We start from the raw sequence: 58,888 nt of genomic DNA on the forward strand, positions 1-58,888 counted from the left end.
TAGCTTAAGAATAAATTTACACTTTATTTGGCAGAGCTAAAAGGAAGGAATTAAAGGAATACCATTAAGCTTTTCCGACCAAGCTAAATATTTGAGCCTCATTTTAGACAAAAAACTAAATTGGAAGGCAAATATTGATGAAAGAGTCAAAAAGGCTACTGTAGCGCTTTTTTCTTGTAAAAAGGCCATAGGATCAAAATGGGGCTTCTCCCCAAAAATAACCCACTGGCTATACACTTCGGTAATCAGGCCGATACTCATTTATGGAGCCGTCGTATGGTGGACTGCACTGGATAAGATGGTAAATCTAAATAAACTCATTAAAGTCCAGCGGTCAGCAGGTATGTGCATCACAGGAGCACTTCGCACAACACCAACCGCAGCACTGTAAGTGCTTTTAAACCTAACACCACTTGACATCTTCTCTAAAAAGGTGGCTGCCAACTCATGTGTAAGGCTTAGAGCCACCTCTCAATGGACCAGTAACAATACTGGACATACAACCATTCTAGATAATTTCAGATCTATCCCAGATCGCTTAGACTATACCACCCCAAAAATGGTATTTGGTAAAAGATTCCATGTGTCCATCCCTTCAAGATCCTCCTGGGAAGAAGAGGGACCCCTGGAAGACGATGCGGTACACTTCTACACTGACGGTTCAAAGACCGATCACGGAGTTGGAAGTGGTATCTTTTCAGAACAACTGAATCTCAGTCTATCCTATAGACTTCCCAATCAATGTAGTGTGTTCCAGGCAGAAGTAATGGCGATAAAAGAAGCACTATCCTGGCTCAAAGAAAACGTTATATCTTGTAAGGATATACGAATCTTCTCGGACAGCCAAGCCGCTCTTAAATCTCTCGCGTCTGTCTCCACAAACTCTCGAACAGTCCACGATTGTCAATCATCTCTGAAGGAGATGACGGAACAGTTTAACATTCACCTCATTTGGGTGCCGGGCCACAGAGACATTCCGGGAAATTGCAAAGCCGATGAGCTCGCCAAAAACGGAACACTTCTGCCTTATGTTAGACAAAAACATAATATAGGAACACCACTTGCTACATGCAAATATCTTCTCAAGCAATATGCTTTAGAAACAACAAATACTAGGTGGTCACAAAGTACCACCTGCCTGGCAACCAAGCAAATATGGCCAAGTATTGACTTAAAACGGTCAAAAGGCTTGATAGCACTAAGCAGACAAAGTATAAGCTCTACAATTGGAGTAATAACGGGACACTGCCTCATAGGTAGACATGCTCTGAGGCTAGGGGTCTACACAAATGACTTCTGTAGAAGCTGCATGGACGAGGAGGAAGAGGAAACAGTCCAACACCTTCTATGTACATGTCCAGCACTCTCCATTAGAAGGAATTACTTTCTCGGTAATCCCTTCTTCGATAATACCAGTGAACTGGCAAATATTGACACAAAACGTCTCTCTAACTTTATTAAAAGCACAAAATGGTTTGTTTAAATTCATTACTCTCCCATGAGTAACCTCATTAGTGGTATCACAATGGACCCTTGAGGTCTACGTGTGTCAATGATATCTAGACAGCCACTCTAACCTAACCTTGGCAGAGCTAATTATGGCGGTAAAAGCATAAGAGAGTGAAAATTAAACAAATTTTCTATACTCATTGACTCTTTAAATGACAATCTATAATCTGCAAGCTTTTAATTTAATTTATTTCCTAAAGTAATTTAAATTATTTAGTTCTGAAAGTAAATTTGCTTTGACCTTTTTATTAAAACTTCTTCATTTTTTTTAATGCTTCTTTTGTATAGCTTGATTCGTCGTTTTGTTGACAACGAGTTCGATGATAATCACGATGTCACCATAGGCGTTGATTTCAAAACCAAATTGATGAATATCGATGGAGTTGATTTCAAGCTTGCCATATGGGATACTGCTGGCGCAGAACGATTCCGCAGTCTTACACCCAGTTTCTATAGGAATGCCAAGTGTGCCATATTGGTCTATGACATCACAAGTCGAGAATCTCTTCAAAAATTAGAATCATGGTTGTTGGAATTGGAGAACTACAGCAACAATCGTAATGTACCCACCATGGTCGTGGGCAATAAAATTGACATGGAACGTGCAATCACCAGAGAAGAGGGTGTTTTGTTTGCTAAGAAACATCGCTCGCTGTTTCTAGAAACTTCGGCTAAAAATAATGTTTCAGTTGCAGATGTGTTTGAAGAAATTGTGCGAAAAGTAAGTACACTCAAAAATATATTGTTTAATAATTGTAGTGAACTATTTTTTAAATACTCTCATTTACTTCTTCCTTCTTTAAGACGATAAACTCCGATGATTTCGAAATGGGCTTAAGTAATGGTATCAATGTTGCAGAGGGAGAACAGGCCGTTGAATCAACATGCAGATGTTAATATTTATAAAAACAAATCATTATAAATACAAACAATTTCTGTTCATAGGGTATAATATACATATATTAGTCTAAATATTAAGTTAAGCAAATTATTTTGTTACGTTTTATTCGTTTGGTATTTTGTATACATACGTACAATTTATAATTTAAATACATTATAAATTATAACGGTCATACAATTTTATCTGTTTTAATCATAAGTAAATAAACTCATACAAAATAAACCCAAAACAAAAACAATATCTAAGGTATATAATTATTGTTAATTGTAATTCAACACAGTTTGTATATACTATATAAAATGATTATTTACTTTTGATATCATACTGCTTTGTTAAAATTCAAAGAATAAATAATAAACACATTTTATTGTAATTTTCAAATGTGTTTTTAATGTGAAGATATTTGGAGATGATTTTGAGCGACTTTTTATACGATTTTGTAAAAAAGAGTGCTAAATTCTATTCATCGACTTTTTTCATAATTTTTTCTTTTAATTTGTGCATAAGCTTGTAAATTTTTAAGATATTCCTCCTTTCGACATACGAAATAAGATCAAGTAAGATTCCAAGAAGACTCGGAAAATTTTCACCAAAGTCAATACAATTTAATTGAATTAACATAAGTCTCTAAAGTCCTAATAGTTTAATTATCTCAATCTGTCCTTTCTGTGTGTCATGAGTTCATTACTTGAAACTCGAGGGACCTACAATTTTGTGACAAATTAGTACGGTAACGGATACTTATAACAGGTTTTTAAACCTTTGTGAAGATGCAGTAAATTAAATAGACTAAGGTGGTTTGGGAAACAAAAACATAGACAGATTTATCGACAGTCAAGCTGCAATCAAAGCCAAATCCACCATTGTCAAAACTAGTAAAACAATGTCGTTTGAATCTTCGTTTATTCACGGAAGCCAACACGATTACACGTCGTTGGGTAATAGGACACTTTAACATTGTCGTAAATTAAAAAACATATAAACTGGCCAAAAACGGACCAACGCTTCATTCTAGCCATATTGTAAATATTAATGAGCAAATAAATGGTTTAAAGTTTTATTGAAATTGCAAGCAACTAACCAACACATATCTTTTAAAACGAGAAGACATCAATGTTGTCCTTATTGATAGGTATCCTAACAGATCACAACTCATTGTGTATCCACATGCACAGAATGAGTGTGAGGAAGAGGATACCTTTCACTTTCTCTGCGAATACCAAAGTCTAGCCAAAAGAAGAATGACAATGTTAGGTAACTAATCAAAAGTAGAGACAATTTCGACAAACAAGGCGATGTCCCAACCTTGCCACGACATTTTCTAAATTATCAGAATGGTTCAGGGATGCCCTCTCAACCTAAATCCTCACCAATCTTTCTATAAATTTAACCAATCACAGCGTTAAACATATCTTAACCTTCCGTAACTCGATTATAAAGGATTGACTACGTCTTCCACTAACATTCCTCAAGAGTTAGCTCTGTTCCAAGCTTGGTTGAATTCGAAGACTTTTCGGGGTGAATCGTCTATTTCAAAAAGCTCCTCATGTCACATCTATCTCAGCAGCCGTTTTCAGGTAACTTACGTAGGTGTATAGCCCTGAAAGCTCCTCGTGGAATGAAGAAAAGCGGTTGTTCACTTTCGCACTTTTTCTTGTTTATGACATTTACTTAATTATAAATATTAGTCTGTTTAAGCAAAAAATATATGTATTAAGTTAGAATATATATTTTTAAAAAAAGTAAAAGGGCTTGTGCAGAAAAGAAATGATTGAAATCGGTCTATTAGTTATTGAGAAAACAACAAAATAACGGTTTTATGAGGGCTACTCTTTTGAAGCAGTACGAACATATTTTTTATTGAAAGAAGCCAAGTTAAGAAAAAAAATAGAGAAATTTAATACAAATCTATCGGTTCTGTTTTATAAGACTTCGATTTTTGACCAAAAATGTGTATGGGGACTAAAAACCCGTGACATGAATCAGCTTATAACCTTAATTTCTAAGTTTGAACCCAATCATCCTAATGGTTTGGGCTGTAGATACAGATTGACAGACAAACTGAATCGGTGGACCCACTTTTTCGACTGTTCTACGATCGTTTAATTAAAATACCGAATACATAAACCATTTCAATATCGCGCTTGCAGGTCGTGTGCCTGATCAGAAATCGATTTGTTTGTGGGTGGACACGTTCAGGAACACCGGTAGTGTGCAGAAGAAACATAATAGACCTTCCAGAACAGTCAGGACGCCAGAAAACATCAAAAGAATAAGGGCGGTGATTTTAAAATCACCTAGGCGATCTGCACACAAACATTCGGTTGCCTTAGGGATTTCTAGTCGCACGACGAATTCTTCATGAGGAACTTTATTTTCACCCATACAAATTGGCAGTGGTGCAACAACTTAATCCACGCGATTATGTTGCGCGAAAAAGTGCATGTGAAGCCTTCCTCGAAAACCTGCCTCAAAACGCCCTTGTTTTCTTAGTGACGAGGCACATTTCCATATTTCAGGATGTGTGAACAAACAAAACATGCGATATTATAGCCCCACTAACCCGAGAGAACTTCGTGAGCAGCCTCTGCATACAGAATCGACATTATTGAACCATGGGTCTTTGAAGAGAACGAAAGAGCAGTTACGGTCAATTCTGAAAATTTACCAGCATGATTGTGACTTTTTTCTGCCCAAACTTGAAGAAATGAATGTAGGGGAAGTGAGGTTTCAACAGGTTGGCGCCACAGCTCATACGACAAGAAGGTCAATGAATATTTTGAGTGAATACTTCCCCGAACGGCTCATCTCTCTTAGAGGCGATCTTCAGTGGCCAGCACGATCGCCAGATTAAGCACTATTTGATTTTTTCCTGTGGGTCTAGCTCAAATCGTTGGTATTCACTGATCGTCCAAAGACCCTTCGTCATTTTAAAAAATAATATTCGACATAAGCACAGATATGCTGGGAAAAGTGGAAACCAATTTCAAATTCTGACTATCTCAGTGAATTGATGAGAACGGTGGCCAATTTCGAGATGTCGTCTTTAAAACCAAATAAAATAAAACTTTAAATGTACTTCTATACACACAAAAAATAATTAAATCAATATATCGAATACTTTTTGTGTTATGATTTTTTAAAATAAGGAAGTAACAATGCCCCACCCTGTAGAAAGCATATGATGGACTGGACAAGCAAGATCTCAGATATCTGTCTACGTGCATCTTGAGATCAAATAATTGAAGGTGGTCTTGATGTTTAGAAAAAATCAGGGGATCCCATGATCAAGGTTGATAATGCCAAAAGAAAGAAAAATAATAAACTAGTTATGGAAAAATTATTGACGTTGTGAAGATTTTAATTGGTTTCGTGAAAAGGCAATTGATTGACATTGTCTATATTTAGATTTAAGCAGTTCTTTTTACTACACTGAAAAGCTGTCGAGGTCTACTTGAATAAGGTAAGGTAAAAATCATGTATCTAAGTTATGGACTTGCACAATTTTTTGTCATCAGCGTTAAGTGCTATATAGGAATATTAGAAATCAAGTCCTTATCATAAAGTGTGAGGATAAAAAAAAGAGTACCTAAATGGGTACTTTGCGGTAAGCCAGATTTAGCAAGGAAAAGGTAGGAGAAAGAAAAAACAAGCAGGTTGTATTGCACAGACGAAGAGTGATAATCATTAATTTAATTAATTTGTCATCAACAGGCTAACTTATTTATTAATATAAACACGGCTTTAGACAAATGTTTGAAAATAATAATAATAAATTTGCCCAACCAACAAAATACTTCTCAAGTACACCGTTATGACTGCCTTATTCTCAGTTGATTAAAACAGAAATATCCTTTTACACACGCAAATTTCAGTAAGCTTAAATTAAAATATGAAATTCTCATAAAACCATATTTAACTCGATTACATACTCGTTATATCCTACTTTTACAATTCCTACAACCCACATTCATAATAATTTAAAATTATGTACTCCTTTTAAGGGATTTCCCATTATAGGATAATTTTTTTTAGGTTGGTTATAAGAAGGTATACAAACACAGGTACACTCTTTGCTGTTTGTAACTGGTTAGTCGCTTTAGCTACTTATCATTAAGCTGTTGCGGATCCAATTTCATTAAGTGTTTCCTTATTGAAGAATAATAAAGAAAAAGGATGAAAAATAAAAGAACAGGAAAAAACCCTTTTGATAAAAAGTGCCTCAAAGCAAAGCTTTGGTGGTAAAGGATTTCGAGTAGGTATTCGCAGCACTTTAGTTTTAACCGATAGTCAATCATATGAGAGCAGCTCAAAATAAAAAAAAATAAGGTTTACCATTAGGAAAATTCAAATTCAAATAATTCAAGAAATAGCTACTTTTTAAAAATTAAACTTAAAAGTAAGAAATTATTGTCATAACAATAATGTGAGTTGAATCGTCAGCCTAAATTATACCCTAGTTATATTCTCAATTGAGTTGGCTCTTCGAACAATTGAGATTCTTAGGAGTAGCTCCTGTCATACGAAATCCTTCTCAAAATGCCGTTCACATTCGGCAAAGCAATGGACAGGCTTAGACATTTGCAGCCAACTACATTCTTTGAATGGAATATAAGACCAATGCAATTCTTCAGTATCATTAAATTCAATCTTGAATCTTAACATGCCTCTCTTGTTATGAACACCCTTATGGTTAGACAGAGTGCGAGCAATTAGCGAAAGGGATAGGATTAGAAAGGAGAAACCGATGTACATTGGTTTTGAATGTCTTCACATATTGAGCCTGGTAAAGCATTCCACATTCGTGTAGTGCGGCTAAGGACGGAATTCCTATACTTAACAGTACGTCCGAAATTGGGCTCAAGTGCGGGTATTATGGTTTAGGGGAGGAGTACAACTGTTTAGGGGAGGAGTACAACTGACTATTTCACTAGAGCATTGTTTATAAAAATAACGATAAAACAATGATATGCATGAGACCTGGCGGCGGAATTCAAGAGAAGCAAATGTCTCGGTAAAGGAACGATCTCCTATCATTTTTAGAGCTCTTTTTTCAATTATATCCAGAAGACTTAAGTACGTTATTGGGACACCAGCACAAATATGATAATTATATACTCAAGTTTTAGACAAATGAAAGCTTTATAAATTAAAACCAGATCAGAAGGGGTGAAAAACTTCTTGCATCGTCGAAGCAACCCTAAACAATTAGCAGCATTTTTGGCGATGTCAAATATGTAATCACTTCACAACAAGAGGTTTGTGATGCACATACCTAGGACTGATAATTTTTCAGTCTCCTCGATATAAGTATCATCCATGTACAGTGGCATTGGGGGAGGGATACGCTTTTGAGACAGTATGAGTTTTCGAAGCATGAAGTTCTATTCTATTCTGTATTCCCAATGGACAATGCTGTCAAGATCAGAATTTATTGAGCTTATCTTATGCTGCCGTTGTTAGTATACATCTGAAGATTAAGGATGAGTATCGACAAATGAATATGAAAAGCTGAGGGTTCTGTCATCAGCGAAACAATTTTGTGGGTCAGAAGTTTCAAATAAAAGATCACTAATAAAATTAATGAAGAGTGTCGGATACAAAACGGAGCCCTGGGCATACCACCGTTTATTTTGAGAATATCATATTTAAACCCGCCCAGTACTACTTGGATTGAACGGTCCGAAAGGTAATTTCTAACCCAACAAAGAAGAGATTCATCAATACCAAAGGTACGCATTTTCGATAAGAGAACTTGATGCCAAATTCTATCAATTGCCTTTGAAATATCATGTGCAATAATCTTACTTTCTCCAAAACTATGTAAATAATTCTTATACCGTTCGGTGAGAAACTGACGTTAAAAGTCTTTCTAGCTTGTTTGAACTTATTCCGCTTTCCCTCAGTGGGGTTGGCTTTATAAATCTGGAAACTTACATCTATGATCCTAATAACCCCTTTACAGCTTGAGTCAAACCATGAGTTTTCTTAGGTTTGATAGATTAAATCCTATTTAGGACAAAATTTCTCATTTCACAAAGAATTGGAAACTATGATTCTTCAATTGTAGTGTAACGCAGTAACCAAATCTGCGCTGGAATCGAGGAAGTATAGTTTCCAGTTAAAGTTCCTGAAGAAGTCGATGAGACCGTCCTAATGACAACGATCCCCTTAGTCTGCAGTCAGCATTTTAGGCACACCTGGAAGCAACACTTAATGCTGAACAAGCAGGACTACGCACTGGATCCTCCTGCATCACATCGAGCAGTACTTACAATATCGATTACCACTCCGTTGTTCATTGATTTTGTGAAGGTCTTTAAAAGCGCCTTGCTTTTCTGAGGAATTTTTACCCGGATTAAGGATTCAAATGTTAACTCTTTAGAATTTACAGAGTACGTCACCTATACGTATGTTTCGAAAACTATTTTGGGTTTTGTCGCATATTTATAATTACAAATATGATTCATACATATCTCATTTCTATCATATGAATGAATGATGATCATAAGTATACAAAATTAGAAAAAAAAATCTTGAAAGGTGATGGCAGTAATATATTAAAGCTAAAAATTAAAAGGTTTTAATCTAATCGAAATATGAACATACACATATTTAGAAACAAAAAAATTTATAGAAATATTTGTATTGTGTCGCTGCAGTAGTGAAATCTATCAACGCCAAGATTGATCAAAGTTCACGTTGTCATCAAGAAAGAACCTATAACACCAACGTACCGGTCAAAACGTCACCAGTAACAAATGTAGCTTTCAGGTAGTTAAGGACTTTTTCCACCTAGGCTCCGCTATGAACAGGAAAAACAAAACCAGCGCTGAGATAAAACGAAGAATTACTCTTCCTATCCGCTGTACTATGTAGACGGATACAAAACGAAGAAACACGACTGCTCCCTTTGGAATTTTTACTACCACCTTAAATTAAAAAAAAAAAAAAACATTTACTTACTTACTTAAGGACGTGCTACAATCCGGATTGGAACTGGTCCTCAACAAACATACCACTCGAGGCAGCTCGGTCAATAGCTTGCTGTCTCCAGTTTCGCACGCCAGAACACCAGTTGGTTGAGGTCTTCTCCCACCTGCATGCTCCACCTAAGTTGCGGTCTTCTTTTACTGCACCGTCCCTCGGGATTCGATTCGAAGACCTTCCGGGCTTGGAGCCTTAACGTCCATTCGCTCTACATGCCTAAGCCAAAAATCACCCGAAGAATTTGTCTCTAAAAGCGTCCTAAGACGCTCTCATCATTCTTCCGCGCCATAAATAATAACCGGTATGATGAGAGTCTTATGACTGAATCACAAACACTCTTCAGCTTCGGCTTTGTCTGCGTTACGGTGGGCCTGCTTCGAGGTTGTTTTGAATGACATTTCTATTATTTCATTTCTCCAAAGAGCACATATTTTGTTTGTTCACATTTTTTTACAGCTGTTGAGCTGTCAGACAAAGCAAAGCAAATTGAACTAGAGCTTGTTTGGAGTCACATTACGTTACATTACGTTCTTTTTCTTACGATTGTCAAACGTGAGGTCGAAGCTCCATTGTGATAGCATGCATTGAATCCCTATTGCTGAATTCGTAAACATCAGGTGAAGCCGAAGATGAAGCGTTTTTGTGATCCAGCCATTATAAGAAGTGATTGTCTTCTAAGTCCAAATAAGCAGCGATTTGCAAGAATTATTTATCATTTGATTTCGGCGCTGTTGTCGTTGTCTGAATTAATAGCGGCGCTGCGCTCTGGTAGACAAAGCCTTAACTACCTCAAATTTATAGCTGTTTATGGTGAAGTTTTGTCCAAGACATCGTCGTTCAATGTTCTTTTTTGATGACAGCGTATTATTGGCCTTGCCCTCATTAACCACTAAACCCATCGTCTTCGCTTTCGTCGCAATGCTCATAAACGCTCCACTGACATTACGCTTTGATCTTCCAATTATTTCAATATCATTTGCGTATCCGAGTAATTTGTTGACAACTGAGTTTTGCACAATTCTTTCCAGAACGATGTTGAAGAAGTCGCATGACAGTGCATCGCCTTGTCTTAGAGCTTTTTTGACATAAAATGCAGCAGTGAGATCTTTTTTGACCTTGATAGAGCAGCGTGCACCTCACATCGTCATTCTACATAAAAGGATAATTTTGACAGCAATGCCAAAACTAGACATTGCTCTGAAGAGCTCTTTCCTATAGACGCTGTCAAACGCGGCTTTAAAACTTCAAGTTCATATGTTTTTTCAAGATCTGCCGTAATGTGAATATTTGGTCGATAGTGGACTTTACTGATCTGAAAAACCACTTATACGGACCTATCAGGTTGTTGACGAATGGCTTTACGTAATATGGCAGAAAGGATCTTACGATCTCGCATATGAAATGTTCAGGAAAAATGATGCCTCTATAGTTGCTGCAATTAAGGGATTCTCCTTTCTGGTGTATTGGGCCAACTATGCTGAGATTCCACTTATCGGGCATTCTTTCTTCCGACCATATTTTGTAGAAGAGTTGGTGCATGCTTGCTACCAAGTTATAGCCTCCTGTTTTGAAAAATTCGGCGGCAATGCCATCAGCTCCAGACGCTTAACATTTATCCATATTTTAAATTAAATATTGCACAAAGCAAATCTCCGGAAATTTTAAGGTTAAATTATTTATTCATGTACCTCAAAAGAATAATTGTACGTACATATGTACCATGTTTATATGTACATATCTAAGGTAGGTACATACATACTTCTCATTTAATGAAAAACATCTTAATATGTAACACAAAGCTTAACCATCATCAGACAAGGGAAACATTTTTTGTTATACCTATTTTCTTTTGTCAGTGGCTTAAGTGATTACAAACCAAAAGTTGGCTACAAAAAAATTTGAGCTGGTGTTGTTTTTATAACATTAACAGTTCAACAGTTTTATGAATATGTTTTTATTTGTGATACTTTTTTCATACGTTTTTTAATATTTATGGTTGGTAATGGATTCGTGAGAAAAATCAAATGAAGTGAAAAAATATAATAATTTTTTGTTAATGCAAAAAGTAGTTTTTAAAGATATACTATGCACGTAGTTCTTATATCTCAACACCGAAAAAATTGGTCTTGTAAATTTTGAAATATTGAAATAAGATGAGTTTTAATCCAACTTGCGTTCAAGTTGGGAACACAATAAGTTTGAAAAGAAAGGGATTTTTGTGCTCAGCTAGGGTGAGAAAACAAAATTAGAAAAAATAAAAGCCCTACATTTTTGCATCATTAAATTTTTGAGTGTGGGATTCCAAGCCTTACGGTCTCGTTTTACATCTGAAGCGAACCTTACCGATTTGAACAACTTAACACAAACATTAAGTGTTGTGTAGCGTAATAGCTATGCCATAAATCCTGTTACAAAACTTGCAGACCTTGTTGCCCAAGAAACTTATTGCTCAGGATATTATTATCTACATTATAGTTAGCAATGAATAATTGCCAATTTGATTTCAGTTTCACTTCTGTTATCATGGAGTGATACACTAAAGAGTTTAGACCAATACAGCTAAGGAATGACTGACGACTGGGGACCGCAATAATGTCCGGGAATCGGATTTTTCGAAAGTTTGCTGTGTCTTTAAGTAGTAGTCGTCCTTGCGTTCCCTACATTTGTATGCTTATAAAAGCAGTACTGGAAGATTACCAATAAAACCAAAAAAAATGCCCAGAGAATTGGATCCATTTCAATACTGATTAGGGAGCATCTACACATTAAGGATTATTGATATTCAACAGGTTATTTTTATCACCTCCTTTCTAAAACGTTATTGTCAAATGAGTCAAAGGACTTTTACTGTGACGCAAGTTGATTTTTACCTTTGAAGAAGTTTATAATAACGAAAATAATACAATTCATGCTAAATCATTACATCAAACTAAATCTATTGTTCTAGGGTCAAACTTAAGCACCACCACGCTTCTGTAATGGTTTGGTTGAGAGTCTCATGCCAAAGTCTTGAACCACGCCATTTTTGGTAACGAATGTGAAAAGTTGTACCATAGAGATGTGTTATAGGGTTTGGTAAAGGGTTTAAGAAATATCCTTGTCAATGAAGATATAGAAGGATTCTTCTACAGGATGTTGGTAAAGCAACCAAAGCCAAGAAAACAAAAATTGCCTTAGACCGATATCGTACGTCTAAGAGAAGCTTAAGATTGACTTAAGATTATTTCTCTTGGTCAGAATTAGAGAGCGTGCCTGAATTCTTAAGAAAGAGTTAACTGAAGCAGTGGCAAAAATGTCAATAGGAATAATTCATTTTAATTTTAACTTTTTTAATAAATCTAATTTAATTGCAAAATAAGTGAAACACCAATACTATAAACTTCTCATATACTTTCCCCAAAGCTCAGGCAAAATAAAAAAAGTAAGTATTTGAGTTTAAACCAATTCGGCTAAAAAATTGTACATATATGATTTACAACGTATCGATGTTCTTAATTTTGTAGATAAGATTGTTTATTTAGTCTGTAAGTTGCATCTACATTTAATTTTTTAATTTCATATCATTAAAGCATGGCATTATTCGTCAACTGCCTGACTGACAACTTTTCATTTACATTATAAATTTCTGTTTAAAATTCTGCTTCTATATGAAAGTCCTATTTTACAAAAATTGAAAAGTACAGGAACCTCAATTTCATTAAGATGTTGTATCTTGAGTTCTTCTGATAAAAAATCCAAAAATACTTCTTCCTAATTCGCACTGCACAGTGTATTTACCAACAAAATGTAAAACATTTGCCAACAGCAAATCAGACAATCTGCTCAACTGCCTTGGCAATAATAGTAAATCTTTGTGCTACCTTTTTCAGTAAATCTTATAGTAATGGTTCAGATGAACCCAGTCTAAGTTTTCACACATCTCTATCCAACTTCCCACTAAAGTTTCTTGTCTCACTTTCTATAACTTCCTCCTATGTCTATAATAAGTTAAACTTACTAAAATATAATTTTTCTTCTGGCCCCAATGGAATCCCTGGTATTTTTCTTGAAAAATGCTTTAATGTACTTTTTGAACCCAAAAATATGATGTTTCTAATTCCCATCTGATTGCTAAACTTTCTGTACTACTAGAGCCCTTTGAAAATATGGTTTACTACTCTCATTACTTTCACTGTCTCTTATTTCCCTTCTCCAAGGGCAGGTCCACCACGACTATTGTTACCCAATTTGTTTCCAAAAAACTCCTTGTTCTAGAAAAAAGTCTCGAAATTGATATTATTACCAATGATTTTAGTAAGGTCTTTGACAAGATCAGTCTCCAAAGTATCAATTGAAAACTTAAAGTTCTTAGTGTCCCAACATTGATTATTGAGTGGATTAAATCTTTCTAAAACCGTCCTCAATGTAGCCATCTCGGCCCAATCCTATTTATACTTGCTATCAATGAGGTAAGTAGCACAATTTCCTTTACTGATATCTCCTTCTATTCTGACGACATCAAAATTATCAAAGCGGTCCCTTCTTCCGAAAACTCTTCGCTTCTTTACCATTGTCAATCTCAAAACTGACAAAGAATTGAAGCGGAACAACGGAGCTTTCTTCATTTTACCTTTCCTACACGCTTATGAAGACTTCTTATAATTGTGAAGATTGCAAACGCTTTCTCAATGCCGTCATTTTGCCGATTCGTCTACCAACTTATTATTGAAATCATCACTCTCCTGGTTTATTAGAAAGAACGAATCGGTTCAGATGTTTCAACACCATTTCAATGATTGTGGGGCGATTTTTAAAAATTCGGACTCACACGATTCTTTGCGAGTGGCTTTCGTTCTATATATTTTCGCAATCAAGTAAGCTTATTTTTAGATAAGGCCTTAACAAAATAATCACCTATCGTTCAGAGAACTTCAATCAAAGGTCCTTTAGATCTAACTTTTGTTCTATTTTCTTTGCTCATCTTGAACTTTTTTCTCAATCATTAAATACAATTAATAGTAAAATATTTAAAGTACACTTTTTGTTTGTAGTAAAATTGTAAATCATACGGCAAACATAGGACTACTGCATTAAGAGATCAAACCTAAACCTAAGTATAAAATTTAAATTAACGACCGCACGACTTCTGACTGAGTTCAAAAATGCAACTTGTTGCACAAGCCATGCCGACAAAATTCATGCAATGCATTCATGAACAGAAAAGCTACTGCAAGAATGCGGCACATATACAATATCAAAAACCAGCTAATAAATGTCATCAAATAAGGCGCCTAGTTTTAGTTTTTAGTGTTTTAACAATTTTTTGCAAAATGTCCAATAAAAATGTTTTAGTAGGACTTAATTTAAATGTTTTGAATGGAACAAATTCATTCATTTCTATGAAGTATAAATATTATATTTCAACTTATTAATAAGAAATCATTTTATTTTTTGCAAAAAATTTAATAATTATTCAATTATTTTACCTACTCATCTTGTTCCGACATTTTCCCGCAGAGCGGCAGGTTTGATCGCATTTCAGCTGTCAGACTGTTTTTTCGAACAAAGGTACAGACGTAATGGAGTGTATTTATATTAATGAACGCAAATCTTGCATTACTGCTGCATTTTTACATTAATGAACTTACCCATGTTTTTCAAAATACATAACTCGCATAGGTTAAGGTCAATTTTTCCCGATGAGGGATACATTTGAGACCAAGGAGGTCAAACTCATAACAGTCGATCTTATTCTCTCATCCGTAGTGGTAACAGTTGATAATTATTGCTTCCAATTTAAGCAATAATTTTGTGTGCTTTATATATTGGCTGCTTCATCCAGCTGCATTTACTTTTTGTACCAGCTCGACCAGCTATGTATAACTTGTAGTGTTACATTTTTTGGAACACGAACATCGGAAAATTAAATAAAACTACTTGCAATTTAAGCTCTTTCCCTTACGGAAAACCATTTCTTATTTCCATTTCTTAGAAGTGTATAGCAGCATTTTAATAAATAAATTGGGTGGTGCAACAGTCCGTTGGGAACTAGGGCCTAGTGACTTACAACTCTCAACCATTTCTGTGTGCGAGTAATGTTGTCAGGAATGGAGTGAACCTACAGTTTATATGCCGAATCCGAACGGCTAATTTGAGAAAGCACTTTTTCATGACAAGAGTTACTCTTGGAGAATTTGTCAATTCCTCGCAAGAGGCAGTACCCATCAAAAGACTTTAGATGGCGTAGGCAGGGATCGAACCCAAGACCTCTGGCATGACAGTCCAACGCAGTAACCATCATGCCACGGGTACTACCAGCAGCATTTTACTGATGTTCAAAAAATATGTTATTACTCGTATGTATAAATATTTTATTATTTAGCAAAAGAAGTCAAGAAAATGTTGTCCAAAGACTTAGATGTCAAACTAAAGCAATTCCTCTTTTCTTGCTGTTGTGAATTTATGGGACAATTACACTTTAATTACATTTACACTTTTATTTGTTTATTTAAACAAATCTTCAAGTTAAAATATAGAATTATAAGAACCATAACTTATCTATTAAATCCAGTACAACATGCATATACATCTTAAATACAGTTTAAAAAAAAAACATTAAATCTTTTTATTTCTATTCGTTTTAAATTTCGAGGAGAATTTCAGGGTTAGATTTAATGTAATTTGTGTACTCATTTCCATAAATTTTCATGTCTTGAGTCCTTTTTTTCACTAGAACTAGAACAAAAAGAAATCTTGCCAATTAATGAATGAGTCGTACATAATAATGTATACTCTCTACGATAAAACAAAAGCATTTGTTCTGATACACTCAGGCGTATACGTACCGTATTTTATTGTAATCTCTTCAAAAGTACGCGAAATTCAGTTTTATATGATGTGGATTGAATAGAATCGAAATTTCAAAAGAGTGCACTCACCCTAATACCTATTGTCTAATACAGAATAATGCAAAACAGAATTCGCATCTATACGCAACTTCATGCGACCAGTGAAATATTTTGATTTTTCCGTTGAGCTCAGTAGGAGCATGAGTTTGCGTTTGATTTTGTATTCATTAAGTGCTCTCTTGTTCATCAAAAGCTTGTTATGTTTCATGTATAGATAGAAATGAAAAAAAAATATATCACACGTGTCTATTCTATTTTGCAGGAATAAAAGTAAAGACTTCACTATACCGCTAGTCTTGTTTTGATGGATCCGCAATTCCAATTCCACATCCACGTGCATAGATGAGGGTGATTTTGTAGAGATAATCATCTTTCTTGGTTGGATTGTTCATTGTATCGCATAGTAGTTTCCAAAGGAATCTTATTTTATAGTCCATTTAATTATATTTTTATATATAAGGATATGTGTATTTTTTATATTTTCTATTTTTATTATAAAAAAAAGAACAAAAACTCAAGGCTGTATGCTGCGAGTTTATTGCTGCAACACAAAATTATTGACTTTTGTCAAGAGGAATCTTTGTTTACCCTATTGAAGCTGTAGGTAGCTTTTTCATATAGAGCTAGAGTCTTGCCAATGTCAATAGTGCCAATATCGAACTCTTGACTTTTTCTTCAGACTGAAAGTAGTATCCTTGAAATTCCTTTTGAACTCTTACGTTGGATTTTAAAAATGCATTACAGTCGATGTGAAAAGTTTTTTGAAGTAAACTTTTTCTTACTTAAGTTTTCGATTAAACCTAGTTTTACGCTTTCTCTGGTGTACAATGTAATATTGTACATAGTTCGATTTCAATTGAATGTTTTGAAAGTAAAAAAGAAACTGCAAACTTCACCCATAATGGTTTATTGTTATCGAGAGTTAAGGAATTTATCGGTATTTGTATTATCTGGCTTTTTTCGAAAGAACATTGAACGTTTCTGAAGGGTGAGTCGCTCTTTGTTATTAAATAATGTATTACAGAAATGTTGGGGTTAAACAGAGAGTTTAGAGGAAACCAGTTGATATTAATGCTGCAGGTAGTCTTACAATTATTAAAGTTGATACCCGAAACGTTTGTCTGTCAGCACGTAGTGGCGCAGTGTTTCCAAGAAAAAGTGTATAAAAAGTACAACTTTTCCGAAAATTGAAATAGAGAGGGAAACCAATTAAAATGTATTGGATCTTGACGTCTTTGATTAGCTGATTTCAAATATGGTTTCGACAGAGTTCTAGTTAGAAGCGTTTGCCCACAGAGGTTGCCAATAACACCTTTTGTTGGAATTTGTAAGCTTTTAGAAAACCACTTGAAAATTGTTTTGACTGAATTGGTCTAGGTGACCGCACTTTCACGGCAGACTTCCCCAAAATTGCGTTTTTTGGCTTTTACTTGAGTAGACTTTTTGGAAACCAGTCGACTTCCTGAGTTTGAATATGTACAAACATGGCAGACCTGAAGGTAGCCGTATTCTCCAGACAGGCGCGGGTTTTTTAAACAAATGCAGCGCTTAAAAAATCTTCTCTGCCGTAATATGTGAACTCGTAAATCCCATCGTTATCAACCTGATAGGTCAATATCAGTCCAGAGTCGATCAAATATTCACATTACGGCAGATCCTAGAAAAAACCCAAGAACACCAAATCAACACTTACCATCTTTTCATCGATTTCAAGGCCACATATGACAACATCTACAGGGATTAGCTGTATAGAGCGATGCCTAGTTTTGGCATCCCTGCCAAACTCGTCTGTTTTGTGCAGGATAACCATGGGAGATTCACGCTGCTCCATAAAGGTTGGAAACAGCTTAAAAGTACCTTTTGATGTAAAAAAAGGTTTTAGACATGGTGAGGCGCTGTCATGTGATTCTTTTTAATATCGTACTTGACAGAATCGTGCAAAGCGCACACGTTAACACTAGAGGCACTATCTTTCAAAAGTCTGTCCAATTACTAGCATTTGCTGATGACATTGATATAATCGGAAGTCCTTGGCGTGATGTCAATGGGGCTATTGTGAGTATTGAAGCAGAACCGGAAAAAATGGGTTTTACGGTTGATGAAGGCAAAACAAAGTACATGCTGTCGTCAAGAAAGGACATACAACACCGACGTCTCGGTCAAAACGTCACCATCGACAGGCGTAAATTTGAGGTAGTCAAGGAATTCTTCTAACACTAGGCTCCGCTATAAATGCAGAAAACAAGACCAGTGAGATCAAACGAAGAATAACTCTTGCTAACCACTGCTTCTTTTTGCTAAGAAAGCAATTGAGTGGTAAAGTCCTCTCTCGAAAGACCAAAGTGTCGCTATATAGGACATTTATCATCCCGTCCTGCTTTACGGTGCAGAAGCATGGACATGGTTCGAATAACAGACGTAGCTTACTAAAATATTTTACTTCTATTTTATGTTAACACACAGATATTTACTTCACTAAAAATTAAAAAAAATGGAAACAGAAGTTGAAGTAGTGCTAAAATGTTGGCAACCATGATTTAATCTACTAGTGTTATTGGTGTTTTTAAAAAGATTTTTCGATGGAAACCTGTTGTAATTTAAAATTTAACCAAACGAAACCATGATAAAAATAAGGAATGCTTAATAGTATTTTACTTGCTTAATATAATATTTGAATCGCAAATGCTATTTTGAATGTTATTAATTATATTGTAGAGGTAATGTCTTGAAATCTTTGTCAATACAAACGGTTTGACGTGCAAAAATAACATTAAAACTTTTGAAAAAGAGCAAAATATAATTTAATAAAACATATGTATATATTGAAACTACAGGAACAAATTGTGTGTACGTACGTTCGTACGTCTGCCTGTACGAAAATTGAATTTCGACTCAAATATCTTTTCAAAAACTTGAGATTATGGATTCAAACTTATTTTATCTTAAAAGAAATATTATTCTCATCATTCTGTAAAATTTTGAGAAAAATCAAATTGACAGTTTTCTTACAAAAAAATAAAACCCTAAACATACAAAATAATAAAAGTTGGTAAAAATTGATTTTCGACTCAAATATCTTTTTAAAACTTTGATATATTTGGCTTTAAACTACTTATATCTTATAAGAAATATTGTTTTCAACATTCAGGAAAATTTTGAGAAAAATCGAATTGACAGTTTATTTACGAAAAATAAAAACTTAGAACAAAATTTAACAAAAGTTCGTAAAAATTGATTTTCCACACAAATTTTTTTTCAAAAATTTGAGATCAGGCTTCAAATTAATTTTAACTTATAAGAAATATTGTTTTTAACATTCGGAAACATTTTGAGAAAAATAGAATTGACAGTTTTTCTACAAAACATAAAAACCTAAAAAAACAATACTAAAACTTGGTAAACATTTACTTTCGACTCAAATAGCTTTTCAAAAATTAAAAATATGGTCTTTGAACTTGTTTTTAATCTCACAATAAATGTTGTTTCTAAATCCAACAAAATATATTCACGTTTCATTATTTGAGTAAAAGTTTTATAAAATAATAAAACATCAAACTGAGTCGCTTGAAAAATGCTTAGTGTAAAAAGCGCCTTGCTATGCGATTCAGCTCTCAATTATGCTGTTTACAAAGACAATTGAATCTGAATTTAATCTATATTTAGTTCGACACAACTTTTCAAGCTAAGCCCAATCAAATTATCGCATGTTAAATCTAGATCTAAATCCAATAACCATTTTACTATTTAAAAGCAGTAACTGTGACTTATGAACAAACTTCCGATGAAGTCAAACCAATGCAAACAAGAATAAAAGCATTATTTTGTCAATAACAAAAACCCCACTTATTCTAAAAACTTTAGATTTGTTGGATTCGATGATGGCGCAGCAACCTAACAAAACATAGCCTAAAGGTCACTAAAATTGAATTACCATACCAATGAAAATCCCATTTCTGTGACCTTTTAAATCCTTCACCTTTTTTCACTCAATTTATTGGCAAAGATTATAGAGGGAGTAATTTTGTATCAGGAACCATTTCTGTTGGTTTTAATCAAAAACCAATATAAGAATTTCCAATGTTACATTCTCTAATTCTCAAACTTTTTATCCAATATAAAATCCTTCTAAGACCATTTTCACTTTTATGTCATACCCTTTAGAATGTCGGAAGTGAAAAATTACCAAAAAAAACTACGAAATGCTCTTAGCCTTTCATCAAATATATAAAGTCTTGCACTCTCTAATCGCAGTGCTGAGTTTTTGATCTACAAGTGTTTAAGCCCTCTATATATACAATATCCATATAATTTATGTATGTACCAATATAAATTTTCGCTCTTTTTGAATGAATAAAAAAAAACACAGAGTTATTCCTAATTGGAGTCACCCCGGTATTTTGTTGGCAAACAAGGATTCAAATGGCTTAAAATGAATTCCTTTCCTTTTTAGTGGTTTTTTATTATTTGTCTAAAATGAACTCTCGCACATCTGGAAATTTGAATTGAGAATCTATCTATTGCGCATATTCAAATCTATCTAACTCACTGGCTCCTGAGTCCTGGCACAGGAACTGGCACTCGCACTGGTCCTGATGCATTCATAACGTCACAGCATCGCTCTCTTTGTCGTCACGTCGTTCTTCAGAAGGATGTTGTGTTGTGAGCTGAGCTGAGCATGATATGGAGGGTAGGAGTATTGTTCACATAGCAATTATACTTTCAGTCTAAGATGAGACTTCTAGCAAATTGAGATTGTTTTGGCAAAGCAAGTGCATCATTCGCGTTGTACGATATACCATTTCATGCCGAACCGAGTGAACCTGGGGAAATTATTGTGCGCTTATGTGAATAGTATTATAAAATCTCTGCTCTTAGTAATGTGACTGTGGCATCCTGTGAGAGTTATATAGACTTCAAATAGCCTTTTAAACCATTTGCATCACAATTTCGGAGACCAGTGTTCTTCAGTCAAGATAAACCATTGAACGTGTGTCGTGTATACAAAAAGTTTCGCCTCAACCGGAGGAAGTGAATAGGTGTGTGTTTCTGGTGTATATGTTTTTTGGTTTTATTTTCTGTAAAGAATTTCCATATTAAATGGTATTCTAGTTCTTAAGTGAATTGAATCCAGGATTCTCGCGGTGTACAAATTTGTTGTTTACTGCTTTCAAAATCGATTTCTTCCTTCCTTCCTGCCTTTTGGCACATTCCCTTCTCTGACACGGCTCATAGAGCAATTTTATAACGTAACGAGTCAAGGAACAGGATAAATGGAATTTCTTTTATGCTCGAACCGAGGAGTATAGAATGTGGTGGTGCTGCAATCCGATTTAGTGATTTTCCTCAATCAATTGCTTGATGGCAAAACGACGACGATGACGGCGATGACGGTTTTCGTCCTTGGCCACATTTTTTACATACAAAAAGTATTTTAATTGCTTTCCGAGAGTAGTTGTACATTTTGCAAGTTTACTATTATTTTCGTTTTCGGCCTAAACGTAGAGAAAAAAAAACCAAACTAAACCGTGTAGAGTAGGTATAAGGTACTATACGTAAAAATGGGTTGTGTACACATGGCGTTTAATTGAAACCAAAGCGTTTCCTTCACAGAGCACTTCCGAGATTCCAAGAGCGTACCTACCTCCGTCCATATAGGATCCTTATATCTTTAAAATTGTGTTGCACCTGTTTACTTTGTGTACGGAACCCTTGTGAGAGTTTGTTTTTCTAGATATAGGTACTTGTACAATATTAAAAGGAAAAAACAAAATAACGAAAACAAAAACAAAAACACGGCCAACTCGGTGATTGCAAAAATATGATGCCGCAATAATGGTGCCATCCTTAGAAGCCATATTGGGGGCATCCTTTGAGAGTGATGCCCCCCTTTCTCCCACTGTCTTAGTCTTAGCACACAGAAGGAAAAACTCATAACTGTATGTATTGTATATGCGTATTGAGTGTATTGTACTGGCGCCAGACAGCTTATACTTATATATATAATGGATTTATTATGCGCCTCTGTGGCGCCAATTTAACGTTCCATGGAGATTGGTTATTCCCATTCATAGATACAATAACTGTATACAGATGTACATATAAACATTTAAGGCACAACAACAGCAAAAAAAAAGAAATAACGCAAATATGTCTCTTGCGAAATTTAAAGCGGTCCTTACACGTTTATTTGATTGAAATTTAATATATATTTCCTTTTCACTGGATAAACACTCGACAGTATTGATTGACAATCAATTACAAATTACAATCCATCGAATAGCTTGTCAAATAATGATTAACTTTCATTTGGAATATAGGAATGTCAAAAACCTTTTGTTGTCTTTCCACAGAGTGATTACCTTCAATTTAGAGTATGTTTAAAATCAAAAATTAATTTTTTGACATCTGTCAATCACAAACAAATTAGATAGTGATCGATCAAGCAAACCGAGTTTTCGCTTTCTTATTTGGCAGTGCATATGAATAGATCTGTTTGTAATCCTAAAATATCACAGGTTTCTTATTTTTCTGAACTGAAACTGACCCATGTGTATTACATAAGTGAAGTCTTTTGCCGTGTAAGGGCCGCCTTATGAACTAAATTATACAAAAATTATTGTAAAGAAAAACACTTTTCAGATCGTTTGTGTGGTTGGCCTATATTGTAAAAAGAAATATAAATTTATTATGAGAAATCTTTATGGCACCGACAGTCATTCCGACCAGGAAGAACTTGTTGAAAATTTGTTTTTGAATGCTGACGATGAAGACGAAGAAGAAGATGACGATGATGAAGAAGAAGAAGAGGACGACGAAGATGATGATGATGAACAAGATGTTTTCTCAAATAGAATTCATATAGACGCTGCTGAAACGGAAGAACTTATCTCGATATCTTTGGTTAAGTCGTCTTCAAATTCAAATAATAATGACTGCGATAATGCCTTAATGCAAAAAATTGAAAGATGTCCTAATTTACTTATACGCGAACAACAGCAGCATCAACAAAAATTAGAAGCTATTCGAAGAGCTAAAAGTTCGTTTTGTTTGCTTATGATATTCGGAATGGGAATGATGGTGACGTCGGCGTTATTGCTGATCCTGATACCATTATACCAATCACAATTTATTGCTGAATCTACGAAAAATAACTCGCATGGGATGCTGCTTTTTGTGCAACCGCTTGCTACATTATTTTTAATTTTATTAACAATTATTTGTTCGGCTGTGTTTAAGTGGAACATTAAGTTGCTAAAACTTCCAACAATTCCTGGAAATAAGTAAGTACCTACAACTTTATTTATACTTTTTATCTTTTTTCAAATTTTACAAGAACTTTTGTATTGTTTAAATTTCAATCTGTTCAAAAATAAACATTCATATAGAATACAAATGATGATCATATCATTTTTTGAAAAAAGAGAAACACTGTCTAACTTGGTAGCCTTGTGGTTTACCAAAATACTCAATGACCAATCTCTTAGGTTTACTACAATATGTATTTGCCGTTCACTTTTTAAAATGGTAAGGTTTTCTTTTTTGCAATAAAATGGCATTTTTCCTATGGGTGTTGATGGAATTAATTCAAATCCGATTTAAAAAAAAAGAGGCTGGGATGCGACCCACACTGATAACTTCCCATCCCGTCTGTCGATTTGTCTTGCTTAAAAGTTTGTTTGTTTTCATGTTGTGTTAAAAAAGTTGTCAGTTGAATTGTTCTTAAAAAAATTAAAATTACCAACAATATTTTTCATATAAAGGAAGAGTTAAGCTTGAAAATCTAGTTTTGTTAAATAGATTTTTAGTCGAAAACAAATTTTGACCGATTTTAGTAGCATTTCTTAATTTTTTACAAATTGGATAAATGAAATTAATTTGTGAGATATTAAGAACCGAACATCAATTTTAACCAAATTTGCGAACTATTTTTTGTAGATTTAATTTTTTTTATAAAAAAACGGACTGAATATCGAAAACAGTACTTTCTGTGAAATAAAAAGAATTTGAGAACAACTTGTTTTAATTTTCACCAAGTTTTAGTATTGTTTTTTGTTAGGTTTTAATTTTTTGTAAGAAAAACAGTCGATTTGATTTTTCTCAATCTTTACCAGTAGTTAAAAACTTTATTTTTCGTTGTACAAAATTGTTTTGGAGTTATACGAATTTTGTATTCGTAAAATTTTCGAGGTGGCAATTTTTTTTTCTTCAGATTTTTTGATTTATAAAAAAAAAAAACCGTTTAATTTTTTTCATTATATACAATTCAATTCAAGTCTCTAGCGTTTTTGGTTTCTGAGATATGGATGACGAAAAAACGTCGTGAACGTACGAAGGCACCTAAACACGCACTCACAGACTTCTTTCTAAAAATCTTTTATTTCGACTCTATTGACCTTGAAACGTCGAGAAAATGTCAAAATTTTCAATTTAAAAAAACAATAACTTTCTATGGGAAGTTAAATACAAAACAATTGTTGAAAACGGATATTTTTAAAACTTCAGCAAATAGGTAATATTAAAGTTTGATTTCCAAATCAGTACTAAAAATTAAGGCATAAACGCATTTTTCAAAAGGTTTTCTTAAAACGTGATATATGTAGAGTCAAATTAAGATTCATAACTAAATAGAATTTTCAGAAACTAAGTCAGATACTAAAATGATTTAAATTGTATCTAGGAGATAAAGATTTGTACTTTGCAAAATCATCATACAATTTATTTTTAAGAGATACTTCGACTTTTATTATTTTGTTCTAAGAAGATTATGACTAACCTTTATCATGTGGTCAATTAATTTTTCATTCATATTGGTCTCGAAGTTTTTAATATTAAAATTAAAGGAGGAAACATTCCATATTCTTGATGTCCAGCTTAAAATAGAGTATCTATACCTGATAGGACGTCCGAACTTAAGCTTAAGTGTAAACTGATGTGCTTTCCTAGAAGTTAAAGTCTTAGAATAGAACCGTTTAAGAAGAAAAGCGACTGTCTTTTCGATAGGAAATTGCTTATTAATGAACAATTAAAAAAGAAAGACAAGCGATGTAAATGTTTCTGTTATACATTTTCAAACATATTTTTTGGATTCTGTACACATTTTTTTTATTCTTGAAAATTGACCTCTGCTTGACAAATTGGATATGGACTTCCTATTGATTCATATTACCCTCTAAAAGTGGTTCCCTTTCTTAAGCTATGCTTGACCTATTGTAGGTTAGCTTTTTATTTTGATGGAAAAAAATATAATTCATTTTTAAACGCCATCTTTTGTTTCTTTGCCTCAATAATCTTTTCTTTTTAAAGAAATTAAGGACATCTGTAATAATAAAGTTCGAAAGAATAAAAAATAAATAAAATGGGTGGCGAAGAACCATCGCCTCGTGACTTACAACTCTCAACTATTTCTGTGTGCGAGTAATGTTGTCAGAAATGGAAAGGACCTGCAGCTTATATGCCGAACCGAACGGCTAATTTGAGAAAGCACTTTCTCATGACTAGAATAACACTTGGAGGATTTGTCAATTCTTCGGAAGAGGCAGTACCCGTGAAAAAAGTGAGGTGGCATAGGCATGGATTAAACCCAAGACCCCTTGCATGACAGTCCAACGCACTAACCATCAGGCTACGGGTACGCTTCGAAAGAATACACAAAATACATAAATCAAGTTCAAAAGCTTTCCTATATTTCTACTTCAACTCAAGGTTGAGTAAATGGAGTCCATATCTAGTAGGCTAATGGCCACTAGCTCAAATGTGTGAAAAATTATACGATATTTAGAGGAGACAGGCTAAGCAAATATTTTCTATTAACTCTAAAAAAATCTTAAGAATAAGAAAGATGAAAAAGCCAGAGCAGTTGTTTTGCCGGCATTTAAAAATCACTTCTTCAGAATAGTAGGAGGAATTTTATCTGAATTATCAGATTTGTGTATGTTAAGGTCTTCCAGTATACCCTTGCAACTTTTAATGCTCTCAAGTACAAGAAAAACCTTTGCATGTAAACCTCTGCATAATAAATTATTAACCCTCTTTCTCATCTGACATACCCGATTTCGCAAAAAAAATTCATAAGATGTTAAGTTTCTATTAGACGGTGCAATACATTTTTCATATTAGATCGTATCAAGCTATATAACTCCCATCTCTGCGCTGAGTGCTCCTTAAACCTCTAAGACGGTATTCAAAAAAGAGCCTTTAAAATGATACCAAGAAAAATGCAGCTGTACGAGTTGAATCCTTTTCTTTCTCAAAATCCAAGTTCAAGCTCGAAATCTTGTAGTTTTTATCAAAATAATTTCCCAAGATTCGAATTGTAAGAATATATAAATGAGACCAGAAACTAAATATTAAATTGCATTTCATAATATACGTAAGTATTTTAACATCAAATTTTTGTCAACAAGACCATATATAAAATAAACATACTTTAAGTCATTTTGTTTCATAAAATTCTGTATAAATGAAACAAAATAAGTTTTCCTTACATCAATTCAAATGTACATGTAATTCAAAATATTTATGGAAATTTAACCATTATTCAATTGACGTTTGGTATGCAACCATTTCACAGCCTTCCCAAAAACACATCATATAAAATACATCCTTCTAAAGAAGGAAAGTGTATTCACTTAAGATGTGTTATGTGCTATTAATTAATTTTGGGCCTAAACTAATGTCAAAGTGTTTTACTTTTAAATGAGAACTAAAACCACTATACCACTTCTATTTCTGAAGGAAAATCATAAGAGAAAGGAGGTTAAGTTTAATTTGAATTTTACCACCAAAATCTCAATGATTTGTATATTTGAACACTATACTTACATCTGTGAATGACAAATCAACAATCGTTAGCTCATAAAATGGTAACAATTCCTTTTGACCTTTAGAATTCTAATAATTAATCAATAGTATATGAAAACCCAGAAAATATATTTGAACCCAAATTCGTTATTAAATTTATCATTAAAAAGCCACTCAACAGTCATATAAGTACACTTTTGGGTATCAATACAGTACAGCAATTTAAATCGGATTTTTCAGAAAATAATTTTTAGACGAGTATATCCTTGACCATTCTTCTCTCGCAAACTCCCAAAGTCAAAACTTATGTATTGATTGATACGTAATTCACCATTTACTGGCTCGATTATTACAGTTTAATGTGGACAGATTGTTTTTTTTTTTTTAAAGTACTCATACGCCAGAGTGACTACTTGGCAATTTGTTGGTTGAATAAATTTTAGTAATTAATTTAATTACCAATTAATACATGGTGCTTTCTGTTTTTGAATTAACTAATGATTTTTGAAGTCAAAAGTACTGCGTAAATAACTTTTGATTAAATACAAAAACACATCAAGTTGCCTTTAGCAGAAATGGCACTTGTTTAGCTAAAGGCAACTTGATGTTTTATTTGTAGGTACTTTTCAAATGGATTACATGACACGAGGAAAAAATAAGAAAATTAAGGATGAGCAATAACAAACATGGCTAAGAGTGAGTCGCATGTAATTGCTCTCAAATAATTGCATTATTTTGTTTGAACTGAGTTTTTTTACCTTTTAATATAAAGTGTCAGCTCATATATTTATTATTAGTCTACTTTCACACTCAGGTATCCATTTTCATAGCCCTTGTCTAATATCTTTGGGAGACAAACGAGAAGAAGATTCAAGATGTATGTATTTTGCATTTTTGTTGAATCTTTGAGAGTTTGTTGGGATTTTCTTAAAAAAGATGATGATTTAAGTGATTAAATGAATTTTGTATACATACATATATACGCATAGTCCAAAAAGTCTTTGTACAGCAGCCTAATTTTAGTGTTTTTTTTTTGAAAAAAAACTACTAGCAATGAATGTAAAAACTAAAGTTGCATAATTGAAAAAAACTTAGTTTCCACCTTCGTCTTTTTCCTAATTTAAAAACGAACTGTGAATCTGATTTTCAAAATAATTGTTTTGATTATATTGTTATAATCAATATTTTATCTCAGAATCAACAAAACGAAAGCTGCTGAATGCAGACTTTTTGGACTATGTGTATATGCTTACAGGTAACAATTAAAAATGTCGAAATATATGTATATGTGCATTATGTAGAAACAATACATATTCCTCGATACACCCTGAGTCATGGAAAGTTGCTAAGATCATTCCACTTCCCAAAGCTAAAAGAGATGAATTGGGACGTATTTCGGTATTGCCATTTGTGTCGAAAGTTTTTGAAAGGATCTTTTAAAAGCAAATTAAATTCTTTTTATCAACAAACTCTCTCGTAGTACCTGTGGCATGATGGTTAGTGCGATGGACTGTCCTGTCATGCGAGGTCTTGGGTTCGATCCCTGCCTGTGCCACCAAAAGTTTTTTCACGGGTACTGCCTCTTGCGAGGAATTGACAAATTCTCCAAGAGCAATTCTTGTCATGAAAAGTGTTTCTCAAATTCGCCGTTCGGATTTGGCTTAAAACTGTAGGCTCCTTCCATCCCTGACAACAGTACTCGCACACAGGAATGTTTGAGAGTTGTCAGTCACTCGGCCCTAGTTCTCAAACGGACTGTTGCGCCACCCAATTTAATTTAAATATCTACAAACTCACTGCTCAACCACTTTCAATCTTGTTTTTCTGAAGAAAAACAGCTGTGTTACCGCTCTTTTTAACGTTACTGATGACATCAGAAAAGCATTAGATAAGGACGAAATTACGTTTCTAGTTTTGTTGGATTTTTCGAAGGCTTTCGATTCCCCTAATCATGTCAATCTATATATGTAGAAAGCTAATGCAAAATTTTAATTTTTCATCTAGTGTAACTAAATTATTTTTTTTCTTATCTAACTGATAGGAAGTAAGTAGTGCAAGTTGCTGACACTCTGTCAAATTTTTTGCCGAATGCCACTGGTGTACCACAAGGTTCCATACTGTGTCCTTGTTTTCTGCTTTTGTTAATGAATTTACATCTTCACTAGTTAATTGCAGCTCTCACTTCTATGCTGATGACGTTCAGCTTTACTTCAGGTGCTCACTTGGCCTTATCGAACATGGAGCTTTCTGCGTCAATGAACCTGAAGAGAGTGGCAAATTGGTCTTTGTCAAACGGACTTATGTTGAACCCTAAAGAATCCAAATGTCTTATAATTAATAGAAAATTTCTTGACCTTTTTTATTTTTCACCGATTGTTCTGAGCAATGTTGTTTTGACAGAGTAAGAAATGTGGCCTCAAACAGATCTCATCAGCTAATTATTCCTCCTTACTCATATTTAACATCGGGATGTCAATTTTTTGTAAATTTGGTTTAGCTTCGGAACACTTTTCCTCGTAGTATAAAAGAAAATCTGAAAGCAGCAAGCATAAAAAGATTGCTTAGATCTCACTTTTCAAAATGAACATTTTTAACAATCATTGAATTTTTGTATCTTATGATAGTTTTAATAATTAAATTAATTTTTTTTGGATTATCTTGGCTCAGCCTTACTGTTGCAATTACGATATTTAAATAAAATAAAAAAATGTTCATATCTCTATTCTTTTTTTCGAAGACTTTACATGGGCTTTATCATGAAACTACCTACTATATGAAAGAACAAGAACAGGGCTTTCTGGATCTGCTTGTTTTGCAAGTTTTAAACAAAAATATTTTGAACTAGGAAAAACTTAATTAATTTAATAAAGATTATGTGTGTATATAAACTTGGAAGACGCTTCTAATTTTGGTTATAAACTTTTTCATCAACCATTCGATTACATAGTTAATCTATTATTATATCACTTTAATGTGTATATCTTAATAGTAATTAGAAATCCATCGATAATCTGATGTTTATATGTATATTGTTTTCATAACCAATTAAAACTTTATTAAAGAGTTATATGTATGATATTTTTGAAAACGCAGTTACTTGAACAGAATTTTGATTTTTGAAAGGATATGTAAATATTATTATATACAAAGGCTGTATTTTATTTATTTAAGTTAAAATTCAATAAATCTTTTTTAAACGTTTCTTAAATGCAACTTGAACTTGTAGATATTTGTATTTTCAAGTATTGTCAATCCTTAAATGAAGATAAGAGGCTGGGTTGTGAGCCAACCTTGCGAATAATTTCACATAGGCGTCCGATACAAATTTAAAGTGGTAGTTTTTGTAACAAGTCCCAATTTTTGTATTTAAAGAAATTGATACAGGATACAATCGAACATATTATTCTCATCTGTTTTTTGTCGAGATATATTCAGAAAGTTGGATCATTGTATAAGTATTTTTGGTAGAACTGTCTTATAATGTTATAAAACATTAAGAACAATATTTATATGCGGTGATATAACTTTGGAGTCCATAGTATATTTATGTTAACTTTTAATGTTTAGTCGTTTTTATTTCTGGTTTTCTGTCAATAAGATATTTCTTGTTTCACTGTATGCAGGCCCGAATTAAAGAAAATGGGGGCCCGGGGCTATTTCAAATTTGAGGCCCCCTAAAATGATATAAAACCCAAGCAAGCCAACCCCTCATAATTTTTGATATGCGGGGCTAATTATTCATCAGGGGCTCTTTTGAACGTTTTTGAAAAATTAAATCTGTTAATTTTGCAATCGCAAATAAAAAATCCTAAACTCAAAAGCGATAAGCCCACATTACCCAATTTGTATTTCATCCAAAAACCATGAACTCAAAAATAATAATAATTACTTAACAACATTTTTTTTCTCAATTTCATTCTTACAAAATCTTGAATCAAAGCATTAAACTCAATCGATCTTAATAAATCGGTTTCGATTGCTAAACAAGTTCAAGATGATAATCTTTCATCCAACATCGAAGATCGGTACATATGTACATATTTTGTATTCTTTTAAGAACTGAGAAAGATCTTTCTGCTTCACAATTAGCTATAGGTATTGTTACGAATATTCTAAGGGCTATACAAACGTCAATCATTTGTTTTTCAACGATCCAGTTAAGCACTTTAAATGATGAAATACTCGTAAGTTCGATTTTTTTCTTTTTGAACTTGAAAAGAAAACACTTATGGTCGCAATTTCATAATTTGAATAAGTGGCTTCAGTTCGTAAGTTAATTCAATTTCTAAAACTTTATGATAAATTTCGACTGAATTGTTTGCTTTTATTAACTTCCCATAGGAAGTTATTGTAATGGGTCCGATTTGTCAAATTGAAAATTTTGACATTTCTCGACGTTTCAAGGTCCCTAGAGTCGAAATAAAAGATTTTTAGAAAAATGTCTGTGCGTGCGTGTGTACGTACGTTTGTACGTCAGTACGTCCGTACGTTCGCGACGTTTTTTTCGTCGTCCATAGCGCAAGAAGCAGAAGAGATATCGACTTCAAATAAATTTTGTTATACAGATAATAAGGCAGAAAGATGAAGAAAGGGCTCTCAAGAAAATTGCGTGGGTGGTTTTTTTACCATAGCAGTTTGAAAAAAAGGTGAAAATTTTGATTAACCCTAAATATCTTACGAACCAAAAACGCTAGAGACTTGATTTAAATTTTATATAATATATTGTAACGTGATACCAAACAAGTATATTTTTAGAAAAAAATCAACATAATGGTTTTTTTTTATAAATCAAGAAAACTGAAAAAAAAATTTGTGACCTCCAAAATTTTATGACTGAAATATGATTTCATCTCTAAAACAGTTTTGTGCAACGAAGAATAATGTTTTTGACATTTGATAAAATTTTGAGAAAAATCTAATTGACAGTTTTTTTTTATAAAAAATAAAAACCTAAAAAAAAAAAAAAAAAAAAGTTATTAAAAATTAATTTTCGACTCAAATATCTTTTCAAAACTTTGAGATATGGGCTTTGAATTAATTTTATCTTTCAAAAAATCTTGTTGTCAACATTCAGTTAAAGTTTAAAAAAAAATCGAATTGACAGTTTTTGTACAAAAAATTAAAAACCGAAAAAAAATTAACAAAATTTAATAAAAAATGATTTTCAACTCAAATATCTTTTAAAAACTTTGAGATAATAGCTTCTTGCTAATTTTTTCTTATAAAAGATATTGTTTTCAACATTAGGACAAATTTTGAGAAAAAAAATTTTTACAAAAAATAAAAACCTACAAAAAAATTAATAAAAGTTGGTGAAAATTGATTTTCGACTCAAATATCTCTTTAAAAATTTTAAATATTGGCTTCAAAGTAATTTTATCTTATAAGAAATATTGTTTTCAACATTTGGTAAAATTTTTAAAAAAATTGAATTGACAGTTTTTGTACAAAAAATAAAAACCTAAACAAAAAATTAATAAAAGTTGGTAAAAATTGATTTTCGACTCAAATATTTTTCCAAAAATTGTAGATATTGGCTTTTAACAACTTTTATCTTTCAACAAATATTGTTGTCAACATTCAATAAAATTTTGAAAAAAATCGAATTGACAGTTTTTGTGCAAAAAAATAAAAACCTAATAAAAATTTACCAAAAGTTGGTGAAAATTGATTTTTGACTCAAATATCTTTTCAAAAACTTGAAATATTTTCTTCAAACTAATTTTATCTTATAAAAAATATTGTTTTCAATATTCGATAAAATTTTGAAACAAATCGAATTGATAGTTTTTTTTACAAAAAAATAAAACTCTAAAAAAAAAAACAATTCTAATACTTGGTAAAAATTTACTTTCAATTTAAATAGCTTTTCAAAAATCAAAAATATTGGCTTCAAACTTATTTTATTTCACAGAAAATATTGTTTTCAATATTCAGTAATTTTTATATAAAAATCCAACAGTCCGTTTTTTTCATAAAAAATAAAATCTATAAAAAATAGTACGCAAATTTGGTAAAAATTGATACGAGTGCATATAGACAAACTTTTAAGCAAGACAAATCGACAGACGGGATGGGAAGTTATCAGTGTGGGTCGCATCCCAGCCTCTTTTTTTTAAATCATTCTCACTCATACTTAAAATATTGCAAACAAATCGGAAGATATCAGTGATGTAAGTGTAAGCTTCAATCCTCTTGTACATTTTTGTGATATACTATTACATAAAAAGTGCCAATTCTAAACTTATCAGATCCATAAAGCGTTTCTTTTTCTCGTTAAATATTTTTGTAATTTTTTGTATTGAAATCAAAAAATTCCTGATTAACTTCTTTGCTCCAGGCTTTCGATTCTATTTCAATTTGAGAAAAAATCATCCTGTGTATATTTTAAATATTCAATCAAAAACAGCATCATGTTCCTAGCTACGTTTAAATCAAGTTCCACTTTTTGCAAATACGAATTTTCAAGTTTAATAATTTTCGATTTTAAAAATGAAGCATCATGCCGAGTATCTAATTTTTGATTTTGATCATCAGCTAAGAAGTTTAACGCATTGAAAATACAAGCAAAATTATTCACTAGAGCATTCACGGAATCTGCTCTTTTCGACCATCGAGTTATGGACAAACTCGTAACTTTCCCACTTTATGGGATTAATTGCGAGTTGGGCTATGCGGGTTAGACTTTTTGGATTTACTAGCGAGTTGAGCTATATGGGATTAACGTTTTTGGGGTATATAGCTTTCGAGTTTGGATTTTGTGGGGTCAACTAATTTTGGTTTTTATTTTTGGGGTTTATTAGATTGTACAGTTTGAATATCGTAGTTTTAGGGTTCAAGTTTCTTAATGGGATGAGGCCCTCGTTTCCGTGGGGGGCCGGGCCTGCAGTCCCCCCTAGCCCCCTATTAATCTGGGCCTGAATTCATGGTGTCCAAATGTTCCCCAGAGTATGTTTGAATGCTCATAACTTTTTTTTTTTAATTTTATGGGGTTACTTGTCATTGAACGAAATTCAATTTTCTATTAATTTTGTGCGTTTTTATAATCACTGACCTTTTACAGAATGTTTTTGTGATTTCTTTTCTGGAAATATTTTACTAACCTGGCATGGGATCCATTTGTATTTCACTTTAGAATATCTATGAAAATCACGTATTTTTTCCAATCATTTTTTTATTCAATAAGAATAAATGTATATACTTATATAGTTCTCCTAACAGGTTGAAGACAAAGGTAGTTATATGTGACATTTGACACATATGTTATTTATAAAGCGATGGTAACAATATCTTCCGCAGCAGTCACAGGCGGTTCTGGTTTACGTGTCTTTTGCTCTTGAACAAAGGTCACATCTCACCCTTTCGACCGGTTGATTTCTCCCCAAAGGGCGAATGACATCTAAAGTAGTTTTCCCGATTTGGTGTTGCGTGGTAGGCTTTGAATATTCATTAATTTCCGACTCCATCAGCTTCCCTGTGAGTGGGATGACCTTATCGTTTCTGACTAAATTTTTGTATAATTTTTTTTATAAATGTACATACTCAAGATTTTGAAACACACTGTTAAAAGGGTTGAACTTTGTTTACAACTTATTAATTAGGGCAGACCGGAAATCAATGCGAGAAATTTTAAACCTATGGCGTTTCATGCTAGCTTTGAAGTCAACCAAATTTAAGAATATATTTTCGAATGGCCTGAAACATTAATTTTCTATTACGATTTCAAATTTACTTATCGGTTAAATGTTTGAAAATCAATCAGAAGTGAGTAAGAAAAATTAAAACTGAATAATATAGCATAGATATAAAACCAAATTATCGAAAACATTCTGGGGTACAAATGGACCCCATGACACAATTGTACCGATTTTTGCCGTGATGTTTAAAGTTAAAGAAATCGGTTCGATTTGTGGAATTGATAATTTTAACCTTTCTCGACGTTTCAAGGTCTCTAGAAGAAGTAGAGATATCGACTTTAAATAAATTTTGTTATACACATAATAAGACACAAAAAAAGGAGAAATCAGTTTCAAAAGAATTGATTTAATGGATTTTTACTAAAGCCATTTAAAAAATGTAAAACTATAAGATTATTCTAAATATCTCACAAAAATTAATATTTATCACCTCAAATATATATTAAACAAGATTTTTAATTAATTCTAAAAGAATTTTATAAGATGAAGAATAATTCGAAAAATCGAATTCAAAAACAAAAAAAAACAGAAACCCAAAACCAAAGAATTACTCCTGAAAATTGGTAAAACAAATAATTTTAACTCAAATATCTCAGGTACAAAATGACTTAATTTTATACAAAATGTTGTTACCAATATTATGCAATAATTTAAATAAAATTAATTTGACAGTTTTTTTGTATTAAAAATAAAAACCTTTTAAAAATACAACCTAAATTTGGTAATAACTGATTTTCGATATATTGTTATTGACATTTATTTAATAGTTAGGCAAAATTCGATTGACATTTTTTTTTTTACTAAACCAATAGCTTCAGAAACTGTTCAGGTAAAAAATTGATTTTTGATAACAAAACATATTATTGACGACAAACTTTCTTCATCTCAAAAATTAAATTGTTTTCATTATTTTCTAAAGCTATTAACAATTGAGCGAAAAATAAACAAAACAAAAAGTATTAAAAAGTACTAAAACTTTAGTTTTTTATTTTTCTGTTAAATATCTCAAAAATAAAAGAATATAGATGGAATAATGGATACGCAATCCATCTAATAATGAGATTTTTAGTCGAAAACCAGTTTTTACTATTTTTAGTAGCATTTCTTAAAAGTTTTTATTTACAAATACAAACTGGATGAGTGAAAATTAGAAATTAATATTTTCTAATGCTCACGAGATATCGAGTAGATTTTATTTTCTTATGAAAAAACTGAGTGTTGGATTTTTATAAAAAAATGTACTGAATGTCGAAAACAATATTTTTTGTGAGATAAAATTAATAATTTTTGAAAAGATGTCTGAGTTAGTTAAATTTTTACCAAGTTTCAATATTTTTTTTTTGTAAAAAATTTAACCGAGTGTTTAAAAGAATATTTCCTATAAGATAAAATTAGATTAGAGCCATATTCTCAAATTTTTGAAAAGATATTTGGCTTGAAAATCAATTTTTAACAATTTTTTAGTTTTGTTTAGGTTTTTTTGTTTCATAAAAAATGTTGATTTGATTTCTTATAAGATAAAATTAATTGAAGTCAATATCTAAAATTTTTTAAAAGTCAAAAATTAATTTTTAACAAGTTTTTTCTTTTATTTTTTGTAAAAAAAATCCGTTAATTTGATTTTTCTAAAAATTTTACCAGATGTCAAAAAAATTAATAACCTCGTTGCATAAAATAATTTCGGGGATAAATTATTTTTTATTTAATTTTCGACGTTACAATTTTTTCAGTTTTTGTATTTATAAAAAAAACCATTCAATTTTTTTTTTTTCCAAACACATTCATGTTTGGAATCACGTTACAATATATAATATAAAATTGAATTCAAGTCACTAGCGTTATTGGTTCGTGAAATATTTTGGGTTAACCAAAATGTTCATCTTTTTTGTGAATTGCTATGGGGAAACATGCTACGTGAAACATTTATAACGGTTTTCGCCCTCTGCGATTTTTCTCTGCAAAGTCCACCAGGAATATAATAATTCGCATCATCTATAAAGATACCAAACAATCACTGTGGTAGTGCAAAAATTAGGTAAAGTAAAATACATTAAGTGTATATGAAATGTAGAAATCGTTTTTACAGTCGATTTCAATTACATTCGGGCCAGACAACACCCGAACAAATTGTAGCTGAGGATTTAACAGGTTTTAGCAATCTTACTCAGTTTGTTAAGGAGCCTACTGGAATATCGGACATTGATGGTCTAGTAGAAATTTCTAATTTCTTTTCTCAAACCAATCTTTTTATAGAAAGAGCTCCAAAGACAACAGTTTGCCAGTAGGACTTAGAGCCAACTTAGACAGTCTCAATAATTTCATTAGGATCTTTAACTAGTCCCTATAAAAAGCATCAAACCCCAAAGTAAGTCATTTTTGATTTTACCTGCAAGGAGGATATGGAGCAAAGGGAGGTAAACTTCCGCTTTTTCTTTTTCTGATAGCTTTATTTTAACTTCCCATAGGAAGTTATTGTAATTGGTTCGATTTATTGAATTAAAAACATTGAAATTTCTCGACGTTCCAAGGTCAACGACGATATAACCCCATCTAGCATAAAACATAGTTTAAGGTATTTTACTGCGTCAAACTTCAGGCAATCCCGAATGATCTTCGAAAATGTATGTTTTCTGATACAGCTTCTCCATGAAACATTTATAGCGGTTTTAACCATATGCAATTTTTCGTTGAAATGGTTCGTTATACCCAAATTCTTAGTGATAAAATAGGTGTCTTAGTATTTATATTTTTTTAAGAATTTCCATGTTTTTGTCGTTCAGAGTCGTTCTTGCACCATCTTTTCTGAATATCAAAACTCTAGATTCTCCATATTGACTATGAGATTCCATAATCGGTAGTAATCATATAATTTGTTAACCATTAATTGCAAACTCTGTAAAATCATCAAAGAGCACTGCCCTAATCCGCACATCTGCAAAGTCCATACCACCAGGAAGATAGCTAATCAAATCGTCGATGACGTGATCGTAAAAACAGAATGATTGAAATATTAACTTAACTCAACTTATTGTGAAGGAAGCCGTTGAAAAAATTCTGAAATATTGGATCATTTGGCTACACCAATATTTCTTACTATTGGTGTTAATATTACATTTCTATTTACTTCATACTTTCAACTTTTTCAGGGTTACCATAACTTTAATTTAAACCTTATTTCAACCCTTATTATATTCTTACTCGTATGAGTACCACAAATACTCCATTTTTTACCTTAATCTGATTTTTAAACCCACTGGGAAAAATTAAAGTGAACTAAAAAGTGAAATACTTTAAGTAGCTTCCAAAAACTTTTTCAAAATCAAATAAAATATATATCATTTCTTAAGAAGGATTTACAAAATTAATTTGCGTGTTCGAAATCGCCTCATCCAGTGGTAGGATGAGAATACCATTTTATGTCGAGTTTTTATTTGCCCAATTAACTATTCGAATCCACTTAAAAATGTAAAACGAAAAATAAGAAAACCTAAAAAGAAAAAAACAGTTTTTGTGTTTATAAGGGTTTTTATTTAATAATGTTTTCCTAAGAAAATATAACAACAATTAGAAGGACAAGGTGGCAAGAACGGGGGGAAGGCATTAGTGGGCACTTTTATTTTAAATGCATACAATTTCAGTGAAAAGAAATTTCCAAATAAAGAGTTTTTTTTATTATTTTTAATGAATGAATTTGTAAGGCTTTGGCCATTTATCCATTCTAAAGAGATTTAGCCTTGAAAAAAGTTCTTTTTTTCGCTTTTTTCTCAGTTTTTTCGTTTATTTTTGAGACAAAAATTTATTTGAAAAGGCTTAGTTTATATCCGTGAGTTTTGAATTTCAATAGAAATAAATGATGTAAATCTGCAAAGGCAATTCTGGGGGATTTATTCCATATACAGAACACCCAGCCTCTATATCTCTGTGCTCTGTCTAAAGAACATTGCTATTAAATGATCGGGGGATTGAAATGGAGAGGAATGGTGCGGATGTATTCCTTATCCATTGCTGCCGTTTATACTTACCGTTATAACCACAAGCATACAACCGACTTTGAATAGCTGGGTTGTTTGGTTTTGAGCATAATATGTAATATTGTTGGTTGTTTGTTGGCAAAACTCCATCATTGGCTTCTTATTTTTCCATACCTGCTTTCTTTTTGTATTTATATTTTTGCCTTGATAAACATAGATACATATATTCAAGAGATGAAATACAAAATTTGATATATTAAATTTTGTGTGGGTTTAATTGAAAGAGTAATGCAAACAAAAACGCCTGTCATACATATTTGCGAGCAAGGCGCAGTTAATCAAAATCATTACCTCAAGGAAATGTAAGCTTTGCGAAATAAATTCAACATAAGACATTAATTCATTGGAAAAAACGGCTTTTTTGTGTGTTTGAATTTAGGTTTCTTAGAAAAAAAAACTCAAGAAATGTTAAATGGAAAAGATGGTAGGAATAACATTGACTCGTGACTCGTTGTTTGAAATAAAATTTAATTTATCCTTCTTTTTGAAAATTAAATTAAATTTTGTAAGTGTTTAAAATTGTTAAACAATTTATTTAAAACCAAACTTTCATGAAACCTTAAAAAAAACTCGGTAAGAATGAGTACCTAGAAGTGAGGAACTCTTATTGCAATAAGACTAGCGATTTATCAGGACCATTTTATTAAAGACTTAACTCATAATTCACTTTAGGGAAATTTTATAGAATTATTTATTTCCCATAGCTATTAGATCATCAGATCATGAGGCTTAGTTCTTCTCACTCTCCGAACATTCGCTCAGACATTAAAGGTGGAACTCGTATCCCTTCAGCATTTGTTGTCTTTGCCCTATAGTTTAGCCTTCACAATAAATTTTATTGACACAATTATTACAGTGTTATCAAAGGGAAAAACAATTCTTCGTGACTTCTCCATTCAAGTTAGGCGATACCCAAGGAAATCGTACTCAGCTTGTCAACGAGCCTATCGGAATATCGGGCCTTAATGGGCCTAGCAGAAAATATCCTCGACGTGTTTCTTACTTCTGAACCAGATAAATAAAAAAATCAAAGAATTGACGCCTTTAGGCACATCGGTCCATAGTTTTATATCTTCTAATTTCTCGACCATTTTGAGAAATAACTCCAAATAGAATTGTTTTTCAGAAGCCAACTTGGACGGTCTTAGTTATTTCATCAGGAGCTTTAGCTGATCACTGTATTTCCTGGGTTAAAAGTATCCAACCCAAGAGTAGGCCATGGTTCGATATGAGCTGCAAAGAGATTATCAAGAAGTGAGCATCTTAATTTTTCCAAGGCATTTGATAAAGTCTGTCATCTTACTCTTTGTTGTGGAATGTTCATTACCAAATCTTCTTTCTTCTATTATTGTTTGAGACTTTTCAGTAGCAGTTTTTCTAAAACTTTTTCCCTGATTATTGTAAGCGATTTTGTTCTTTGAATTGTTGCTTCTATTAGTGGCTTACCTTTTTTAAGGTATTACAATGAATTCTGCAAATTCGTTTATATTAAATTGAAGCTTTTTGATGGCTATTAAAAACCAAACGTTGATAGCGGTAATTTTTCATTTAACTTAATACTGATATATTCTTGTTCATGATGTGGTTGCATCAATAAAGCACTGAGAGAGCCAACAAATTAATGCAATTTATAAGCCAAAAAATAACTCTTGACGATGCACTAATGTCTACAGGGTGGGCTGTCTAGTGGGTACTTCGAGAAACCAAAGTATCAGCAGGGCGTTTCAAGTTTTGGTGCACTGTGGACGTTAAAGAGACATGTTATCCACCTTATTTTTACTAAAATTGAAAACATAGGCTTGGATATCGATCCCTAAGTTGAGGTGCTCAGCCAGCATGTGGTTCATCTTATCAGTTTCTTGTTGTCTTTGTAGATTTTCGTAACTTGTCAAAAAGTTGTCTATGAATTCTTCTTAAAAAATAACTTAAAGTTAGCATTTTATATAACTATGATAAAACTAGCGTTTACCCGCGACTTCGTCCTCATTAGATAGTTTTTTGGAAAAAATCTGAGCTGTACTTTTTTGTGCGTATGTTTGAATTGTGCTCGCTCAGCGTCTAAAAGCCTTCGTGTCTGTCTTTCATCTTCAGTTTCGCTCAGCATCTAAAGATCTACGGGTTTCACACTGAACTTCAGTCTGAGAAGCTGTTTGAGCCCTATGGCGCTCAGCATCTAAAAGATGTCGTGATTGACCCTGCCCTTCAGTCTCAGAAGCTCTATGAGCCCTATGGCTCTCAGAATCTAAAGGTCTGTTTTTCGGACTCTTGGCTATTTTCGCAGCTCGAGCTCTGCTAGAAGTACGCGCTCGATTAGATTTACGTTTTACAGGCATATTAGTGTATTATGAAGCTTAACGTAAACGAAACCAAGATTAATTAGTAATGTAAAAGCAACGGAGATTATTTAAAAGCTTCTATTTAAATTAAGTAAGTGTTATAACGACTGTCGTAACTATTTACATTTTAGTTTTACTTACGGACTAAAAGGATCCAAAATAAATAGAAATTAAGAGGGTATTGTATGGTTAGGTTAGATTACAGTGGTTGTCCAAGATGGAAACGGACACACTTGAATCTTGAGGCTTCCTCCTAAGCTCAATGGAACCAGCTTAAGTCCCTTACGAAACGTGAGAGGCTGATTATACCGATATGATTTAGATCGTTTAGATCGTTAAAGAAGAATTCTCCTAGCTAATTCTTGAGTTTTCGAGCTAGAGCAGGGCATGTGCAGAGAAGATGAAGAACCGTTTCTTCCTCTTCCTCGTCCATACAGCTTCTGCAAAAGTCATTTGAGAATACTTCTAGTCTCGTGGCGTGCTTTCCTATTAGACAGTGTCCGGTTATGAACCTATTATCGAGCTTATATGCGATCTGCTTAGAGAGAGCAAGCACCTTGAACGTTTTAAATCCAGTGTTGGACAGATATTTTTTGTGACTTGACACGTGGTGATGTTGTTCCACCTGGTTCCTACCCTCCTCATAGCGTCTTGCATTAGCAACAATTTACAAGTAGCGATTGGTATGCTAGTAAGTGCCAAACGTGGTAGGGTGGGCTGTACTGTACTGTTCCTGGCGAGTTCATCTGCCTTACAGTAACCTGGAACGTCTCTATGGCCTGGCACCCAGCAAAGGTAAATATTAAACTGCAATTTCATCCAAATATTATTCAAATTGTTAGTTATTTGGGAACGAAAGCGATCAGATTCCATCATGTGAATGCATTGTTTTCCCGAAGTCAAAAGTAACTCATGTCCTTTCTTAAGTTTTGAACTATCTCCTTACCAAATTTCATTTAAATCTGTTCAGTAGTTTAGGCGTAAAAGCGATCGGCCCACATGAAGTTTCCCACGGGAATGCGTCATTTTCTCGAGGTAAAAAGAAGCCTATATCCTTTCTCGGGTATCAAAATATCTCCATACCAAATTTGATGCAAATTGGTTCAGTAGTTTAGGCGTGATGGATAAGTTAGATCTCAATATTTGTTTTTGTTCCCGGCTTTTTTAGTCCAAGACCAATTTGTATCAATTTAAGCAGACTTTTTTCAAACGTTTTTTAGTATAAAAATGTTGAAAATGGATTTTCACCAACTCTTAGTAGTATTAGGTTTTTATTTTTTAGAGGTTATATCATTTTTTTTGTAAAATATTGGAGGTGACAATATTTATTAACAAAACCCGTTAATTATTTTTTTGTAACTAAACTTATTTTGTATAACATTACATTCTATCATCAACACTTAATTAAAGCCGCTAGCGTTATTAGTTCATGAGATTTTTGGGGTCAACCAACATTTTCACTTTTTTTTACTTGCATTAGTTAAAAATTATTGACATGACATGACATTACGATCGTAGAGAAGCGAAAAAGTAAGTCTGTCTTTCCTGACCCCTACAGACCAAACCATTGACTTCAATACAATACAACTTTGCTCCTTTCAATACAAAAATATCTTTGTATCACTCCAGAAGGGTACTTCCTGTTGCACCTTTATTTTGTTTTTAAGCTTACTCAAGAACTCATCAACCGATTTCAATAATTTTTTTCTGAACAAGCTCTTATCTCTTCTACTTCTCGAGATATTGATGACGAAAAATGGTATTCCAAACGTACGGACAGAAATCTCTCTAAAAATCTTGATTTAGATTCTACGGACCTTGAAACTTCGAGAAAGCTTAAAATTGTTAATTCTACAAATCGAACCGAATTTCCTATAGGAGTTAAAAACAAATAAATCTGAATTTTTAGGGATCAATTTATTTTAAAAAAAATATCGCAATATGTGAAATGTTTAATTTTTGAGTTTGACTTCTGAATATTATATTTAATTATTGTTATAAGCGACTCATAGCATAAACTCTATTTATTACAGATTATTATTAATATCCTTGTGCTTTGGACTCGCTTCAACTTTAGTTACTGTGGGATCGTTCAAGAGAGTCGCTTGTCATTTACAAGATCCCTTAAAAGGAACGTCACTAGCCTTCTCATTGCTTTTTTATTTCTTTTTTTGCACACGGTGTAAGTTTAACAATTGTTAAAAAATTTTATTTAATAATATCATTTTATTATCTTCTTTTGTTCTTTTATAGTGATGGGCCTGCAGAAAATTTTCTCGGCTACAACAAGTGTAATTGGCCTATTTATATCGGTGGACTATGGGCTGTGCGATGAGTTCCACTGCCATGGAAATGTGATTTCGTTTAAGGAGAAGATGTCGCATACTGGTTGGCAAGGCCGTGCATTTTGGGCCCTTATTTATACTATGGGAATATCACTGTGGTCTCTTCATATAGCTTTACTAGAAGGATGTTTTGTTGACTCTGTAAGTGATTGTTTTTTTTTTTGTTACTTACATAAACATAAACATATTATATTATTTTGAATTTCTAGAGCGAAACTCGGTCGAAACAAACAACTTTCCTCAAGACTATATCCAAATTTGTATCTAGCCATGACGATCAAAAAATGTTAAATGACACCACTCCATCAAATGAACACGATTTAGACGTTGGGAAAAGTAAAAACAATAATTTGCATCCAATGCATTTAGCAATGTGGGTGCATATTTTTGGAACAATATTTGCCTTATTTTTTGGCTTTGTTGATGTTTTTCCAATCACAGGGACTCAAGTAAGTTTATCATTGGATATTTTAAGTTGGGGAAGATATTTGGGTCTAATTTCCAGAGAATTTATTTATGAAATTTTATGATTGGAGTCGATGCCTTTTTTGAGGCTAAAAATCAGGATGCAATTGATTTCAAGAATAAAGTTTCATAAATTGACTTTTTAAAGATTTTAACTATTTTAAAATTGAAAAAAAGTTATCAAACTGTGGCCATTATTTAAAACAAAAAATGGTTTTCTTATTGCAGATCAAAACATTTAATGAACACTGGATGGAAACGAAACATACGTTTCAGTGTCATTTAAATATTTCTACGCCCAACACTGTCATTTTCGATTTGAATACAAATATTTCGAAGCAAACGACAATAATGAACTCCATCTCAAAGTCACAACCACACAACGTTGACATTTCTTTCGTCCATAAAGGTATTAGCATTCATCCAAACAGAACATCAAGATCATCTCCGATTGATTCAAAAAAACATCAGCATAAGATTTCACACTTGGTACGTTTAATTCTATATAGTATTTTATAATATTTAATAAGTTTTATAAACAATAAGATAAATCAATAAGTTATAAATAAAATGGGATGCAAAATGAATAATACGTATTTTGCAAATATGTTTTGAAATTTTAGAGTTCTTGAAGTATTTGAATTTACGGACGGTAGAGGATTGTTATATAATCCATTAGATTGCTGAAATAAGTTTGCTATGTTAAGAAGATACAGAACGTCTTATCACAAGTACATACATAGATTGGTCTCTTTCGAATAATTGTTTAAATGTTAGTTGTTAATAAATCGAGATCTTTTGTTCCATATTGGTACGATAGTGAATTCAAAGGCCTTTAAAATTGAAGAAACTAGTTATAGTGAGCACACAAAATGTGTCCAATGAAAAACAATTGTTGTGATTCAAAATATATTTTTAACAGAATTTCAAGGTTAAAATATCTCAAACACATTCAGAGGGTGCAAAGTGATCTAAAAATCAATAAAAGGTATTTTTGAAAGTTTATAAATAATTGAAGAAAATCTTGCCCTTACTGTTGAAAATGAAAGAAAAAGTTTTTAACCAAGTAGAAAGAATTTTATTGAGCTAAAAATGTAAGCGACTAGTTCGTTTTGAAAAAGATTTGAAGAATTTGTTAAAGTACATATGATGTAGAAGTCTTATTATGAACACAATGCTTTGCCAAAATGCCTTTGAACGCTCTGCACACAAACTCAGTACCATTATCTGTTCTTACCGCTTTCACAGTGATTGAGCTGGCGTGTGCTTTAGTCAGAAACTCGTCAAACTTAGATGCAAGAAATAGACTTGATTGTAGTTTGAAAAATCATCTTTGATTAGTAGAAAATACTTGAAACCTCCTATAGAAGGAATCTGCATTGGTCTGCAGAGATCAGCATGGACCAATTTACCTGGTCCTTTCTTTCTTGATTTTTCATCTTTGACAAAGCTCTGTCGATGAGATTTTCCCAAAGCACATCCCTTGCAAAAGAATTTTTGTGAATCACCTATGGAAAGTTATTTTTTCAGAGCTGATTGCTTGATTGTGTCGACGCTTAGATATCCAAGGCGCTTGTGCCGTCTTTCAATGCTAGGACTGACTGAAACATTCACACAACCTGGTTGAACAATGCTCAGAGGAAGCTTATATAGCTGAGTAGATTCACAACGTTGTCCAAATAGAAGAGTCTGTGCATTTCTTTTAACTTCCGCATGACCATTCTCATAACTCGTATAGCAGCACTTTGGCTGTCAGCTGAGCTGGAACTGAATAAAATCAATCTAATGCAACATTACCACAAACATCTGATTTGATTTCCACATTTCTGATTCCATGTGCATACACCGTTTCCATATTTCCTAAGCAAACTGGATATTCGCGTTCATCAACCACTCGGAAACTTCTGAGCGCACTTCTCTTTTGAAGCACATATGGCTCGATGCTCCAGAGTCAGTGTACCAGAATGCACATTTTCTGTCTGTGAAGTGAGCCATAACCGCCGATGATGTACCTTGTTTGTTGTGCAAGTCGGGTGCCACATTCTTTCCACCAATACCCACGTTTCTTGCAAAATCCACAGGTTGAATTCTTCTTCTTATCTGCTTTAGATGTTTTTTTCTTGTTTAAATGAACCAGAATCATCTGATGTTTTCTCAATAGAAACATCTCCTCTTTCACTAGACGCTGGCTCAAATTTGGGAGCGTTTATTCCTACTGGGCTACAGAATCCCATGTTGATTTGAAATCTTGTTTGAATTGTGATGGAATTATTATTATAATTATTGCCGATTCTGCCATTGGAGCAACCAATTCCTCAAGCTGTTTAGCCATTTGTTTTATATCGATATTTTCGATATTCATAGAACTTTTGTAGCAGTGTAGGTTCTGAGTGCGACTCCTTATTTCTGCTCATATATGGATGAAAGTTTGGTCCACATCTCAGCTGGTTGACGAAGTGATTATCAGTTGTGCCCTTTAGTCTTTCTGAATCCAAGCAGGAAGGGCCAACTCCTCAATTGGCTTTATGGATTCATCGAGAACGCAATCTAAATCATGGGCACGTAGATATACCAAAACCTGAAACTTCCAGAGCGAGTAATCTTTTCCAAATTTATACTTTTTCCATCGTAGTTAAGTAAAGCCTTTTCAGCAGAGTTTTACAAACAAATTAGTGCTGATAATGTGTTGAAAATAAAAGAAAAAGTTTTCAACCAAGTAGAAAGAATTTTATTGAGCGAAAAATGTAAGTAAAAGCAAATATTTGTATAGAGTTATTTTGTTCGACAATGTTTTATTCAACACTTACCCGTTTGTTATCAAGCTCAAAGACGTTTTAAGTCACGATCCACGGGTTACAACTCAACTTTTTTCAAACTTGATACTTTTAGCTAGGATACCATAAACTGTGATACTTCAACCGGTGATAAATCTGACAAAATAGATCACGACTTTGATCAATCGGAATCTTTTACTTACTTGACTGATATGAACTAAAATATTAATGCTGTAAATATTGTAAAAATCTTGACAATACTTGTATACCAGGTCCTGATGGTTTTCTATCTACTATTTTGAAAAAGAAAACTATGTGAGTCATCTGTCGTTTCATCTGTACATTTTTCTTAACTTCTTAATATCTTCTTGTCTGCTTCCATCGATTTGGAAAAGTTCCTTTATAATCCCTTACATACAAAATAAACAAAATCAAAAATAACATACATATTGCTAAATTATCACTTACTCCTAAACTCTATAACTATAGAATTATTGAATCACAAGAGCGAGCGCTGGGAGGGGTTTTGGGGATTAACCCCCCAAATATCAGAATATGTACAGTAACCAAATATCCATTATCGTTCATGAATAAAATAAATAAAAAAAACAGTAATGGCACAAAATCAATTTAATACTCAAATTCTGAAACTATGTTAACCGACAAATTTTAATAAGTTTGCTTCGGTGTGCTAGAAATTGTGCACAAAACACAAACACGCTAAATCAGAACAAAAAATGTCTGTATTTTTTGGTACAGAAAGAAACATATTTTTCGTGTTTTCATTCATACTAACAATTAAAACGTTTAGTATTTTTATTTTTCAACACTGAGGAAGAAGATGAAGGGTTTTTAACTTTTTGTATGAAGCTAAGTATTATTATTAACATAGAGATGCTCTCTTCCGACATGTTTCTTATGGTTAAAACTACAAAATTGAAAACAGAAAATGACCTTGTTGTACTCATTTTTGAAACGATCTCACGGCATCTCATGACACATTTAAATATCGAAACACCGACAAATTGTTCGGTTCATTTATGTTAATTTTAATTGTAAATTAAAAAAAAATCTTTTAACTTAACTTTTTTCACTTCTTGAATTGTGACACATGAATATTTTGAAACAAAAACAGCAACCTTGTTTGCCTTTGTCGCGTTGTTTCCCTATTTTTCAAAAACAAATTAATAATGAAAGTTACGTGATGTCTCCTTAATTCAATATTTTTAAACATTTGAATGCGTTTCTGGATTTATGCATACCTAAATGTAAGACACAAAACATTATGGGGCATATTCATAGTCATATTTTAAACCCGAGTCTATTTGAACTGGAGTCTAAATTTGGCATATAGGTTAGGTGCAGCTGCTATTCATATAAAGAATTTGGCAGCTCTGTTTAGTAAGGCTTTAGGGCATATTGAAAAATTTCACTCAAACCAACACAAAATGGCTTGTAGAATGTAACAAAATAAATTGCGTTATTTGGAGATCCAAAATCTTTATAACCCTTTGCTGTTAGTTGAGAAATGGTATGAAGTCGGGCTGGTGGCAAACATTTCATTGAATTTCGATCTATAATATTTAGAAGATCAATCATAAACTTGACAGTTTTTTTTCTCGAATCGATACCTTTTATACAAATCGTCTCCATCTATTTCAAAGGGGTCCAATCGTGTTAAGTAGAGATTTCGTTTTTTGTTAGTTGATAGCAATCCCACATCCAGCAAAATATTAAAATATTGATATATGTACATACATATGCTTAAGTCTTTTGACATTTTATTTTTTTGTTTTTAAATTTTCAAATAAACTGTCCCGTAACTTAATTTACTCAATCAGTTTGTTTATTTTTGACGTCGTTTTCTAATAGTTTTAAAAACAGCTTAAACATGGGTTGCGTCGTGTTTATTTTTAGGCTCCAGATTATCGTTTTAAAATGGGTTTAAATTGTTATAAACTGAAGTTTAATTTAGCAAATACAAAATCGGAACTTATCAAGGAACTATGAATATGACCCTATGTCTTCGATCTAAAGATTCGGAACGCATTCAAAATCATTTTTTCTAGTATTTTTATGGTGAGTTTAAGAAAATCGTGTTTGACAATTTTAAAATTCAATCTAGATTTACAGTCTATGTTGAAGCCACTCTAAGCCGAGCGAAGATGCTAAAACTTTCAAAACTTTTTCAAGTTCTCGTGGTTGCAAAAAATTGCATTGTGATCTTAACTCGTTTTTCTGTTTGGTGTGTTCGCAACATTTATAAGTATAAAACTATTTAAGCTTTGCGACAAAGCTTTCTGTAAATTCTCTTAATTTAAAAAAAAAATAATTTTCAAAACCCATTACCTTATAGGGCAATTAAATTCTTGGTTGGATTAGGAGAGAATAGAAACAATAGGCGCAAGAGTCCTTTGAGAATTACAGCCAGGTGACTTACAACATCACAAGAATTATTCTTGGATATTTTGTCAATTCCTCGCAAAAGGCAGGGATTGAACCCAAGACCTCTGGCGAGACAGTCCTACTCACTAACCATCATAAATCCAGACTAGAATTGGTGCAAAAAACTTCCTGAGATTTTCGCTGAGGGGTTTATAGGATAGGGTAATTCTTATAATTATAGGATAGGGTAATTCCTACGATCCTCCTTGTATGTCGATTCTTAAAAGCAGGCATTTGTATTTATGTTTTGTGTTTATTGTTAAAATAATACATGGAAATATTAACTCTTTACACCCAATGTCTCGTATCAACTTTAATATTTCCCAAAGAAGCATGAGGAATTTAACCGATATGTATTCCAAAATTTCGAATAAGTTATGAACAAGTTTACTTAAATTTTAAATATATCAACTTGTTCGACTATAGAGTGATTTATCAGGTTAATTCAAATCAGCTTTTTACTCGTGTATATAAATTGTAAACGAACTACGAGGTGTGTTCAAAAAGTACCCGGAATTTTTAAGTTTTTGTTTACTTTGTCTGTGGTAGTTGCTAAGGTTCAACTTGTTTTTATTTTTATGAGCTCGGTGATTTTTGCTTGTTTAAACAATGTTTGACCAAAAAACCAATCGCATGAACATCGATCAGGAGCTGTAAAATGACGTCAACTACGATCGAAGTTTGCATGAAAGTGTCATAACTGGTGATGAAACATGGGTGTACAGTTTCGATATCAAACCAAGGCACACTCGTCCACCTGGAAGCTTCCAACGTCACCAACGAAAAAAGCACGTCAAGTACAATTAAATGTTAAGGTTTTGCTTACTGTTTTCTTGGATTATAATGGAATAGTGCATCAAAGAGTTCTTACAATAAGGTCGTACGGTTATTAAAGAGTATTACCTTGAAGTTATGCCACGTTCGCATGAAGCCATCCGAAAAAACGCTCAAATTTATGCAAAAACAAATAATGGCTTTTGCACCACGATAACGCACCTGCTCACTGGTCGTTGCTTGTTCGTAATTTTTTGGCCAAAAACAATACCGAAGTCATGCCCATATTCACTAGATATGTCTCCGTTCTCTTGACCCATGTAAGAACGGAGTTTTTCCTCGATTGAAGAAATAAAGGCCAAATCGCTGAGAATGCTCAAGGAATATCAAAAAGTGAATATCAAGAGTGCTTCGAAGATTAGAAAAAACGCTGGCATAAGGGTATTAGATCTGGGGGGACTTCTTTTAAGGAGACCACATTGATGTTAACGAATAAATAAATATTTTGTTGAAAAAAACGAAAATTCCGGGCGGGTACTTTTTGAACACATCTCGTATGTAGCTGATTTAAATAAATAAAATAAACATAAACAAATGTAACATGCAACTGGAATCAGCGTACCTCAGAAAGTTCTCACTTTTTCTGACAAATATTTGTCAATTGAGTCTGTAAGGTTCCTTTTTCAATAATTAACTTTCAAATAAGTGGATTTAATTTTAGAAAAGTAAGACAATTTTTGTTTTTATTATTCGCCAACATATAAAATCTTAAAGTTCCAGGACTATAAATTTGTTAATTTTTACGCCATTACTTCTGTCTACCAAGATTTTGACTTTTTAATATATTTCATTTTTATGAGTTTAATGTTACGCAGTTCTGTGTTTTTTTGGATACATAAGTACAATACAATTCCAAATTGCATTTTTCCTTTTTATTCAAATTCAAAATCTTCAGGTAATATATTTCTTCCATATAAGGGGAGGGGGGATTCATTACGTATAAGTAAAATAAATACATTTTTATCAATTAGACTTACCATGTTTTTATTTATGTAGATACATTTTAAACTTTAATTTCTATAATTTCAGAATGCCTTTCTAAAGTACAAAAACACGACCTCGAATCATCTGCCTTCAAAGTCTGGCAATCTAAAAACTGTTGGACACAAAAACATTAAAGTAGACTGTAGCCATAATAGTGGATTTTATGCCCTCATATTAATCTGTACCTATGTGGGCTTTGTAGTGTGCCTATTCAACATTTTAAGTATCTCACAATCTGCCGTCTTGACTGTGGCTATGGCAACAGGCACTCTGCCCTTCACTGGACTCTTTTGGTCCTTCTATAAATTGGATACCCGAAATGGCCTTAGTAAAAATATTTTTAAATACTACTAAAAACAAAAGTAAAGTTAAAAAATAATCCAAACACTTTTCTAATTCCAGATGCAGCAATCGTCTGGGCACCATCCGTGTCTGGAGAACTCATTTGTTCCTTGCTTGGAACACCGATTGTGTTTTTGGGGATTGTTTTCCTATTCAAAGCGCACTACAGTGATATGCTGAAACAATCGCAACGATTTAACTATCACAAGGAGTTGATTACATAGGGCCTCTAAAAAAAACTAAATATTACAGGAAATTTAAATTTTATTTTGTTCTAAGAACACCCATGCTTGCTACGTGCGTTGCGCCGCGTCGTTTTTTAGATGGGTTTGTGAATCAAATTTTAAAAATATTCCTCCCCTTTAATATGTGTAACAATAAAAGTCTTTAATGTGTAATGTAATATAAATGAAAACAAAAAAAAAATATTAAAATTGTGAACGTTTTGTATGTTATTTAAAAAATATAAATTTTAAAAAATGAAGAAACTAAATATATAAAATTTTATACATGAGGAGTCCTGTTGCGTCTCATATATTTACTGATAATGGTTTAAGAAGTCCAGATACACTTATGTATATTCTCAAGTGTTTTAAATGTTAAATGGTCATTGTTAAAAAAAAATACATTGTAAACATATATATGGGAATAAAGTTTGTGTTATACCTAACATTTTGTGTGTTGACTATATTTTATTTAAGATCATTTAGCCTTGACGTTTCAGTGATAACTATATTTATTTATTATACATAGAACTTAGAATTTAGGGAACTTGAAGTTATTTTTTGTTATAGCTTACCGGCACTCAAGGGGTTATTGATTCACTAAACATGTTAACGTTTAAACACAATCAAAGCATTTCGCACATTCTCAATGTACGGTTTTTAGAAAGAATCTCTATACAAAATTGAACTATGTTCGAAACAGAGCTAAAGGCTAAACTGATAAGCATTCCTGGAAGTGCCCGTATTGCATCTAAATTGGTTGAGGGTTGGAATGCAACTTATAAAAATATCGGTAAAACAACGAAAAGCAAGAAACATTGTGGCAGTAGTTTTTGAGTGAGGTTAATTTTTCAGTTTAAGTTCTATTGCCAAAATGTGCGAGTTATATTCAAGTTTTCGATGAATGAAGGCTTTGTAAATTTCAGCCAGATCAGAAGGGGTGAAAAACTGTTTCTATTTTCTAAAAAATTCTAAGCACCTAGCAGCAGACAGGAGATCATTAAAAAAATGAGAAAGAGTGTTGGAGATAGAACAGAGCCCTGGGGCACACCAGCATTTATTTTGTGGTTTTCAGACTTGAACCATGCAATACTACTTGTATTGAACGATCCGAAAGGTAATTACTAATCCAATGAAGCAGGGGTTCATAAAAACCGAAAGCACGCATTTTCGATAAGAGGGCCTGATGCCAAACCCTATCAAATGCCTTTGAAATATCAAGTGCAATAATCTTACTTTCTCCAAAACGATGTAAAGATTTGCTCCACTGTTCGGTGACATGAACAATGAGATCACCAGTGGACCTATTGCTGCGAAAGCCGTACTGCCGGTGATTAAGAAGCTTTCGGTCTTCGAGATATTTCTTAAGCTGATAATTTATCATTTGATGTTCAAATGGTAGATATGTGCATTCAAGAGGACACAAGCGTCCACAGGTTTTTCTCAAAACCCACCTCTGTCTATCAACTCCTACTCTCACCTCCCCGCGGTGAACATCGGGTGCCTAGTACCTCAACTGGAGATTGGGTTCCAACCCCAGTGGAAAGTTGTTGGGGGCAGCAAACGAGAGAGGAGGGAGAGGTGTTTCCACTAAGGCACCTCTCCTTATCCAGGCGGCAGCGGACGAATTCTCGAGATAGAATCAACGGTGGCGTCTACAGTTCCAGTAAGGTCGAACTACTTAGTGAACACCTTATAGGGCTTCTTCGACATATTCGGAGCCCAGGCCTATAAGGAGCGGTTCATCCGGCTCCCCTTCCTTGGAGTTATACTAAGGATCTGGCCCTCCAGGTTGGGGGTTGTGCCGTCGGGGTGACTTCCTGGCCACGTAAAAACATCATTGTTTCGAAGCAACAACAAGCCTCGGATACGGACGGATTCACTGTTGACAACCCACGCAAACAAAATAAGGACAACGAACTTCGGATATGTACGTGGAATGTTAGGTCCCTTAACAGACCACGTGCAGTCGAACAATTAGCGGAAGCCCTAAACTGCTGCAAGGCAGATATTACAGCCATCCAAGAAGTGCGATGGGATGGACCGGGCAAAAGCAAACTAAAAGACTGCGATATCTACTACGGCGACTGCTACCGAGAACAAATACAGCGTCTATTTGGGTGTGGATTTGTTGTTGGAACTAGGCTCAGGCAAAAAGTCTTGAGTTTCAACAGTGTGAGCGAGCGCATCACGACAATCCGCATCAAGGCTAAATTCGCCAACATAAGCCTAATATGCACGCATGCCCCAACAGAAGAGAAAGATGAAGACACCAAAGATATGTTCTTCGAGCTCTTGGACAAGACATATGAGCAGTGCCCTGGCTATGACATTAAAATTGTCTTAGGAGATTTTAATGCCAAGCTAGGAAGAGAAGACATCTTTGGTGGCATACAGCCTGCACGACACTACCTCCGACAACGGATTCAGGCTGGTCGATTTCGCTGCGGGGCGAGACGTTCTGGTAGCTAGTACGCAGTTTACGCATCTTAATATCCACAAGGGGACATGGAAATCTCCTGATCAATCAACCGTCAACCAGATTGACCACATTACGATCGACGCACGACACTTCTCCAGTATCCAGGATATCCGAACATACCGAGAGGCCAACATTGACTCGGACCACTACCTCGTTGTAGCCAAGGTACGGCTACGGATATCCCGATCCAAGCCAAAACAAGGAAGTACTGTGAGAAGATTCGACGTTAGACGGCTACAATCGCAAGAGACTGCCATGTCCTTTTCCGATCGAGTCTCTAATAACCTCCTAAGGAGTCCTATGCTTCCTGCATTAAGCATTGAAAACCAGTGACAACATTGCCTTGCAGCCATCAGAGATGCCGCCTCTGAAGTGCTAGGTTTCACACAGCCACCATAGCGAAACCCCTGGTTTGACGACGAATGCCGGCAAGCTCACGCAGCGAAACAAGAGGCATACAAAACGGCACTGCACAAAAGGACGAGAGCTGCTCGCGAGCTCTACGAGCAGAAGAGGAGAGAGGAACACCGGCTTCTTAGACGGAAAAAAAGAGAGCATGAGAAGCGCGCGATCGAGGAGATAGAGGGATGTCACAACAGGAATGAGGTTCGTAAATTTTACCAAAAGGTAAAAAAAACCTCCCAAGGTTACCAGCCACGAACCGAAGCCTGTAAAGACGATCAAGGGAACATCGTAGTAGAACCACAGTCGATGCTGAGAATATGGAAAGATCACTTCTCCAAATTATATAACGGCGATGACGAACCGAATTCCGCTGTAAGGGAGATAGAACCACTCAAACTCGGCGACGCAGATAAACAATTCCGCCTACCCGACCTTGACGAAGTGAAGATAGCTATATCTAAACTTAAGTCAAACAAAGCTGCTGGAGCTGACGGCATCGCTGCCGAACTATTCAAAGCAGCACGCGATGACTTGGTACGGAGCATGCACCAACTCATCTGCAAAATATGGTCGGAAGAAAGCATGCCCGATGAGTGGAATCTCAGCATAGTGTGCCCGATACATAAGAAAGGAGACCCTCTAAACTGCGCTAACTACAGAGGCATTAGTCTCCTTAACATTGCGTATAAGATCCTCTCTGCCGTATTATGTGAACGTCTGAAGCCATTCGTCAACAACCTGATTGGTCCTTATCAGTGTGGCTTCAGACCAGTAAAGTCCACTATCGACCAAATATTCACACTACGGCAGATCTTGGAAAAAACCCAGGAGCTTCAAATCGATACCCACCATCTCTTTATCGATTTTAAAGCCGCGTATGACAGCATCTATAGGGAAGAGCTCTACCGAGCAATGTCTAGTTTTGGCATCCCTGTCAAACTTATCCGTTTGTGCAGAATGACGATGGAGAATGCACGCTGCTCTATCAAGGTCGGAAAAGATCTTACCGATGCATTTGATGTCAAAAAAGGTTTTAGACAAGGCAATGCACTGTCATGCGACTTCTTCAACATCGTTCTGGAAAGAATTGTGCAAAACTCAACCGTCAACACTAGAGGCACAATCTTCCAAAGATCCATCCAATTACTCGGATACGCAGATGATATTGACATAATTGGAAGATCAAAGCGTGATGTCAGTGGAGCGTTTTTGAGCATTGCGACGGAAGCGAAGAAGATGGGTTTAGTGGTCAATGAGGGCAAGACCAAGTATATGCTGTCATCAAAAAAGGACACTGAACGACGACGTCTTGGACAAAACGTCTTGGACAGCTATAACTTTGAGGTAGTTAAGGACTTTGTCTACCTAGGCACCGCTATTAATGCAGACAACGACACCAGCGCTGAAATCAAACGAAGAATAACTCTTGCAAATCGCTGCTTCTTTGGACTTAGAAGGCAATTGAGAAGTAAAGTCCTCTCTCGATGTAAAATCACCATCTATAAGACACTCATCATCCCGGTTCTCATTTATGGCGCTGAGGCCTGGACCCTGTCAAAGAAAGATGAAAGCGTCTTAGGATGCTTCGAGAGAAAAATTCTTCGGGCGATTTTTGGTCCCGTACGCATAGATGGAGAATGGAGGAGAAGATATAACGACGAGCTGTACGGGCTGTACAGCGACACTGACCTAGTTAGCAGAATCAAAGTCCAACGGCTTAGATGGCTAGGTCATGTAGAGCGGATGGACATCAACGCTCCAGCCCGGAAGGTCTTCGAATCCAATCCCGAGGGACGGCGCAGTAGAGGAAGACCGCGACTCAGGTGGCGCACCCAGGTGGGAGAGGACCTCAACCAACTTGGCGTGCGAAACTGGAGACAGCTAGCTAGGGACCGAGCTGGCTGGAGACGCTTGTTGGTTGAGGCCCAGGTCCGCCCCGGACTGTAGCGCCACCTTAAGTAAGTAAGTAAGTGATAATTTATCAGCGTTTCCATGACCTTGGAACGAAGGGACGTAAGTGAAATCGGTCGGTAATCAGAGGGTGAAGGGGATTCATCTTTTTTGGGAATAGGCTCTTCAGAACAATAACGGCTTACCATCTGGACCAGCGGATTTATGTATGTTGAGATCTCTTAAGGCTTTTATGGCCCCATAAAATCATTAACGCGCTCAATGAGAGGCGGAGTCATAACACTCTGGCAGCGTTGAATTATTGTCGAACTAGCAAAATGGAGTATCATTAACAACGATCGTGGGAACCGAGGAAAAGGAAGAATTCCTCATGTATATAGAAAGGAATATGAAAAATTGAGAGTATTGTCCTCGAAACCGTTTATTCGATTCGAAGTTGCAGTTTAGATATCGTTTTATATTTATAAATATAATAAGAGATTCGGAGACTAAACCGGGCTCTGGGGTTTCATTTATAACAACAAAAACAAAATCTCTCATACTAATAACCTCTTTACAGCTCGAATTAAACCATGAATTTTCTTTTGACTCCATAAATAATTAAATTTGTAACCATTTCTGCGCTGGAATTTTCGTTACTATCGAGGAAGCATTCTAACAACTAAAAGTTCCTCTGACTGTTAACAACGCCTTCCAATTAAGACATTAAGAATAAAACTCTAAGTTGGGGGATTTTCGCACAAAAAGGTCTGTCAGTAGAGGCACTCCGCAAGGTGGTGTTCTGTCCCCTCTTCTGTGAAACATAGTGGTTAACGAACTACTAATATCCCTTGAGAGGGAATGCTACAGAGTGGTAGCATAAGCCGATGATGTTGCTATCGACGTCACAGGGGAACATCCTAATACACTGAGAGACCTCCTCGAAAACGCACTCAACATGCTCACTAGATGGGCTGATCACTGCGGACTTAGTATTAATCCTCAAAAAACAGACCTCGCCCTTTTCACACGGAAATACAAGATCCTAGTGATTGTACCTCCTTCTATAAAATTTTTACCAATGAAGCCAAATATCTTGGTCTGATATTGGACAAACAATTAAGTTGGATATCTAATATTCAGGAAATAGTTAAAAAAGTTACAGTCCAACGCACTGCATGTCTCTGCATAAGCGGTGCATTGAGAACCACACCCGCAGCAGCGTTAGACACTCTCCTCCATCTGACACCCCTCGACATCTTCAGTTAACAAGTGGCAGCGAGTACAGCTATAAGACTCAACGCCTCATCTTAATGGACCAACAACAATGTGGGGCACTCTATCATTTTGAACCTCTTTGGTTTTATACCAAAGTACATTATGTAGACTACACTATTCCTAATCCTCTATTTGGAAAAAACTTCCAGGTATCCATTCCATCCAGAGATGAATGGGAAGACAAAAAATTCCTGGATAACAAAAGTATTCATTTTTATACAAATGAGGGAGTTGGTAGTGGTGCGTACTCAGAAAAGCTTAATCTAAGCATCTCATTCCGCCTCCCTAATCATTGTAGCGTCTTCCAAGCGGAAATTTTAGCGATCAAAGAGGTTCTCTCCTGGCTAAGAGAAAATTTGATATCAACTTCTGATATCCGTATCTTCTCTGACAGTCAGGCTGCTATTAAATCTCTTGACGGTGTCTTAACCAAATTTCAAACGGCCTTCGATTGTCGATCGTCTCTTATGGAGATGGCGCAGCAATTTAACATTCACCTATGTTGGGTGCCGGGCCACAGAGACATCACGGGAAATTGTTGAGCCGATGAACTCGCTAAAAATATAACCGTTATGCCTATTCGACCTCAAAGGGAGGGGATAGGTATACCGATAGATACATATAAACTTCTGCTAAAAGAAATAGCTTTCGCGAGAGCAAATTCTAGGTGGCACAAGCGCTCTAAGGACTTGTTATCTCAAAGCAGAATTCATATTAGCTTTTACGGGACACTGTCTTATAGACAGACAGTCCATACGACTTCGTGTAGCCTCAAATGACTTCTGCAGGAGCTGTATGGACGAAGAAGAAGAGGAAACAATCTCTCACCTTTTCTGCACTTGCCCTGCTCTTTCACTAAGACGCAAACTTCTTCTGGGAGTCTACTCTTTTGATAATCCCAGTGAACTAGCTAAAAAGGATATTTAATATCTTCTTCGCTTTATAAAAAGCTCAAAATGGTTCGACTACTAAGAAGTAATTCTCTAGATTCATGTGGTATCACAATGAGCCTTTTCTTTTGGCCTAAGTGTGTGGATTCTAAATCCGCAGCCACGTTAACTTAATTTAACCTAACCTATATGGCGAGTTAATATTGCGTAAACAGACAGGACTTGGCTCGTTGATTCCTCACAAACGGCAGAGCTGATCCTCTGCTCGATGACTCGGGATCGTTGATTTTGGATTTGCTGAATATCCCAATATATTTGGCTATTTGGCTCTTTCTAGCTCGCCAGCTTTTTCTTTTCAAACCGATTTTTTGTAATGACG

General features: G+C 34.0%; 2 protein-coding genes across 2 annotated transcripts in view; both read left to right on the forward strand.

Annotated features, from left to right (window-relative positions):
• The window catches only part of LOC129947797 (ras-related protein Rab-18), a 10,281-nt gene extending 7,859 nt beyond the window's left edge, over positions 1 to 2,422 (forward strand). Inside the window, exons 2-3 of the mRNA XM_056058494.1 lie at positions 1,798 to 2,230; positions 2,314 to 2,422. Coding sequence (XP_055914469.1) covers positions 1,798 to 2,230; positions 2,314 to 2,406 — 526 coding nt within the window. The 3' untranslated portion in view covers positions 2,407 to 2,422. The remainder of the gene's footprint in view (positions 1 to 1,797; positions 2,231 to 2,313) is intronic.
• Positions 2,423 to 21,148: 18,726 nt separating this feature from the next.
• Positions 21,149 to 51,953, forward strand: LOC129946522 (uncharacterized). The gene is made up of 8 exons (XM_056056734.1): positions 21,149 to 21,323; positions 22,927 to 23,567; positions 43,185 to 43,333; positions 43,405 to 43,637; positions 43,706 to 43,945; positions 44,190 to 44,450; positions 51,044 to 51,326; positions 51,401 to 51,953. Exons 2-8 carry the CDS (start codon positions 22,975 to 22,977, stop codon positions 51,562 to 51,564), a joined length of 1,923 nt encoding a protein of 640 aa, XP_055912709.1. The 5' UTR covers positions 21,149 to 21,323; positions 22,927 to 22,974; the 3' UTR covers positions 51,565 to 51,953.
• The last annotated feature ends 6,935 nt before the right edge of the window (positions 51,954 to 58,888 follow it).

The sequence above is a fragment of the Eupeodes corollae genome, chromosome 2 (assembly GCF_945859685.1).
Source record: "Eupeodes corollae chromosome 2, idEupCoro1.1, whole genome shotgun sequence".
NCBI lineage: Eukaryota > Metazoa > Arthropoda > Insecta > Diptera > Syrphidae > Eupeodes > Eupeodes corollae.

Excerpts from the sequence above, each read along its gene's own strand:
- LOC129946522 (XM_056056734.1), top strand. The coding sequence starts at position 22,975 with ATGAGAAATCTTTATGGCACCGACAGTCATTCCGACCAGGAAGAACTT. Across the intron at positions 43,334-43,404 it reads TTTCTTTTTTTGCACACGGT|TGATGGGCCTGCAGAAAATT; the intron begins GTAAGTTTAACA and ends GTTCTTTTATAG. Across the intron at positions 44,451-51,043 it reads AGCATAAGATTTCACACTTG|AATGCCTTTCTAAAGTACAA; the intron begins GTACGTTTAATT and ends CTATAATTTCAG.